Source organism: Pholcus phalangioides, unplaced genomic scaffold (assembly GCF_987345545.1).
Source record: "Pholcus phalangioides strain wild (caught in Gottingen) unplaced genomic scaffold, Ppha-v1.0 ptg000011l_1, whole genome shotgun sequence".
Classification (NCBI taxonomy): domain Eukaryota; kingdom Metazoa; phylum Arthropoda; class Arachnida; order Araneae; family Pholcidae; genus Pholcus; species Pholcus phalangioides.
Window position 1 is genome coordinate 10,797,189 of NW_028301604.1, and position 65,696 is coordinate 10,862,884.

Consider the following 65,696-nt stretch of genomic DNA (forward strand, 5'->3'; position numbering starts at 1 on the left):
TATATTTTTACCTTTAAATATATAAATTAATATAAATATTGTATACATTATTGATAAAATAAATAATGGAATACCGAATCCGAATATTATCAGTTTTTTTAAATTAAAATCAATTAATATTTTTTGTAATTCGCTGTTTCTATAATCATAAACTAAAATATTCCAAAGATTTTAGAAATATATTTTATTAAAATTTCGTATCGTTAAAATTAAGTTTAATTTTGATCGTTAATTTTCAATTTCAACAAAATATTATTATTTAGATGTTTTCAAAATTTAGTATGCACTCAATTTTTCTCTAGATAAGACAATCATAAATATTTTTTATGGGCATTGTATTATATTCTATCATGTATATAGTCTTTAGTTTTTATAATTGCAATTTTAATTGGGGGGTTGCTGTATTTTAGAAATATATGACATACATATTTGTTACGGGCATCTTTTTCTCAGCCACCACCTCGTTGGGCATTTTGCCTGATGTGACCTTGTATTTGTATTTGAAAAGTGCGGATATGATGGAGTAGTTTTACGTGTTACGGCTATCAACATGATCAGGACTTAATGTTCCATACCTTAAACATTTTATTATTTTCTAAGATTAAGTTTTTAAATATTGATACTTAATGACTATGCAATTTAAATATTTTGGAGAGAAAATATTGACAAAAAATATATAGTTATTGAGAACAAATATCTATGTTCAGGGGAATATTCTGTATTTTTAAATTGATATTATTAATACACAGAAGAAGATTCACTATCCAGAGATAATTTACTCTAATTTGATTTCGTAAGAAAATTTCGGAATGAAGTTTTTGAATTAGAAAAATATTTCCAACGTCGAAACGTTAGAAAAAATGTTTAATTAATATAATGGATATATTGTTAATTTTTTTTTACGCTTATGGTTAGGTAGATTCTGTTTTACTGTATATATGTGGTTTTTAAAGAATATAATTATAACTCCGTAGGGTATGACGTTAAAAATAATTGTTATAATTGCAGTTAGAAATTTTCAAGGCTGCAAGAAACTCAAATATTCTGAGGTGTTTTTTTTGAATTGGTAGTTAAAAATTATGAATATTTCTCTTTGATGAAGTTGATCTGATCTTTTTTCTTGAGTAATTGAAAGAGATAGAGAGGAAGGAACATGTACTTTTTTAAAATTTTTAGAAGGATCTTATATTTTCCCTCTACTTTACACAATTTTATTAATTGACCGGTGCGTGTTTTTTAAAGAACACTTTCAAGGTCAAGCGTGTGTTACCGCGAGATATTAGTCAACACACGGACTCAGAAACGTGATTGAATTTTTGTTTTCGAATTTTTCCATTCGAACATCTAACGGAAAATTGACGTGAAGCGCACATATCACTAGTGTTGTTGCGCAGAATATTTCATTCTTTTCTGTTTCTGTCTCTGATTGCAAAACCAGACCCGTACCACGTTCTTTTTAAGGTCCAGTTTTTCAGCGATGGCTGCGATTTTTTCTCCCGATGGCCTTGGTTGCACAGCAAAGTAAGCCTCGAGAGAACGTTTCTCCGGAGCTGCTATGGACGTCCGCTTCCTTTTCTTCTCGCCACTTGGCAGTACGCTAGGGCCGTCGGGTTCTCGACGTTTGTTCTTGGCCTGTGCTTCAGCCGCCTCCAGCCATGCCTGCAATATAGGCTTCAGTGCTACCATGTTGTTGTGGGAAAGCGTGAGAGATTCGAACCTGCAGATCGTGCTCTGAGACAGTGAGCCGACGCCGGGAAGTTTGAGATTGGCCAATGCTTTTCCGACGTCCGCTTGCGTCACTCCAAGTTTGATCCGTCTCTGCTTGAATCTCTCGGCAAAAGCTTCGAGCTCTCTAGGATCGGTGTCCGCATCGTGCATTGCCATGGATGGGTGTGGAGCTAGAGGGTGGTGGTGGGTCGCCATCATGGTATTCATTCCGTGGGAATATATCGGTCCATGAAGTTGGGGATGAGAGCTCACGGCACTGCTTTCCGTAGGCATAGATAGTGGAGGAAGGGATGAAGGGCAGAGTGGGTCTAGAAGGTCCATGGCATCCATACCGGAATGCACCATCTGCGTGTGATGTGGCCTCGTATTGGCAGCTGTATGGCCGGGACCCATACCTGGATGGTGAGCGTACATCATGTCGTGCTTCAGGTGAAGACTTGGACCGCCTGTAGCCCCATGTTTCCCGATATCCATTGTAAGACCATCTGGACGTCCCACAAGTCCATCGTCGAAACCTGGGAACAGGTTTCCCTAAACAAAAAGAAGAAAATAAGAATTCAAATACGATTTGCTAATAATAATGATCAGTATTTAAACTTAAGAAAGTTGTAAAAAAGGGGATAAATTCTGACCTTTAAATTATGACAATGAATAGCATATTTAGTAGAGCGAAAACAATATAGGTAATAAGTTATTCTCTCAATAAAAATCACCGAAAGCTCGATGGCTATCATAAGAAATCAATATGTCTTAAATTTATTATTAGATAACTATCATCATTCACCTATCTTCTGACATTTCTACAGATGAATTCATTAAATTTTATTGAACAACAGATACCATATACGGAGATACTAATAATTTCGGATTCTCAGATACATCTCGAAACCTTGATATAATCCTTTCACAATCTCAGGTTCCTCTAAAGTCATTAACTTATAATTAATTAAAACATTCGTATCGATAACGGTAGTTAAAACTAAATCATAGATCACTAAAACGCGGAATAGTTTATAACAATAAAAAATATTCCACGAAACATTCCAAGGAATGGGGAAAAAATGAAGAAAAAATTAATAATAATTGAAAAGTATGTATAAATTATAAGTCAGTCATTAAAGTAATAGTAAAAAAACAGGAAAGATATTCATTAGCGATATAAAATTAGAGGATTTATTGCACTGTTCATAAATTATTCCCCCCTTAAGGATTATCTTGTATTCCTTTAAGAATATTAGAACGCTTAGAATACAGGTAGCGTGGTGTTGTTTTTTACGCTGGAAATTCTTGATTCAATTACCTGATAATCCATTATTTCTCGATTATATCTAGATAATGTTTGTTATCTTTCTGATTAACAATTGAACGAGGAGGTTTTTTTTTTTTTCAATTTTCAACTATTATTATTGTTATTATTATTTGCTCACATATCTCAGTGCGTGACTAGAGAAAATTAGTCACGCTGTATCTTTTCGATAGCTCGCCTATAAATTTTTCAAAGCCGTGTATTTTTTGTTTTATATATTTTATTATTTATTATTATATATTTTTTCTTCAAAAGAGTAGTAAGATACCAAAGAGCCAATACCGATGCTGTTAATTGTATCATTTTCTTAAGCGAAACGCGCGTGATTTTTGTTTCTTTCCTCGTTTTTCTATGTTTAGTATTGAACATCTGTTTGCCACAGAGCAGCATATCTTATACATAAAATATTCACTTTCTCTTTCGGCAAAAGGCAACAACAACATTGTAACACATACATATAAATATATATGCCTACGTCTGAAAATGTTTATCTAGAAATGAATAAAAATGTTAAGTTGGGAGGAATTAAGTCAAAGAATAAAAATATAACTCGCTAATTAAAAGCATTTTCAAATTAGCGAACGCCCAGGAAATCCTTTACATTTACATATTTTAAGAGCTGTGCCTCTCTTATTTCTGCATCTCGAACATTCTATACACGAGATAAAGGATAACTTAGGAGGAAGAAAAACAAGAATAATAATCTCTAAAGTAATAATGAGAAATCGCTGCAGAAAAACTGTTTAGATATACGTATTATCGTACATGCGTGTGCTTGTATTTTTCAACTTTTGATATTTGAAATTTTCGTACGAGATATTTTCTGTCAACTCGTTTGATTTGAAATTAGTTTTAACTACTCCAAAATAATTAACTGGGTATGATCTTGAAGTTTATTTTATTTATTTTTAAAAAAAAATTCTCTGGTTTTCGTAGTCTTCGATATGCGAATAAAAGTTGTCATAACTGGCTTTCGCTTTAGTAAAATATTCATTAATTTTGTGACCCGGAATATCTTAATCAAGCTCACCGTAACATACTAAGTTTTGTTAAAGATACTCCTTGAAAGAATTCTACATTATTTTATTATTTTTTGATTTTGTGATTTCCGGTAAATATTGTTTGTAAACTTTTGAAAGCATATTGTTATATGTTTAATAAAGCCTTACTAAATTATTGTTGAAAATTCAGCGAGTTTCTTTGAGACATTGACACGATCGTGTTAATGCAAATTGGTTCTATAAATTCGTATATATGCAACATATTAATTCACCGATGACTTCATAACCCCAGGTATAAATTCGTTTATTAACCGCATTTTTTGTATTAAATCAAAATATTTTGATTCATTATACTCATTTACAGAATATCATTACATTAATTTTTATATGATTATCATGTTTTAATCGCACCTCCGGTATTTCGATCATTTGATTTCGAAATTGATAAATTTAACTTTTCGGAAAAAAGTTAACAGTTTTAATCTTTTTTTCATAAATATAGAGAAGGAGTATTTTTTAAAAATAAAATATATGAGTGAAAGTATCAGTCAAAGAACCTCTTATACACAGTTTTAGGTCTAAAGTGTGAAATAATTTTGATATGTATAACTGACCTAAAAATATTCTGAATTGAAATTCGAAAAACAAAATGCTTTCATAAGTATATAGAAAAACTTTAAAAGAAAAAGTGATTTTACAAATTTACATAAAGTTAGGTTGCCAATGGGCACTGATTGAGGATGCGCACGAAAAATCAATAACATTCAATATACATTCACCTCATTACGTTCATTTATCCCGTGAAAGGCCATAAAAGTTTTAAGTATTAGGGAGAAACGATTTGGCAAATTTCTAGAGAAATGAATAGAAGTAGCTCTGTTGCTTACAATGTTTTTTTATCAAGCAATAAATGGTTGGTTATATCAAAAAAGAAAGAATGAAATTATGACCAAAATTCTATCAGTAAAAGATAATGTTTCCATTATTTGTTTGTGTTCCTCACAATAGTCTTCACTACCTGATGTTTCTCGGCATTAATATTGCAATATCTTAAAGGACACAGTTCAGGACAAAGTTCATCGACGAAAGCAGTAACAATGTGACTCCAAATGCGTTCGTCGCCAAGACTTGTATGGAAAGAATTTCCAAACTATCAGGCTGTCCTAGAAACCACTTTTTGTTTTTAAAGTTTAGTGGGCAGTGATTACACACTGCATCTCTAGACAATGCACCTACACAAAGTTCTGCCTCTGCGAAAATCTGGTTCGAGAATAGTCATGAAGTTGTAATGGAATGACCGGTATTTATATAATAGCAAAGACTTAGAGGAATGACTACGGGATGTATGTGCGATATGTTCATGAGCAGTAGTTTCAAGTTCTGCGTGGAAACTGAAAAGTCAAATCTAACGAAGTTGATCTGAAATTATTTGACCAAGTAATTCAAATAAGTTTAAATTGAGATAAAATGATATTTTGAGTTTATCGGCACTTGATAGAATTTTTGTAGTTATTTGTAAAAACGGGTCAAAACTATTCTTTCGTGATAAAAGTATTTACACTTATTAAGACTGATTTTTAAAAATAATTATGGCTAGAGTTTTGTAATACAAATACAAAGACATGTATATTATACATGTCAAAATTATTGCACAGGAATTCTTTAGTTCTATAATTGTGTGTTCAAACTTCTTCGTTGCTTTCGTTCATGTTTCATTTAAAAATACTCAATCTTTAAACTTTTGACGCACTGTGTGTGTGTGCCTTTATTTCTGAGAGAATATGTTTTGAGAATAATATTACTGACGAATATATAACTACATTTTTACATATTTTATAACTGAAGTTGTGAAGCTTCACAAATACAATAGAGCCTCACTATAACGGACAGCTGAAAAAATTGTAATACTTGTAAAATTTTTATCTGACGAGTTTACAACTCGTTTTAAGAATCTAAAAAGTACTTAAAAATATTAACTTGTTTAAAAAGCATTTTCAAACAAGCGATTAAACATCGATCGTTGTTTTGTTTAGCGTAAATATGGATGTGCTGCATGACTCATACCACTCGCCAGCTAGAGAAATGAAGATTTGTAAAGTGTATACGTACACATCTGTTTCAATTCAACCTATGTTGAAGGCTGTTTTTTATTTGATATACAATAAACGCTTTTTTGCGACTATAACTACCGAAATTTCATTGATGTACACCCTGTAGGATTACACCCCTGTAAAAAATATTTGTGAAAAACCGGACTATCATTATAACGGATAACCTTCAGTCCCTATTAGTCCGTTATAACGAGGTTATTTGCATTCCAAACATTTAACCTTGGTTTTATATAACAGTACGAAACTTTAGACTCGCTTTTTGTTTTTGTGTAAACAAATAACTTCGGAGTGAACCGTAAATTTTGTTACTTAAGAAAATTCATTTCACGAAGGAAAATGAATGTAGTGACAAAAATCAGTCAACTCAGTCGTTGGGTGTTCGGCTTCGATGGATTGTAATTATAATAATAAATTGAATGTTATACGCAAGGATTCACCCATTCGACTTTCCTGGAAATAAAGGGCGTTGGATATCACTTTTTGATGCCGACAGAGACTAATGCTTGACGTGAATGTTTTGAGGTGAGTGTTCTATGGAAAGTCTAGTCAAGCGGATAGCTATCCATGCGATAGCTGGATGTTACATTCGGTAAAAACTAAGGAAATTTTTTTTCAAAAATCTGTAGTAGGAGATTAGCATGAATTACCTTAAACAATAGAGAGAAAACACCTTTATGCTTTTGTATCAAGGCTTTCAACATTTTAAGCGGGATCTCCTACATTTTAAACATGGTGTAAAAACTATGACCTAGTAGAAATATTATTAAAAATATTATTTAATCATTAATTTATTCCATATGTTTTACACATATATATTTGATTGTATATATTGCCAGTACAAAGTTTTACATATCTTTAACTTATCGGAATTTTCGCAAATTTTCAAATAATACATTTTTAACATCATCATTTTATGAACTAAAAAGTTTTCATTATTTTGAATAAATTTTTATCATGCAAATACAAATACAAGGTCACAACAGGCAAAATACCCAACGATATGGTTGCTGAGAAAAAGATGTGCATAACAAATATGGATGTCGTATATTTCTAAAATACAGCAACCCAATTAAAAGTGCAATTATATAAATTAAAAACTATATATACATGATAAAGTATAATACACTGCCCATAAAAAAATATTTATGGTTGTCTTATGAATGAATAGCTTCTCGATTTACCACAATATGTTTATCGTATATGTTTTAAACGTATCAGTTATGTTAGAATTCACTACCCCCGGGGTAAGCTATTCCATTTATTAACAACCCTATTAGAGAAAAACTAGAAGAAACTGAGAGATTAAATCTCAGAGAAGAAATTATTCAATTACATTGATTTCATGCTATTTTATCATGCCCGCAAGCTGTTAAAAATGCATTTTATTTGAAAGTTTGCAAAAAAATAAGTATTGGAGATATGTGACATGTGACATATGTGTACTCTGGCATGCATAGGGATAGCATATGCAATCAAATATATGTGTAAAAAAATCAATGGTTAAATAATATTTTTAATGATATTTCTAATAGAGAAAGTTTTTTACCATGTTGAAAGGTAGTAGAAGACCCCTTAAGTCACGTGGAACCCAGGATGATTACGAGACCGTTCCACGGAACCCAAACAAACACGAATATTTCTCTAATAAAGCTGTTTTTACTAAAGCATCATGAAACATGCTACATTTTGCCAATAATTAAAAACACGAAAGCCTTCGTGAAATCCCAGCGTTCCACGCAGCACCAGATAGAAACCCATGCTCTATATAAATGTGTATAAAAAAAATCAAATCACAAGCTATGTTTTCTCTGTATTTCCTCTATGAACAGGCTCAATCTTAACTCAGAAATTAAATATTGAATAAACAGTACTTATATATGCAATATTTTAGCTCAAATAATTTCATTGGAACGTCAGAGATTAAGTTGTTTGCATGATGCTTTGTAATTTAATTAAGTTTCAACGCGCGTCTAATTAACATTATGTGTGAAATAGGTAATAACAATAGCTATAGCACTAATTGAATTAAAAATTCAATAGTTGCTACCTACATTTGAACTTAGCAGGCAGATTCAATACCTATATAATTCTGATGGCATAGCCATAGGTGGTTGAAACTGCTAACGTGTTTCGGTCTCTGTGGTATCTGTAAATGACATGCTAATTGTATATATTACTAGCTATAATACCCGGCGTTGCCCGGGTTTTTTTCAATGAGGTTTTTTTGGATCACGTGATACCTCCCTCTTTCTTTGAGGGAATTGCAAACCGTGTCCAAGTTCACCAATATGGCGACTTCCTACGCGACTCATGAAAGAAACAAATCTAGCTTTAAAGAAACGTAAAAAAAGAAATAAATATATTTTTTTCTTTTTTTAAAGGGTGCTAGGTATTTCGATTCCCCACTTTGAACTTCAAGTTATTCATCTCTGCCTGCTTCTGTTTCAAAAAATGCTTAATTAAAGCTGTGGAATTTCTTCGATGCACTTTATGGGCCCATAACTAATTTTAGAATATCCTAACCCACATGAATTTATGCAGTTGAATATCAAAAGACAATTCGCGGAGACATTAATTTTCATGCTTGAGAAGATATAAATAAAAAGTTGAAATCAATGTTATTGCATGAATATCCAGCTCGAAAGTAGGTCCGGGGCTAATTACTTCATATTTAATCGTATATCTATCTCTAAGCGAACTCAATATTTCAAAAATCGAGTATTTAATACAATTTTTAAAATTATTGATGTGACAGAAAAAACCCCACCAAATTTCCGCACTTCTAATTAAAATCGGAATTTTAACACTGATTTCTATGGGGGATCATCCTTTGCCTTACCCTCAAAGTGATGCTGATGATGGTGTCTATTCAAAAAGCTCTCATAACTGGGAGGATTGAATAAAGTGGCAAACCATTATAAAAGCATAAATATTATACATATACTGACAGCGTTGAAGAAATGACAAACCATTGTAAAGGCATAAAACACGTCTTATACGCATTGCTAGGGAACCACGGTAACCAAAGTAAACGTTCGGAAAGTGATTGTTGAGGCAGAGAAACCATTGTTGCCCGACAGTTTTCTGCCCATTTGGGGCACTTGCCCTGCTCTGACGAAATTTTAAAGTAGCCTATCGTTCAAGTCGGGTCCCATTTGGTATATATGCAAAATTTGGCGACGATCGATCTAAAATTGTAGATTTGTATAGAGAACATACATACACACACACAGACAGAAAATCAATTTTATATATATAGATAGTCTCAGCTCGCTCCATTCATCCTCGGGTATTCGTCAGACCAGAGAAAGCTAGAGCCATCATACGAAAAATCTCAGGATCCCATAAAAGTTTTAAGCAAAGGTTATTCTCTACACCGATACTATACCAATGTCAGTCCTTCCTAAAAGTAGTGAATATTAGAACTAGGCCTGGTCTAATTAATCTATTAATCGGGTATGTTAATCTATCAATTGTGTTAGCGCAGTTAAAACTTTTAGTAAATTTAAAACTTTTAGTAAAGTTAAAACATTTAGTAAAGTTAAAACTTTTAGTAAAGTTAATCGACTCGATCAGTCCGATTAAAATTGGATTAAAAATTGCTTAAAAAATTTGTAATTTAACTTGATTTGTTCAACGAAATCGATTAGATGTTCAAATGTCTTAAATTATATACCTATATATAGGGTTACCAGATCGAAAACGCACGAATTCGCTCACCCTTGGTGACGTCACTTATCTCACTTTTCCCAACGGATGGCGTCACTATTTCAACCAAAAAACCTCTCTTCCCCACATCAATAATTTTTCCCAACAATAGTTTTTCAGAACACATAAACAAAGCAGAAACAGAAAAAATTCTGGGAATTTCGACGGTTATTGGTGAATGCGTGTGGGGCACAAAAAGCACAAAAACACTCATATCAATGGAAAAATATATGTTTTCCCCAGGAAAAAAGGAAAATAACTCCGGAAACCTGAAAAGGAGGACAAAAGAGTGAATTTTCCGAAACGTAGGAGGACGCTTGAAATGACATAAAAAAGGAAGACATGTTCTCTTAAAGGAGGACGGTTGATAACCCTACCTATACATAGAGTTATTACTTAATTCCCCTTGCCGAATTTTACTGGCGAACCGTTGATCTTGGAGGCATCCTTCCAATTAGAAAAATTAGCCAAACAATGTGTATAGAACTCAGATACGTCATTCATGTTGCAAGAAGTTGTGTAGTTATTGAAATAAAAAAAAACTTATACGGACACCTTGTCCTCAAAAACACAATTACAAAGTTGTTGTCCAGGCTCTACCATGGCCAACAAAAAAATTCTACGTTTCTAAGTGAAACACTGAGATATTCACTGAGATATTTGAATTCAAAAATCGGAGGAAACATGGAAAAGAAGAGCATAAACAAGGGAAAGAATCGTTGTTCGTTAGTTTTTGCTGTTCTCTCCCAATTTTTCAATTTTCGACGACAGGGTGTCCGTATAAAATGTTTTTGTGTCTTTCATTTTTTATTTTATTTTAATAACTATAAACCCCTTGCAACATGAATGACGTATCTGAGTTATACACGTTGTTGGATGTTTTTCTAATCGGAAGTATGCTTCTAGGATCAACGGTTCGCCATTAAAATTCGCAAGAGGAATTAAGTAATACCCTGTATAACATTTTGGATAAGTGATCTTACACATTTTTAAATACTTGAATCAATGCTTCGATCAAATTTTTCGGCATGGTGAAATACAAGTCGATTCAACGAAAACTGATGATTTCGATTTGAGATTGAATTTGATGAGAGATTCTGAAGATTAAGACCAGAATTTATTGTCTTCTTTATGAACAGTAGTTTTTCGTATGCTTGGAAAAGCATTGGCTCCTCTTCTCACATGTACCATTTGTGAGGAGTTTCTAGGAAAACAGTATGATATCAAAAGTTTCGAAATCAGTAACTAGCCTAAAATAACTGCTTTTAAGGAAAAAAAGACAAAATCCAAATGAAAAATTCCAGGTTTTAACAAAATATGTTCAGCATATTAAATTGTTTCAAGAGGGCAGCCTTAATTTTTGAATTTGTTCTTATATTTGTTTACATCTACAAAATACGTGTGTGAAGTGATTAAAATATATTTTTATAGCATCAATAAATATTATATAGTTACGAAAACGTAGATTTGGTAATCTGAAAATTACTTGACGATGATTCCCTCATATAACATTTGAACCCCTCATGACTCCCTTGGGGGATGAATTTCTAGAAATCTCGTTTTAGTGGGTATGTGCATTATGAAATATAATACTAACTAAATTTCATATTTATGGCTTCAGCGATTTTGGCTCACTATTGATCGCTCCATGCAACCTTCGACCCCTCCTCCCATTAAGGGGTTGAATTTTGAAAAATCCCGCCTCAGCAAGACTCTTCTCTCATTACAAAAATACTGACCAAATTTCATATTTATAGCTTCAGCGGTTTCAGCTTGGCATGGTTTCTGTATTACTTTTGAACCCTATTGTGATTCCCCCCCTCCCCCACTTTGGGATCGAATTTTGAAAAACCCTTATTTAGTTGTTTTCTACGTCATGGAATAAAACTTCTGACCGAATTTTATGAATTTCATCAGTTTCGGCTCGGCGTGATTTCTCTATGTAACCTTCGAGCACCCTCCCCCCCCACCTGTATGACCCCCTAATGGGTGGAATTTCAATAATCCCCTTCTTACTTAGTCTTTACGTCACGAAATAAAGCTTCTGACGAAATTTCATGACTATACATTCAGGGGTTTTGACTCGGCGTGATTTCTCTGTTACCTTTGTGAACACCCTACTTTTCACCCCTTAGGGGTCGAATTTCGAAAAACCTCTTCTTAGTAAGTCTTTACGGCATGAAACAAAACAATTGACCAAATTTGATATTCATAGGTTCAAATGGTTTCGGCTCGGCGATGATGAATTAGTCATGACATGTTACTTATTTTTGTCGCACCACTGTCATTTTCTGCACACGAGGGCTAATTAGACCGGGACCTATAATTTATTGCCGATTCTGAACGGCAGGCTTGTTTTTTATACTCATCGAGAGGTTGTTGCGCTAACCCGTGGATGGGGGACTCCCTGCGGTAGCAATTTTTTCTGCGGTCTTGTCACCGTTTCTGTTGTACCCCTGTGTCAGGAAAGTTTTCTGACAAGGACGAACCGGGTATCGAACTCGTGACACCCTAAATATCCTTTGGTACTTTAAGCGAGTATTTTATCGACCTGGGCTACCGCGCCCGACATGTTGTTTTATATATATAGATTGAAATTAGATGTCAGTCGATTAATCGATTAAAAATTTGTGGTTAACCAGTTAAAAATTTAGATCAATTCCCAGCCCTAATCAGAACTGATTTTACTCTTTGTAGTATTGTCAAAATCATTTTTTCTATAAAGGAGTACAATTTAGGAGTAATAAATGAAGAAAAATTAATCGAATTCGTCAAAGGTATTATAGCATTAGATTTCTTATGGAAAGTATCAATCAGTTTTCCTCAAAATTCAAGAGATTCTCGAAGCACAGGTACTTTTAATCGAATATTATTGACTAAACTCAAAAGGGAAATGGACTTTTCGTGTATTTACGAAATTTCCCATTTTTGATGAATAAATGCGAAAATTTGATTTTTACCACTTTTCCGCGAAGTCTTCATAGTTTACACTTTTGAAGCGAAAATAGGTAGTAATTTTTCTGAGCACTCGGGAATTCTAGAACTTTCAACAGCAATGTGCTTTAGTGCTTGGCCTTATAATCAAACTATAAAAGAATTTTGTCGTTAGTTTAGTTCAGCGTTTCTCAACCTATGGTCCGCGACGATGGCATAGGTGGTCCACAGGCAGACTTGATAATTCGATTTCAACTGAATGAAAAATTAATTCAATGGTTTAAATTTATACTACAAATATTACAAATATCCATATAAGCTCAAATAAAAATTCTATCTTCCTAGTTAGTATGGAGAACAACCTCATCAAAGAAAATGTGGGAAATTACGATCCTAAATATGGGATATCGGTAGGTACCTTATCGATATTGTAGCCAAAAATGTAATTTATGACAAATTTGCTAATTACTGCAAAAATGGATGAAGGGTGGGGGAATAAAGGGCTTCTACAAAAAAAAATCACAGTAGAAAAAATCTATTTGACGAAAAAACACATTCAAATGAATAAGATGACCATATTTCATTGAGAAAAGGGGAACCGGAATCTCTTAAATACTGTAAAATACGGGACATCAAAAACGTTGCCATAAGTCTTCAAAATTCTCAATTGTAGTTAAAATCACTGAAAAATTAAGGGAAAAACGTTGAAACTGACAAATACGTTAGATGAATGTATTTATAGCAATAATTATCATAATGATTGTGAAAACACTGTTTATTCATGATTTTAGTAAACATTACGAATTTGAATAAGCATCAATGTTATAATTTTACGAACGAATGCAAATTTTTTGATTCGAGAAATGGTTTTGCTAATGAATGCAATAATTTTGATTTGAGTTATTTCTTTTTTTGAGTGAATTAAAAATTTTCAACAAGAAAGTTCTTATTTTGAGGAATAAATGCGAAATTTCTCTCATTAGGAATTTTTTTTTCTGTTTGCCAAATTCGGATCTATTATTTGCGAAATTAAACGTATATCTAAATATTTTCAGAAAATGATAAAATATTAATATATAATAACAATATTTATTTTTTATATTCAATTATTATTTCACTAACACTCATTATCGGTGCTGATAATTGACTTAAAATTTATTTTTGCATGTGTGTCTCACTAATCATCTTATAAAAATGTAAATTCATAAATTATAAGTTTTAATCTCAAAAAAGACCAAGTTTATCGCATTACGTGTTGCTGAATCCAAATATGAAAAGCTTCTGACAAATCGGTGAACGCTTTCGGATTGCTTTGAACACGTGTTTTCGAATTTTGTTTCGCATAAGAATCGTAATGGTGATGAATAATTTAGTGTAACATAATAACTACTCATTTCTTTCCTATAATAATGACGTTGGAGTTATGATTTGTAATAGCACCCTACTTCCTATGATTTGAAATTGTTTCGGTTTGTCCACAGCCGATAAGATTGAAGTCGATTGTTAGAATCTTTTCTTTATTTTCTTCATCATAATCGATGGTAACGGTCCAGATCCTCGCGTGATGGCCCGAATGAAACATGATCGTGTTGCCGTTCGATCGGCTCGTCATTTCAAGAGTGCCTGATTTTTTTGTCGATCTCTCCACCCGTCTCACCTGGTCGATCGGGGATTGTATACTTATTACCTCATACCTAGATCCCAGTAGATGCATCAGAGATATATTATGAGATATAATTATATTCGGCTGTTGCAAATGAAATTCGCAAATGATTTCGTTATGTCATGATTATAATTATTTAGACTACGCTGGTGGTTTGGCTAGTAAAAGTTTAAATATATGCATGCAGGCAAAAAGAATCATTTTTGAGTGCTATCTTGTGTAGGAAGTGTGTTTATTATCGAATAGTCGGGTAACAGGGAATATGGGGTTTTTGCTGCCTTCGGGTATGGCCATATACCACCGCATCCTCAACTACAAAAACAGACGATGAAGTTTTCAGTTTTCATTGTCATAGACTCATTAAATCTGGTTTTTTGATCAATTTAAATTAGTTTTCTTCATTTTGAACCCCCTTATTCCATGTTACCCGACTATTCCATATTAACCGACGAAAATGATTTTTTAATCACTTTATTTTTAGATGTAACATTTATTTTTAAATACGATACACGTGTCAATGAAAAGACAAGAATCCAAATTTTATGGAAATGAACGTTTCAGGTTTCTATTATGTTTTAAATTGGAATAATCGAAAAAATGAAAGTGGTATTCCATATTACCTGAACTTTCTATACGTATAAGCACAGTATGGAAGTGAGCCAAATAAGGATAAATTTTTTTTTTATGTGCAGTGAAATCTTACAACAACAATACTCAATACGACGATGAGTGTATTTTCTGGTGGTACCAACAACGCTAATTTAAACTAGATGTAAAAAACATCACAAATTTTGTGGCACAGTGATGATAATGCTGCCTCTCGAGATATTGATAATATCTCGAGAGGATAATCCCTCTACAACGAGGGGCCATAAAGGCCCCATTTCTTTTGCCACAAAGTATTTACAAATTTACATTGGGTTTTCATTGTATGTTCAAACTTGGCTACAATGCAGACGAGGCAGAAAAGGACACCGCTTTGTTTCTTTCAAACCGAGCACAACTCCGGTTTATCCAAGAACACCATTAAACGACTTGGAGATGACACAGTGTAAATAAGCGAACCATTCAGATATGGTTCTAAAAACTCCTATTCGATGAAAGTGAATCGCGTGGAAACTTATCACCAGCCATCGACAAGGACGAACTTTGAAAAGTAACGATGTTTGGCCCTCGCTGTAGAAAATGGCAGAGAAATTGGGCATTCACTATTTCTGTTATTTGGTTAAGTCAAAAGGCTTGATAAGCGAGTTCCGAACTAGTTAGCTGAACAAGACATGAAGTCTTGACCGGAAAAATTTCCACTTCTTTGCAACTCAATGAATTTTCACATAAATTCACCGGTATCTCTATTAGGAAAAAATTTATTACATCGCGAATGATGATGTTTTGTTTAATGTATAAGCATTTACAGAGATAGCGCTGCTTGATTTTTCACTACCAAACACGTCATTTTATGTCCGACCACCTAATATACGAGTTGAACAAATGATGATTTTTTTTGTTACTTCTGATACGAATACGAGACGAATTCGCGGCGTAATTGATGAAATTTTATGTTCTTATAATGGAAAAAAAATGCATAGATTCCTTCATATTTTACATTATTTTCATAAAATACACCTTTCCCACATCCCACCATTTGTATCATTAGTATTCTTGATTAATCCTATTTTTTAATGGTGTGGACTTCAAAAACTAAGGATCAAGAATGAACATGATACTGTATTATCATGAATCCATCAGTTGAAGACCTTATCTATCAAGCAGAGTCAGTATACGTTGAATTAAGCTTTGACACCGAAAAAATGTTTATGTGAAGTAACCAACAAAGTTATGTGCGCGTTGAGGAAGTAATCAAAAACAAAACTCGATCATCAACACATAGGCATAACGAGTAAACTGGGAAATGATGAATAATTATTTTATTCAAGTGGCGCCAATGGAGGTTCACGAATCTGTCATTAGACACAATGAAAATGAGTTTGAAAAGAATCTCTCCCAGTTGTGTGTAGACAAGAAATGTTTCGTAATGGGTTTCTTTGACATATGCACATTGACAGTATTTTAAACTTATATCGGCATATGGGTGTTGAGGAATACTAGTTGCACTCATGTGCTGTATGTTTGTTTATCATGTAACCTATACCCACTGGAGACTGAGTACAGCCTCAGTCTCGGCTGCCGCGATAGCCTTATCGTAAAGGTGTGCTGTGCCAGAGATTTAAGACTGTGTATATAACAAGATACCCCAATTAACATAGAATTACTTTAAGCATACTGTTTTATGGTTACGGAAATGAAAAGGCAAAAGACTTTGTGTTTAGAGTACAATAAACTACTGTCATATAACAACCACTTGTAATTGTAACTACTTCATGTATATTATGAGTTAAATTACTTCAATGAACATGTCGATTCACTACTGATTAAAATCATAATCAGAAAAATATAATCGGAATCTCTCCCCTAAAAAAATTACTTTTAGAACTGTCAGAACTCGTAATTGTGTGGCCCTGAACAGCACGTGTTGTTTTTGGGGAGCTTTGCTGTCCGAAAAGAAGGGTGTTAAGTGCATATCGTACGTATATGCAAAAAAATTGCCGTACAACCATACAGAAGTATCTCGAAGTTACCCGTTAGGTAGAACAAACATTATAAATTGAATTTTCAGTCTTCAAAAATAAAAGCAATCACCAAACTAAAGGATATTTCCAAATTACTGGAAATATTTTCCATCTTTAGCTAATTCCCCAGGTTATGATTTCAGCCTTATCAGCTATTTTTGGTAAAAGATGATCTTCCAGTCATTGGGAAATTCCTCGCTATCAATTAATTCCTCAAATAATTTAAGCATCGTCTCTCCCACACTGCAGCAACAATCCTTTTTCGCTTACGAATTTTTTGCACAGAAATTCACAAACTACGAATGAGCATCATTCGGGGTACGACTGCGTATCGGGTTTAATGTTGATCCCCCTGGAATATTTTAGCTATAAAGACAAGAGACTGCGGTACAGGAAACAGGTACATGCAATAGATCTGTCATCTAAAACCAGGGCCACACTAGTGCAAGATTGGCCCAATAGTCTTATTTGCAGATATTTCCTTCCAATATTTGCCTTGCCCCGATGTAAAGAAGCAGCAGCGGCATAGGCTGGCTGCAAACTGGCCCAGTTTGGCGCAATATTCTTCGGCGAATATTTCCTTCCAGAACACTTTCTACGTTGTGACTGCTGGTGTTCTTGTTTTTCAACTAATGTGTGAACAGACGATTGGAAGATCGGAAAGGAAGGCAGCTTTTTTGACTTAGGTTGAAGTTTGGAAGGTACAGGTCGTTGTGTTCAAACCAGCCCTCCAATACGTTCCAAACTCCTGCATTTGAGGATTATTGCCAATGGTGGAGCGGCCATACTACTTGTCTAACGGCCAACCTTGGAACGTATTGGACCAGCCTTGACACAAGTGTTCCCCTGGCTTAATCACATAGAACACATCCACCGGCAAGACAACAGTTGTCGAAAGCATGGGTAACTAGTTAATAACCACGTTGATCCGAAAGCGCTCCGGCCAACTTACCATCAAAGTACGGAAATTTATCTTTGAGTGCACGCGACCAGTAATAAATTGTTTACATCGGGAAAGAGTAGTGAAACTCGTATTTCTCAATTGAAACTTTGAAGCACAGAAATATATTGCTTCAATCAATTTCGATGCATCCTACGCCAACATTTCTAATCGAAATTATGATGCTAGTAAGTTTCAGTTCCGTAATTTTAATACTCCGATTTCGCTTATCATGAAACAACATAAATCTCTTCGACATTTTATTATAATACGGACGGTGCGAGCAAATGAATAAGAGATATTACTGGAGCGTGAGTTAAATTGTTCGTCTCGATCCTTCATCCACATTCTCCTCTCGAAAATGTAACAAATTAGTCTCTCTCTCTCTCTCTCTCTTTCTCCTTTGGAAAAATTCATATCGATAAGAATCTCAGTAAATCATGAATATATTCTCGATCCTCGACACTCTCTGTGTGAGAAGTGAAACTAATCGAGAACAAGGAACGTACACTCTTAGACTAACTCTTTCTCTCTTAAATGAGAACGGTTTCAAATAGTTTTAAGTTGAAAATGTTCTTTTAAAATACGGAAAAAAAGTGACAATATTTAAAAACGGTTTTGTTGAACGATTGTAAGCATCGTGGCTTCGGTAGTCTTTGGAAAATATTCGGAAAAAAGTTATTGAGCTCCTCGGTTTCTTCAAGAAAGAATAAACATCTTTAAAATAAGTTATTTACATACCACGTTTCTCTTTATAGATTTGAAATGATATTGGGATTTTTTTGTAATGTTCCTAGAAGTAAGTATTGAAATGTTGTTGCTGAAATAACTGTTTAAATATAATCCATCGTATGGGAAGGAAATTAGTTCAATTTAATACAGGAAAAATTTACAATTACGCAGACTCATTTAGCTATTATTTAAAAAAATCAAGTCAGATTTCTTTGAATCTCGCCTTCATTGTAAGTTAAACTGATTTGTTTTGGCATGTAATAGCAAAATTTTTCACTTTTAATAACAAGAGCGAATAATAATCGAATAGTAATCGAATAATAATCGAATAATAAGCGAAAATGAATATTCCCACCAATTCAGATGTTTAATAAGCAATCGTTTTTTTTCTTGTAAAAGAAAAAGTAAACAAATCCACCGAATCTCGAATAAACATCACAGAAACCGCATTCCAATACGAAAGAGAATGTCTTTCTGGTAAAAATTCATTGTGAATGGAAAAACCCTCACATATGAGTCACGCACAAAATATTTTCAAATGTGCGACGTGCAGTGCATTTTATAGAAATAGAAAAAAAGCTTTTCAGTACCAAAAATGTGTGGAAGCAAATAACGACTGTGTAAAAACATGGTGAGGATATGCGTATGCTGGAGTTGTAAAAAAATGCATTTTTGTCTTTTTTTATAACAATTAAGTCATGAAACACCCCTCTTATATCCAAAACTTCGGACCTTAAGTAATCACCATTTAGTATGAGTACTCATCGTACAGATTATACATGACAAAATTCATTTAAACAAATCTGATAATACAGTTCTAATCAATAATTTTTTTACAAATTCTGAACATCTTTAGTATTCTTTCACTACATTTTCGGTCACTACCATGCCCATAAATGTTTTTGTAATAAGTGTTTGTGGCATTTATTTTCAAAAACCAGTCACTAGTTATTCATAACGAGAAATTTCTTCAAAAACATATTTCATCATGCCATGATAAATACCCATGGTCAAAATAATTTTACAGTCAGAGAAAATCATCGCAAAATCATTTCTCTCATAGACTTAAATCATATAGAGACCGTGACTCTGAAAACATTTTTTTATATGTATGTACATATATATACGAGTATATCTCTTCATAAGTATGCAAAACAAGAAAATAACACGATAAGTCAAATACTGAAATTCTGCAAGTATAGGACAAATAAATCGTAAAAAATGTATGGTATAATTATCTCTCGTGAATTCATATACAGCAATTTAAGTAGAAGGAACTCCAACGCTTGAAATAAACAGTATTCACTAAAATCATCGGCATGCTTCTCTCTTCCGTCTTGTCTTGTGTGGACGTAACCCAGAAGTTTTTTTTTTTTTCCTTATTTCTTGCGATACGATTACAGTAAATTATCTTAATCTTCGTGTAGTTTGCACTCCCTTAAGAGAAAGAGTCACAAGCTTTTTGGAAAGTTAATCTCAAGTTGCCATTTCAAAAACATGAGACAGAATATGGTAGCACATAAACACCTAATGTTAGCATCAGAGAAAAGCACTAAATCCCACGTTCGTCTTTTATTCAAATGCGTTGAATTATTAAACATGCCTATGAATAATAAATGTCCAATGTCATGGACAGTCACAGGATGGTCCCAGAAGAAGGGTTTAAATGTATTCAAACGATTTATTGTAATGATTCTTACGACCCTTTTTTTTCCGGTAGTTTTTTTTTTCTCTTGTTTTTGCCTCTTAATCATCATAATCAATTTCGTGTTTCTGTTGAGGAATCGCCTGTCCAAATCAGAATTATTTTTTGGTGGAAAAAAGATTGAAAAACGTCGGAGTATAGGTTTAGAAATCTTTCGTGAACTCACATTTGTGTAATTATCATTAAATTCTTATCCAATACTATATCGTTGATTTATCTCTAATACAACATATACTTTTAGGTGATATTTAATTAAATTTTATGTTGATGAATACATATCGAATATTATTGAATCAATTTATATACTAATATTGTAACAGAAGAAACTGGAGAAGAACTTAAGAGCACGTTATCATTAGATCTTTGGATTAAAAGGTTGGTACTACCGTTATAACATGATTTTTTTTTAGCATAGCTCCCATCATATTAAATGTACAATTTCGCATCTACAATAGATTTTAAACAACAAATTATATTGGATATTATACATATACATCTGGAATAAATCTACAGTTTCAATGCTAAAATGCAATTACATTTTGAGTGATTGAGATATTTGAATATGGAAGGATTTTACAGTGTTATTTAAATTCCAAAGCCCATTTTTTTACTGAAATCGAAAAAAAAAATAATTTCAATGATATACAGAATGTGGATATTTTGTCCAGTCATTCAAAATTTACCTGAAACTCAGGGTCTAAACGAGTCTAATAGACTTCATCGGCTGGTCAAAGAGCATAAAATGACTTTTAATGAAAAGTGCAAACTTGAAAAGTTATCCAACATCCTGGTGTTTTTGGTATGATTCGTGTTCAAAGTGTTCCATGTCTTGTCTGAGAAATAATCGCTTGAGCATGTTAAATTTGAAACATCAGTAGATATGAAATGATTAATTTGAAGAAAATTCATGAAACCAATTGTGCCGTCTAGCATGAAAATATATTCTTGAAAGATAAATACTTTCTCTATCACAATGACATCAATCGTGAGTAAAAGGCTATATTTTCCGTAAAATGAAAACAAAAAATAAGGTTTTAAAAATCCTAAAACAGTAAAATTCCAAGGTGTTTTTTTATGATATCTATCTAAACTATTTATTTGATTATTTAATTTTTTGAATATGTTTTTAAATAAATAGAAAAAAATTCACATTCTTTATGAACCACACATTCTTTCTTCATTTCCACGAGAAAACGTTTCTTTTGGACTCATTTAAATGATTAATATATAAATTATTTTAGCATTCATATAAACCCTTACCAAATTTATAAAATACGATGTTGCTGCTAGCGGACAAAATTAAGTTGAGTATCGATATAAGCATGAGGTAATGATTCAATAGAGTTTGTTGGATTCTAAAAAAAATCCGAATATATTTAATAACAAATACATTTCACAAAATTTCCATAAATTTAAAAAATAAAAAATAGCGTAATATAAAAAAATATGCATTATATAAATTAATTTGAGAATAAATTTACTTTCAACATATGCCTGAAACTTCATTTTACCTTAAGTGGATTGAATCTAAATATGACAAGAAAAAATAACAAAACAGTTTTTTTCATAATATATAATTGGTTTTAAATTTAGAAAAATTAATATTCTTGTCACAAAAAGCGCGTAAAAAAATTGCACGTTGACACGTTTTACGCACTTGAAACTATTTTTCACGGGCTTTAATATATTTTTAAAACATCACTGAGTATATGTTAAATGACATGTAAATTAATATGTGAATACATAAATGAATATTACAATAATTTAATGATTAAACTCATAGATAAAACTAGCAATTTTTTTTCGGCATCAATGAACGCATTATTTCTGTATAGAAGTATTAGAAAATACTACCCATTCGGAGCATGTTGTTTTTTACTATTATCAATTCTAAAATTATTAGTAAATGAAAAACAATTATTCTCTTACATATTATTTATATTAAATTATTATTTCCAATATCTATAGAACTAAAAATCTTTTAAACGAGAAAGTGATTTTAACATGAATTGTTAACGCTTCAAATGAAATAATCACCGGCAGTCTCTGCCAATATAAATAATGCTGTGATTCAATACACCGATAATTATGAATTCCAAAATGATGTCCGTGATTGTCATTTAAGAATTTGCAAACATTCATTGTTTTTTTACCACAAAATGAAACCAGAAAAAAACCATTTTCAAAACGCACATAAAAAAAAACCTGCTCGGAATATATAAATTTCTACGAAATCTATCATTACCTAAAATGAGAAACAGAAATGGAAATTTGAACTGTAATAACTTGGAAATCGATAGTACGCCGTCTGGAAATAATGATGCGTCTGAGATGATGAATAAAGAAAGCGTTAGAACATGTATATTAAATGTTTAATATTCTAGAGAAAATCACTTCCTAACTATTGAAGTTTCATCGTGACAACTTCTTACTTGTTTATACATGGAGTCCGATTCACGTTTGTTCGATTTTTGAAAGCATGTGCCTAATAATATTCAGTATTTCACACGTTCAATATAGAATGAACTCTAGACGGAGATAACACTCTATGGAAGGAACTGCTTATATTTGAGAAACAGATCTTTCAGAATATTGAGAAGTACAAAAATTTTCTTTAACATTTTCTGGAAAGTTTCTAAATCAAGAAATAGGATAGAACCCGAAGAGAGAGAGAGAGAGAGAGAGAATGTACCGGCCAACTCCCTTCGCTGCCAGTTTTTCTCGGAACGGACAATAGGCTCCATAGGCATAATACAAAAACTACCCCTATTCCACGGCCACCTCTGTATGCGGTAAGCGGCCAACCTGTCCGTGGTCACTTCCTTATAGGTAAGAGTTTAAAAAAACAAGTTTTTCTCTGCTTTTTTTTTTCTTCTTCCAATGAATTCAGAGCTGATAGTTGTCTTTGTATAACCTTATAATCTTTATATATCTGCATAAATACCGTTGCGGATTAATCGGATTTTCTGTTCATGTGTGACGCCATCAGGTTGGAAACATTTGAAAATGACAAAGGCTAATGCTATATGCTTGCTGCTAGCTGATAAGAGAGTTAAAAAATTTGCTCCCGGGAGTGACACGGTAAACCAAAAAAATAACCTATGATCTCTACTGAATAGGTAATTGATATGGAAGTTTTGGCTTTGCGGATACTTTCTACACTTTTTATCACGCAGAGATTCATTAAAACAACAGTGAGGGAGTAAAAGAAATGTGTGGAGAGATCATGTGCTACTTGCTATAAGGCGAGAATAAATCCCCGATAATACAGATTAAGGAATTGATCGGATGATCTGGTATTTCAAGTTCTGCATAAAATACAGTAAAACCTCGATATACCTAACGATACCGGACCAAGAAAAAATATCTTTGTAAAGGAATTATCGTTATATCGAGAGACAGCATTATCATCACCTGTCATCAAATTTATGCCGCTGTTGGCAACTTTTCTAAATCGACGTTCTTAGTATCACCAAAAAATGCGCTTTTGAGTACTTATTCGCTGCAAAATATTTTAATTGATTAGCTGATAAAAGCAATTCAGTTAGATGTGTGTATTGCCCCTGTAAAAAAGTTTATCACAATCATGTCCATCTATGTCAATATTAAAAATACATAACTAATTGACTCATGACTAATTATCGACATGAAATATTAGTTTTAAAACACTCATGCAAACATTTTTTTTTTCACATGTTAAATGATTAAAATATATCATCATTAAAATACTGTAATTGATAGAAGATAAGCATTTCCCCTAAAAAAACCTAAAAGATTTTATTAGGTGAAATATTATTTATATGTGACTAATTAAGAAAAGTCAATTAAACACACATACAGCAATGAACATATAATTTTAGTCTAAAATAAAAAAAATCATCAACATTTGAAAATAATCGGATTTTTTAATGTTTGACGTTGAAGTCAAACATTGATTTAAAATTATCTTTTAGCATCCTTAAAATTGATAAAAAATTGATTTTTCTTAATTCTGAAACTAAATTTCATTTATAATGCAATGAAACCTTTATTTTATGATACTCTGCGAACCAAGCGAAAATATCGTTGTAGAGGGATTATTGTTATATCGAGAGGCAGCATTGTTAATTCCGTGCCACCGATTTATAATGTTGGTGGCATTTTTTTTTCTAAATCTCTCTGCCTTGTTTGCAACTGTATTGCACCATTAGATAATGTGCTTAAGTATTTATTCTCCGCGAAAAACTATAATTGATTGATTGATTGATAAAATTTAATTAGATGCATTGCCCCTGTAAAGAGGTTTACTGTATTGCACTCATGTGTCTCACACAGAAAGTATCAATATATCAGCAACTTCATCAATACCTTCGATGATCATGTAGTGCAAAACACAGATGTTATTAAACGCCCTTAGAAGAACGAAAACAAGTGAAGAAGTTAAAATTGAGTTCAAGACGATTTTAACGAAATTGAAAAAAAATGTCGTTGTAGCGGTTTCAAAATCCCCTCAGAAAATATCATTACAGAGGGGTTTATCGTAGTTAAGGATATCGTTGTACCGTGAGGAATTAAAATTTTTTCTACAGGGAATTCCAAACAAGATTTCAAAAAAATATCGTTGTAGAGGGATTATCTTCATATCGAAAGGTGGCATTACCATCACGTGCCATCAAACTTATTCTGCTGTTGGCATCTTTTCTGTATCTGCGTTGTTAGTATCACCAGAAAATGTGCTTTTATGCATTTGTTCATCATGAAAAATTGCATTTGATTGGCTTATTAATAAAATTCAGTTGTTTACCGACTTGCATTTTTGTGTCTTGCACTGAAAGTAGTGATAGCAATAACTTTCTTAGCGCATTCGGTGATTCTGTGGTGCGAATTACCGATGTTATTAGACAAAAATAAGCGACGAAGGTGAAATAAAACTCAAAACGAATTTGAGAAAAATATAAAAAAACATCGCCTCAGCGGTTTTTCAAAAATATCCTAAAAATATCGTTATAGCGGGAGTTATCGTAGTAAAGTATATCGTTGTATAGCATAGTAGGTTAGTAGATAGTAGGTAGATAGGAAAATAGTTATATCGACTATAGGCGACTCCAAACAAGATTTGAAGAAATATTGTTGCAGAGCGATTTATCGTTATATCGAGCATCGTTGTAGCGAGGTTTCACTGTATTTGATTCAAATTGTGAATTCAGGAAAATAATAAAAGAAGAAACAAAAAATATATCGAGCTTATAATTGCAGGGGTTTCATATATTGGAGAATGATCGGGGTTGTTGATCGTAATAAGCCGCAACATGCACGGCATGGCGCCGTTCGGAATTGTTACCGCTCATCGGTGGCTGTTGGAGTTGTGTTATCCACCGCCCGCTATCGTCAAACGAGGATCCCGGAAATCGCAGATGCCGATGCAAGTTGATTCATTGCCGGAACAACGGGGTACTTTAACACCGTGCTGTGATTTCGCGCCGCGTATTTTCATCCGGATGGAAAACTGACATAAGCATACCGTATTCCCCCGCATAAGCCGACATGCCATAAAAATCGGGGGTACCAGCTTTTCGAATGTTGGAATCTGACCCGTTTTCGGCATGCCGGTAAAAGCGAGGTTGAATAAAACAAATCACATGACACTTTTAGAAGACCGATATCAATCTATATTAAGGTATCCGACTACCTTTCTTGCCACCTCTTATATAAAATGGTATTTTGAGTGAACTTTGATATCATTTTTCCATAGATAGTATCTCAAAATGATGGAAACGATAATAAATTTTCGACTACTTATATCATATTTTATGAAAAAGTCATTTTTATGTTAAATTTTAAGCAAAATTCTGATAATATTCGGAACACGATTGCAAAAAATATTCCTATTAATGAAATGTTTTGTTAATTCCACAGTATATTTAACTAGTAATGGTGCAGGTCATGAACTAAAATTTAAGGGATTGTATGATAATCTCATAAGTTACACTCAAATCTGTGGATGCAAGTGTAAATTTTGGAAATTTCATTATAAATTTCGTCTATAAAACACTGTAATTACACAAATATATGTGATTGACCTTAGATTTTGGTTCATAACCTTAAAATTATACAACAAATAGACATATCAAAATTTCGTAATGATACAATGAATAGATTTTTAGAAATCATGTTTCAAACTCAAGTAAAATGTCAAAAAAAGTGGAATTTTTCATAAAACGCGTTTGAAGTGTTTAATCATGAATTACTTGTAAAGAAAAACTCAACACTAAGGCGAGCATAATGCTATAAAAGTTTTACACAAGTTCTTTTATAAAACTTCAAAAATGTAACCAATCAACGTATCGGTTACATTCTAGTGAATGTAACCAATAGGTTTATTAGTTGTGTGTTTTCTTCAAGTTCAAGATCTTTCATCAAACCTTTATAGTGTAATCTTGGTCTAAGTATATAAACAAAGCAAGGCCTATTTTGAAATCACAAGAAATAGGGCTTTCGTAAAAAATGGAAACAAATAAAAAAATCGATATTTTCTTCCAAAATGACGTTTTCACGTTTTCAACGTGTGTATGTGTATATATGTATATACATACATACAGGGTGATTCAGAAAATATGAGAAAAACTTTAAGAGGTGATAGTACATACCAATACAAGCAATTGTCATCAAAGAATGCATGGTCTAACATGAAAATTCAAAACAGCCGCTCCGCAAACGTTGAAATTTAATTTCTGTTGAAATGTATCGGGAGAAAAAGAACACCATGCATGCAAATGTAACCTGGAAAAGAAGAAGAAACCGTGTACGCAAATCTGCGTCACAGTGAATAAAAGGCGCGGACGCCAGCCCTGTGAAGTTATTCCAGCGTGCAACCGTTCCAACAGTTGTAACGTACGGGATAATGGCGCACTTTAGTAATACTAAGTCCGCTCCTTTTATTCACTATGATGCAGATTTGCATACGGTTTCTTTTTCTTCCCCAGGTTACATTTGCATGCATGGTGTTGTTTTTCTCTCGATAAATTTCAACAGGAATGCCGTTATAACGTTTGCGGAGCGGCCGTTCCGAAACGCGCTACCGCGTTTGCGTTTCATGTTAGACCATGCATTCTTTGATGACAATAGTTTGTATTGGTGTGTAGTATCACCTCTTAAAGTTTTTCCCATATTTTCTAAGTCACCCTGTATATAGTCGGATTCCTTGAATACTAAGTAAATATGCGAATCAGAATAAAATAATAGTTTTTACTCCGTAACAAACGTGTTTTCTCAAGGAATTTTATAATTTAATTTAATAAATGATAATGAAAATTAACCACTTATGTATTTCTCATACTTAATTATAACTATAATATGAAATACACAGGCACCGTTTTTAACAGGTTCAGAGGTTGAGGAAATACGCTGTCGTTTTACTATTACAATAAGATATTGTGCAAAACAATTCTTTAATTATTGGCTCTACATATATTCAAATCTCAAACACGTGATCAAAGAGAGAATACAAAAATGCTTCGCAGTCTTCTCATTTCCTATTTAGCTCATCTAATCTAAGTGAGCAAACATGCTGAGGATTCGGCTTTTGTAATACAGTAAAACCCCACTATAGCGATACTCTGCGGATCGAGAAAAAATATCGTTGTAAAAGGGATTATCGTTATATCGAGAGATAGCATCATCATCAGGAACCACCAAATTTATGCATTTGTAATAATCTCTTTTGAATTGACGTTGCAAAATGCATGATGGTGACATGAAATGCATTTATAAGTATTCATTCCGGCGGGAGAAAATTCTTATTAATAAGTTGATTGATTATAAAAAACTCAGTTAATTGTTTCACTCTGTAAAGTAGTTTACTTCACATTGCTTTTGTCTACTACTCGCAAAGAAGCTTCATGGCAAGTCCATTAACACTTTCGGAGGGAGGAACAAACACTAGTGAGGAGTTCAAAAACATATTGAAGGTTATTTTGAAGCAAAGTATAAAGAATATCGTTTTAGTGGTTTGAAATATCCTTAAAAATATCGTTATAGGGGGTTTTATCGTAGTGAAAGACATTGTTGTATCGAGATGCATTTGACTGTAGGCGATTTCGAACAATATGAAAAAATATTGTTGTAGGGGAATTTATCGTTTTAAGTATCGTTGTGAAGAGGTTGTATGTTTACCAAGATTTGTGGCAGCAAAAACAGACATAAAGCTGAACCGAAAACAGTTCGTAAAACATAAGGAATTCTAAAATGCAGAGAACAGACAAGGTTCGAAAATAAACCAATTCAATCGATTCTTAAATTCTAGATATGTAAGCATTTTCCGTAAACTGCGACTCGAATTTCTCGGCATCTGGTCTCCCTCACTTTTCCCGGCATGCCGGCTAACTTAGGGGAATACGGTACAACTATCGCTGACCATTCCAGAAAAAACATTATTGGGAATCAGTTTGGATTTCCAAATAATAAATTAATTTTCTTTCCATCGAACTATGTTTAAAAAAAATAAAACAAAAAATTCCAAAACCTACGTATTACTACACATAGTTACTATATGTCAAGGTAATTACTTCATACAGAGATGAATAGATCAAAATAAGCAACATTAATAATAGCATAGATATAATGAAAGTTTTATGCTGAATATGCGAATTAATTTTTTTCTTTCTAAATCCTATTAAAACAATTTTTTTTCAGTCATTTCTGTCAAAACAGAAAAAAATTAAACTATTTAATTTACAGTCTCATTCTATCATATAATTTATAATACAAATACTCGTATTTGTTTTTATCGAGTGTTAACCTTTTTTATCAACCTCCGATTTTTGTTTTCCATTAAATATATTATTAGGTCGTGCAGAATATTCTGAGAGTTTTTTCTTGTAAGTCTTTTAGCAAAAAAAAGAAGTTTAAGACTCAACCTCTCTATTCATCAAAGCATCCTTCGTTTTTTTACCACAATCCTATAAACTATTTTTCGGGCACTTTCGGAATTCCGTTTTTGTAGAATTTAGCTGGGTTGTGGGTAAAAGAAGTTAATCCATGTGAATTTTGATAGCATTACTTCAGCGAGTGATTTTCCGTGTAAAGAAGTTTGACGGAAACGAAACTAATAAAATGAAAATATAGTTAGTATTATATATGACAGGATTGGCCAACAGCTGGCTCGCGAGCCGCACGTGATCCGTAAGGTGATTTTGTGCGGCCCGCGACTAGGTAAAATTATTGTATATTAAATTGATTTTTTTATTATTTAAGCCACCATTTTTCACAGCAGATCTGATCAACAGGCTATTTTCATTCATTATTATTAGTGGCGATAGTAATTATAGCTATGTTATTATCGCACTGCGTTTTCGTATACACGTATTGTGCTCTTAAAGCTTGTTATGCCAACTTTTATCCCATTTCTTTTCGCCACCTCCTTGGGCAAGTTTTCTTTTTGTGGTCTCTGTATTTATAGCTGAATGCATATTTGGTCACAGTGACGAAACTTTTTTGCAGTGGATGCCAACTCACAGTGATACCTCGAAATTAAAACCGACTATACACACACACACAAACATATATATATATGTACAAAATGTCTCATATGGGATGGTCCGGTTCATATTGCGACGTTGAGCAAGAGACACGATTATTTACACCCAGACACGTTGATTTTTCTGTTTTAAGATTTATAAAGTAGTCACATCTCTGAATTTCAACATAGCAAGTTGGTTGCTTTCTATGTTGAAGCAGACTAACATTTTCTGTAAAATTCAAACTGTAATTGGATAATTTGCCAAAGAAACAGTAATTTTCGATGCATTGCATCTGCTAGCTGGGAACCAGATAAACAATTTATATGTACCAGTCTATGAAGAAGTAGAGCCCGGGGGAAAAAAGTTTGAATGACTAAATTGCCCGTTTTTTCACCACATTACTTATAGCAGACACAAATCTGCGAGTTTTCTAGGTCATTTTACTGGTGCGGCTTATACGCGAGTGTTGTCTCTGGTGCGGCCCGCAGCTGACCATTATGTTGGCCCTTGAACAGTGAGAAGTTGATCACCCATGTATATGAGATGAAACACCCCCCCCCCTAACCTATCTCATGGATCTTTTTCTTTTTTGGGTGATCCAGAAAAAAATAAGGTCATAGAGAAAAAAAACACGTGTCTGTTTTTGCAGTATTTTAGATGCATTTTACATACTGAATATTGGTAAAATCAATCAAGTGAATGTGAGTTCCGTGTTTTTTGTCCTATCTACCACAGCGCTTCGTTTTGGAAAAAAAAATCGAAGACTTACGACGTGAATTTTTGGTTCGAAAAACGTTATCCCCCAAAATTTGACAGTGAACATTATCGTGTTACATATTACCTGACTAAATTACATTTAAACTGTTTAGAAAATTTGTTCTGAGCAATTCTAAAATCCTTTTCTAATGAATATTTGTTTGTAGAGTATTACAAAATAGTAATTATATGAAAGATTAATTCTATCCTTGAAAAATGCTGTAATCTGTCGCATTATATCACCCGCACAAATAGCTCAGAAGATACGTTTATAAGCTACAAACGTTGTAAGCGAATACTCGATTTGAACGGGAAATCCCAGTTAGTATTAGTAAAAGCTGGGACCATAGAAAAAAAAATTTATTTTCCCCTTGTTGCGACAAAATGTTGCAACACATTTTAATATGATAAAAAGACACAGAAGCAACTGAAATATTATCTCACAAGAAACGCTCATAACTTACGAATTCACGTCAACTTCATAAACACTTTCAAAGGGTAGATTATGCAAAATGCCGATGCTAGTAGAAACCCTCGAAAGAACAAAAACTGGTGAAGAATTTAAAAATATATCGAAGGTCATTTTGAGCGAAACATATAAAAAATGTCGTTGCAGCAGTTTTGAAATCTCCTCAAAATCGTTATAGAGAGAATTATCGTTGTATCGATGTTTTTCAATGGAATCTGGATATAACGATACTCTGAGGATCAAGAAAAAATATCATTGCAGAGAGGTTATCGTTATATAGAGAGGTATCATTATCATCAGAGGCAGCCAAATTTATGGTATTGTTGGCCTCTCTTCTGAATTAGCGTTGTTAGTTAACCCACAAAATGGATTTATGAGCGTTTATTCTCAGAAAAAATGTAATTGATTGCTTGATGAATATAAAACGCAAACAGTTGTTTCACCCTGTATAGCAGTTTACCAAAAAACACTTTTGTGTGCTTTGCGGAAAGTATCTTAACAACAACTTCATTAACACTTCTAGACGGTAGATAGTGCAAAATACCGATGTTATAGAATACCCTCGAAAGAAAAAAAAAACTGATGAGGAATTAATATATTAAAGGTAATTTTCAGTGAAATATAAGAAAATATCATTGTAGCAATTTCGAAATTTCCTCAAAAAATATCTTTATATAGGGATTTATCGTAGTGAAGAGTATCGTTAATTCGAGAGGAGTTTAACATTGAACTTTCAGCAATTTCAAACAAGATCTGAAAAAACATCGTTATATGGGGATTTATCGTTATATCGAGTATCGTTGTAGTGTGGTTTCACTGTATATATTTCTAATATTTCACTAAGATCACAACGACGTTCTCAGAGTAAGAAAGTTTTTCTCAAATCTCCAAAATTTTCATTTATTTTGAAAATAAAATAATCTCACGGAAAAAAATATATTATTTCTACCTATAAGGTAAAACATTTTGAACTAGCACAAATACTCGGAATAACATGAATGAGTTCACCATCTCATGAAATCACTTTGAAGGAGAATTTGTTTTAATCATCAAAAACACATCTCACTTTCTATAATAGCAACTATAATCTATCATACGTGAGATAAAAATGTAATACACTAGGCGTTATAGAATGAAGTACGATACAATATGTTATTATTTTTTTCATTTAATACTTGTTATTCCCACAAAATCCTTTTCCTCTTCATTTTAACCGATCAATATACTTAATTAAATATTTTTGCGATTTTTCTTTATATTTATGAAAGGATATAATTTGCATTCTTTGGAAAGATACGAAGAGTAAAGGAAAATCTTATGAATGATCGATTGAGAAATGATGAGAATTTCATTATATAGTTTTTTATTTCATTTTCTTACCTCAATCAAACGCGTCCATTAGAATTTTATGCCTTTTTTGTATTATTTTATTCTTTCTTATATATTTACATATGGCATATCAGGAAATAATGTTATGCAAAATTAATTAAACCACAAAATAACGAATATTTTGATTGAAAAATTTCAGATTAATTTCATGAAACTGCGTTTTGTTTCTTACATACATATATTTTTTTTACTATTCAAATTCTTCATTGGAGATTTCAATGTTTACACATTCATTGAATCGAAAAGAAATACCGTTCGATGTATAATTAAATTTTTAAAATATGTAAGATGAGAGAAATACAATAGGAAAGAAAACTTGCGATAGGATACATATATATATATATATAACGTCATCGGGGTTATCCTTATTTCAATTAATTATTGTTTTCCGAGATTGTGAAATACAACTATACCTAGGAATTTCTTCTTTTTTTTTGTTATGAAATATGAGGTTTCCCATGAAAAATTCGATGCAATTCTTTTTTTTATACTAAACTGCAATTTTTTTTCGGGAAAGTAATACAAGAAAAATTTCAATCAATTTCTAAAGAATCATCCGTAAAAGAGAATACGAATGCTAATTTTTTTTTATAATTTTTCATTTAGTTTTGTCGAGTCCCACTAGATTTAATTTATCGAAAATTCTGTATGGGATACCTTTTGATTGAAATTATGGTTATTCATGACCAATGTTGTTGCACTAAAAAATCTTGGGAAAATTACTTTAAAAAATGCTCTAAAAATAATAAAACACAGTTCTCTCTTGAAAAATCGGTTATGTTCGAATGTCGAAAGAAAAAGTTTTGACAGCATCAAAGTCATATTTAAATTTTTTTCTTAAGTTTAGATTTCATCAGAAATAGCAATTTTTCTAATAAACGAGTTCATGAATCGGTTAGGATCACTAGCGATATGGCCTCTACAAGGGTGGGGCTACCAGGTGTCCAGGACGAGAGATTATCATTTTTTTGTTTTTTCGCAAGAAATTCACTATTGAGAGGCCCGTGAAGAATCTGGCCTGACTACCCTGTCACTAGAAGGTTATGACTACTTAACCAAACACCAACTCTGGCCATATTGCAATTTACTGCCGTTAATGAGAGAGGTTGGAAATGTAGGCGCTGTCTATTGGTGGTCGCCTCAAGTTCGTTCGGGAAAATATCTCACCTACATCCTCTCTCAGGTTCGAACCCAGGACCGTGACAGCAACCCTCACGGTGGTAGACCAGCATCTTACCACCACACCACTCGGACGCGGGTTTGATATCTGGGACCGTGACGGCAAACTTCAAGGTGGTAGACGAGTATGGTACCGCCAAACCACTCGGGCAAGGGGGCTGTGACTGGTGCACTTTAGAGTGAAACACAAAAAATGTAACCCCCTTCCGCCGAAGAAATTCTGCGTATGCCTCTGGTTAGGAAGCCAAAAAGCATCTTTTATTTTGTTTTCCCGGGCGCGGTAGTCCAGGTCGATAGAATGCTCGCCTAAAGTACCAAAGAAATGTTTAGAAGTGTCGCGAGTTCTCGATACCCGGTTCGTCTTTGTCAAAAAAATTTTCTGACACAGGGTCACAACAAAACAAAAGACGCGGCGACATGACCGCAGGAAAAAATTGCTTCCGCAGGGAGTCCCCCCATCGAGAGGTTGGCTCGATGAGTATACAAAACAAGCCTGCCGTTCGCAATTGGCAATAAATTGTAGGTCCCGATTTAACTAGCCCTCGTATGCAGAAAATGACCGTTGTGCGACAAAAATGGTCAAATATTATTTTCCAAGAAATTCAAGCATATTTTTTCATAAGTGCTCGATGCAATTAGTATTTATATAATTTTTCAATCTTTTGCATCGTGAAAAAATTTTTGAAAAGTGAAAAAATATCGTGAAAATGCATTAAAAAATTCCCCGCAACTCAAAAAATTGTCCTAACAGTGTAGAAAATTGCTAAAGATGCAAAAAAAATGCAAATGTCATCAACAACCGGGTCCTGTCCATGACTCTCGAGAGAATTTTACGTGAGTGCAAAGTAAAATCCTTACACATTTTTGACGTTTTGAATATTGATCATAGAAACGTACTTCCAGTTGTACAAAGTTTTCAATAACGTGTGAATATATGAGACATGTTGTTTGTTTTACAAGGGGCTGTATATATATTAAAATACAAAACTACGTTTTTATGAGTTCCAACTTGCCCTTCACTCATAATTAAAAAATTTTTGTACTGTATTTAGTCTGCGATATTTATATATTTTCTATTTAAGGAATACAATAGAAAATGTTCAATGTTTATAAAAGAAATATGTTTGCAGAGATATTTTCACATTAAGAAATAGTATTTTTTCATCACACATTATGGTCATTTTTGTCGCACCACGGTCATTTTCTGCACACGAGAGCTAATTAGACCGGGACCTAAAATTTATTGCTGACTCCGAACGGCAGGCTTGTTTTTTATACTCATCGAGAGGTTGCTGCGCTAACCCCTCGATGGGGGACTCCCTGCGGTAGCAATTTTTCCTGCGGTCATGTCGCCGTTTCTGTTGCATCCCTGTAGCAGGAAAGTTTTCTGACAAGGATGAATCGGGTATCCAACTCGCGACACCTCTAAACATCTTTTAGGTGCTTTAGGCGAGTATCTTATCGACCTGAGCTACCGCGCCCACACATTTTTGAATAGAAAAAATGCTGTCATATGAAACTAACTATGGAGATTAACGAGTTTAAATAAAGATCCACACACAAGAGTAGAACATAAAAATATACAGTTATGAAAATGAGGTACATATGTTACGGTAAATATGATAAATCCGATCATTATACATAATAACCGGTTATTATGCACAATTGCCGAGCATTTTGGCAAGTTTAATAAATTTCTCCAAAATTCTGTAAATTTGTTACTTTTACCGGCGATTATGTATAATACACAAGCGTCACGTCGTTGATAAACATGATAGATCGTACTATATGGTATACAATAAACGATAATTCATACATGTATTGTATCATTATATCGGAGTACGATCGAAAATTTTTTAGCATCGGGGTGGTCAGACCCCGATATGATGTCAGTTATCACACATACTAGACTCATTTGGAATTTTTTTTTCATATTTATCAAATACATCAATTACACTAGGATATTATGCATAATAAAGTTGATAAATTTCAAGTATTTATCAAATTTACCAACGGCACTTGGTTGTCATGTATAATCGCCGGGAAAAGTGATAATGTTTCCAGTATTTATCAAATTTACCAACGACGATTGGGTATTATGCATAATCACCGGTAAAAGAGATGAATTTATCAAACTCAACTAGACAATTGGTAAGTGGGCATAATAACTTCGTTATTATGTATAATAACCGATTTATTGCACTTAATGTAACATATAGATATACAGGGCGTTCTGTTGATGCACCGACAAACTCAGAGGGTTGCTAGTAGGCATCAAGAGGAACAAAGATTGCAATGGAACATGGTGTCGCAAACCACGTTGAGAGGGTAAAAATCGTGAAAAACGCATGGAGGATCTGAGTCCAGAGGAGACGAAAGGTGGATGTAAAGCCTGGTTTTCCTAGGAGCAGGTTATCTGCACCGTGTGCAGCGTGGAAACGCTGATTGGTTAAAAAACCTGAATTTCAGGTTTTTAACCAATCCCCTCCTTCACGATGCATACGGCGCAGAAATTCCACTCCTAGGAAAACCCGGCTTAAGTTGATCGCTGAATGCGTTCGTGGGTTCGCTCACCATATCTAACGTAAGCAGCGACGCGAAACACATGCGCTGGGGTAGGATCACGCGCTGCGGACGACGTAAATTAGCGCTGTTGCGGTAGTAAGCACGTGTAGTAGTCTGTTTCAAAGAGTATTGTGATGTCTGACTACACGAACGAGGAATACGCTGATATGCATCTGATTTACGGTCGAGCAGATGGCAATGGGCGCTTAGCACAGCGGATGTACCAACAGAAATATCCGATGAGGCGTTGTCCGCACCATACTACCTCCACCACGATCGATCGACTACTACGGGAGACGGGGACCTTCCACCCACGGCGTGAAAGAGAGTTGCAGGGAGACCGCGCAATGTACGCACTCCTCAAATAGAAGAAGCCGTGCTGCAACGGTTTGCCGACGCCTGTGGATACACTGGGGGATCTCGTAGCGCGGATTGCCGTCGCTGTGGCAGACATCAAAAGCATACATGTTATCTTCGAGCGCGTCCGGAAATCGGGGTTTACGTCGTTGTAGACTGTGCAATGACGTCAGCGGCCACCACTTCCAACAACTCTTGTAATAATTAATCAAATAAATGTTTTTGTAGTTATTATTGTACTTTTTGTTGTTCGAGCGTGACGTCGAAACCTGCATGCGTTTTTCGCGATTTTCACCCTCCCAACGTGATTTGCGACACCATGTTTCATTGCAATTTTTGTTCCTCTTAATGCCTACTAACAACCCTCTGAGTTTGTCGGTCCATTAACAGAACACCCTGTATTTATTAGTGTCCACGTTTCTGCTCCCTAAGAAACTGCTGGTAGCACACACACATCGGTTAAACACCTTTTTTTTTCAGGCACAGTGGCATGAGACTCTTCAGAATTACAGTTTTTGCCAAAAGTGTTTCATCTTTTCTCGCGTCTCAGGTGCTCCCCTCAAAGCATGTTAAATGCTTCAATTCAATTCCATTCAATTGATTTTATTGTTTCATTTTGTTACATAAAATACAAGATGAGAAAAAATCAGCCAAGGGGTCACCCATATTGGTTGATACATTGGAAGTTGATAATGAATACTAATGAACATAGTTACTTATTAGTGAACAATATCAACAAAATAAAACAGAAAAAAGAACAAAATTACTAAAACAAAACAAAAAAAAAGAACAAAAATAACTAAAACAAAAAAAATTCAATATATCGGCGAATATTTCACTTATAAACCTAAAACGTTTTGTGTTGGATATACTGCATGTACGACAAAAATTTCCAAGATGTGAGTTATAGGTAAGACTGGCGGTATAAAAAATAATGTTTGTATTGTATTTTTATACATACCGGGAGATCTTAATCTAACTTTGCCGATATACGAACCCTTAGCGGCAGCGAAAATCAATGAATGCGAATGAAATTCGACATATAGATGTTACAGAGTATTCATCCCAAAATGAGAAGAAAAACAAAAACCTATCTCTCCCGGTTGTGGCTACAGCAACAAAGTTTCGTAAAATTCAATCGACGACACTCATTTTTATGCATTGCAAAGTGATTGGCACAATGAAAAACCATTAATGGCCTTAGAACGGTGCCTCTAGCACCATAAATGCCGGCACCGGACAAAGAAACAAGATCTCAACAAGAGCTTGGTGAGCTAACCCCTCGGTGGGGGATTTCCTACGGCAGAAATGTGATCTGCATTGACAATTTCCACATGTTTCTTTGCCTGACCATTAGAAGCAAATGCTGCTCAATCCATTATCGAAGTTCCACTCTACTGTCTGCTGAAAACATCCGTCTGGAACATGCGAGTTTCATTTTCTTTGCACCATTAAATATGATTTCCTCCAAACTCTTTTATGAATCAAAATACAAGTTTCTCTGATCTGTCTATAAAATGCATCTGTTGAAATTTTCACTACAGGATCTTTCATAATTTCCTGCAAGGTCATTTTTTACATTGAAGCCAATCTTCCAACGGTTTTGTTTTTGCGTAAACTTGCTTTGCGTTACCTACCACAACCAGGTTTTGGCTTTTGGGACACCGTTCGGGTCAACACACGTCAGACACTACATTTCGACCTGCTCAAAGCGATAGAAATGTCTTTTACAGCCTTTCTTTCTGCTTCCAAATGAAGTACTCGAAGGATTTTACCGTACAAAATATGTGATAACTTCGGCAATTTTTCTTAAAATGAAAACCAATCCGACAGCTTTCCACTTTTGTGCTATCACGTCCCTGATGCGCCATATAGACGCAGTCTTCAAAATTTGTAATCGGAAGTTTTTCTAAACTTTTGAGACAGCTATTTTTCAAAATTTTGAGTTTAAAAACTCCGAAAATTGTTTTCCTCGATGAACACTAATGTTTAAAGTAGGTTTTTTACATTCTGATCACAAGCAAAAAAAAACCAACTGAAATCAAAGTTTGAAACGGTATCCATAGCCCATTCAAAACTCTATACTGTCTAAACTTTTGAGGACTGTTCTTTTATTTCAATTTATTATAATTTTCTCCTTATTCTACTTTTCACAATGTCGGATATAAAGGGTTAAAAATGAAATTTTCTTGTTAAGGGGCATTTGACATGCAATGTAAACACAAATAAATAAATGGATAAAAATTTAATGGCCAGTTTTGGTTCAGAGGTGAAGGGTTTAGGAAAAAGCGAGATATCTCGCCAATGTAAGTGAGAAAGTCTTATAGAAGGTATATCTTTCTCTCAGGATAAGAAATAACCAATCACTAAACAATACAATCTAACAATAAGATACTAAAAAGGACGTTAATATACGATCGTATTTTTTGTCTCGTATTAATAAAACATGTGCTGGCCACACAAAGTGGCATGGTGGTAAGATGCTCGTCTGCCATCCTGAAGGTTGCTGTCAGGGTCCCGGATTCGAACCCAAGGGAGGATATAGATAAGATATTTTCCCTAATTAACTCGAGGCGACCACCGATAGACAGCGCCTTCACTTCCAACCCATCTCACTAATGGCAGTAAATTGCAATATAGCGATATGGCCAGAGTTGGTGTTTGGTGAAGTAGTAGTAGACTCTGGTGCATTATACCAGGGCCATAACTAGGATTTTTGCCGCGCCCACAACTTCAAAATTCGATAATTTTGAAATGGTGTTTTTTGTTCCCACTTTAAACTGCCACCCCCTAAATTTTGCTGCCAGGGCAGTTGCCCCCCCCCTCCCTCTAGTTAGGCTCCGCATTATACGCACGTCAAAACATGTGGCTGCGTCGATGACACATGTATAACAATTGGGTCGCATCTTTCTTTGCCTCGTAAATGTGACAGCTTTTTTGAAAATGGGGGAGGCATAAACATTGAGAGAGAGAGAGAGAATGTATTCTATCAGAAATAGTTAAATTTTAAAAGAGTAATATAACAATAAATAACTCGTAAATTTCATGATTAACCATGTGTTTTACTTACGTTCCGCAGCAGATGTACGATGAGATTTGCATTATTTCCTATATTTCGCATTTTGAATCGTATACATCGATATTTTTCAATAAGTTATATTATGTGTCAGCAAGACCCACCTAAATGCATTAAAAACTCACAGATCATTGTTTGGGGTCTAAATTGTGTTTTTTTCGTTCTGTCATTGACGAATTTTTTCTCGAATGCACAAAATGCCATGTTAAAACGAATTAGCCGTAATGATAAGAATAAAACATTCTTCAATAGTCCTATCTTAATATCTTGAATCAATCATAACTCTCGAAAGCACTATCAAGATTTCTGAAGAAAAATTAAATTCTTCAAAATTTTAGAATTTTTCCAAACTTAAATCTTATCTGAATGTAATGGGGGAAATTAAAAATGAATTTATGTTTTATTTATTTTATGTTCCCTCAATATACCAAAAATTGATTAAAAACTATAATATAGAAAATTGTTGATAAAAAAGCATAACACATTGGATTATCTAACATTAGAGCACCATGATACAGTCGTGATCTTCCTAAGGTTTTCATCGAACCTCGGAAAATTGATTTTAGTGAGGTTTTAACTTGGTTTTAGGGAGTTTCAACCTAACTTTTGTAAGTTTGGCTCAAAATTTTCTGATTTTTTCACCCGATATATATGTTGAGGCCGTAACCAAATTTTTCGGGAACTCTGTACAGTGAACATGAAGACATCAACTTCAACATCTATCAACTCTATGGGTACAAGAATGAAAACTAAAAGATAAAGAGAAAAGCTCATCTACACCTATACCGTACGAATTTATTATACCTCTATTAAACGTCTTTTCCGTCAAGAACACCCCGATCAACAAATTCTGAAACAGTTTTAAATTAAGAACAGTCAATACTTAATCTATACGTTATTAATACATGTGTTAAATATTTTGGGTATATACGGTATATGCGATTGTGCGTGTTTTTTTCATTTGTATCGGGTCAGTGATTCAAGTTATATAGATCTTTCTTTTTCCTTTGAAAATAATCACAATAATGGGCAACGTGTGGCCCACATTCCATGAGTTAGGATACATATACGCGATTCACACCGAAATTAACACGCATAAATACAATAAAAAAAAAATTATTCTAGAATCTTACTCTGCAAATGTAACAAAATTAACTTACATTTACCCACGTCTTGAGAATGCAAAAAAGAGAAAAAACACAAATGTCAATTTGCCTGTGCTTGCAAAAGTATTTGAAATCCACCAAAACAGTGTGAAGATATAAAAAAAATATCAGTTTGAAATTTCATTTTGGGCAGCATTATTTGTTCTGGGAAACATGTGGAAAGCGGGTTGAGTACATCTGGTCTAGGGCTCTATTTCGTTTTAGGGTGAAAATTTTTACTTCATTTTTACGTATTTCATGTCAACGATATCCCCCTAGAAATTTAAGAACGATTGCTATAAATATAAGATTATGATTCAAAAATGAAGCATATTAGTAGTGAAAATGAAAATTTATAAAATTTACAATTCTTCAGAATTTAAACCAGCATAAATTAATTCAAAATGTTTAACGTACTCTTATTTTAAGAAAGTCTAAAGTTATAAAGTCTCACTTTAAAAGTTAGTAGCGTATAAATGCATCCACGTTAGCAATATATGTACCATGTCAGCCTCAAGTTTCTTTAAATATCTTGTGAACATTTTAAGCAGTAAATACCTCACTTTTTCAAAACACATTTCATGTATAACCCATAATTCAAGAACGGAATGAGAGAAAAATTATCAATTATGTGATAAGAGGCGATTCACATGCATCGCGTTTACCCAATGTATCGAAGATTTTCGTTGTTTGAACTTATTATAGTCGAGATTAGGGAACTCTTATATATCAAAGCCATCGCTGGACAATAAGGCCATAATAAACACATAAGGCTTTTGATGACTTGGCAAAAGAAACAGAAAAGTTGGGCAAAATATAAAAAGTAAGTATGGTATTAAAGTTTCGTATTACCTGAAGAAATGGTTTTCATCTTTTTTAAAACAATGAAGGGTCGTGTCGTCTTCGTTGGTCGTGATTGTGTCGGCCGTGGGCCAGATCCTATCTGTCGACAGAGAGCCTTAGTGGCGACTGAAGCCAAACGATCCGACAGGCGACTTTACTCTCCAAGTCCTTTAAATAATCATGGAGAGAGTGGAGACGAAACTAACTCTCAGCCATAAATAAAATATGATGTCAGCATTAACCTTTTATCAAACGGCTCGGCGCGCCCTTGCTCTTTGCTTGCTTGCCGGATGGCTTTGGCTTTTGGATGGGCCACACACGCACCCTCTACCCCACACAAACTCCAGAGGCAAAAGACCCCCCCCCCATGTCCTCCTATCCACCAACCATCCATACGGTTCGTCTTCAGGTAGAAAAGGCGTTTCATAAAACTGTAATTAGGTAGCAACCTCCGGCATAAAACATTTAGTCCGCATAAATATGAAGGCATTCGAAAACATGTTTTCCCGCTCTCCATTCTTCTTGTTCTTTCTTCAGTAATAAGCATTAGGTTTTGAGTTTTTGAAAGTTGAGGGTTCTTTGGATGTGTTGTTGGTGGAAGCAGCGGTGGCTTTAGAGAGAAAAACGACTTTACGCAGCCAATGAAATATTCACCTTCCATTTTTCCTCTTTTAGAGTCTTTCACTCAACATTGCCTTAAAGCCCGGCCTCACCTCCCACAAACCCCCTTAAAAAATCAAGAATAAGGAAGGTAAAGAATAATAAAAAAAGCAAGAAAAAGTGAAATCCCGGCATTCAATTTTAAACAATCCATTTAAGAAAGATGGTTTCACAGCGCGCAACAAGGTCATTCTTTATGAAAGAAAACACGTGCTTTTCCTGATGCGAAGAGACGGAAGGTCTCCTTCTTGCAGAGGCATTTATCGCCCTAAATTGGCTTGGACATCGCTAAAGCAAATCTTCTTGTGTTTGGGATTATGGGTCTCTATCAAGTTATATATAAAAGGTACAACGCTGTGAAAAAATATTCTGCGAAATAACCAAAACTGTTTTCAAGGACGACACGTTAAATATGCGGAAAAAAGGTAACAGAAACGGAAAATTAAATTCACCAAATAATGAACATTCCCAAATTGTAATATTCGCACGGAAATTTTACACTTGATGGGATTTTCTTTTTAGTCTTCGGGCAAGTAAAATTTTTATGACGAATTAATAAAACATAACTAATAATGAATGTGTAATGAATATCAAACTTTTTTCAGCAATATTATGTCTTAATTGATGGATGATAATCTGATTTAGCCTGTATATTCGATCTTAAAGTTCCCATTTTTTTCAATGAGTCATAATTTTAAAAAAATACGATACGATTTTTAATATCGTTCTCCTCACGCCAGAAGCACGAATGTGCAATGTCTTTGGAAAAAAATAATTAAAATTACTTTTGAATACTTAACCCATGTTACTCTATGAAGTTATTTTCCTAAAATGTTTTGTAACGTGTTTCGATAGGGATACACGTTCGCGTTTCAGGCAAAACTTAGATAGCAAAATAAAGTATCCAACCAGCTGATAAATAAAAGTTAAAATTTGCACATTCGTACTTCTGGAATGTAGGGGACAATACATTATAGACAGCATCTAGTTTTAGGCTTTTACTCACTTTTTGAATTGCACATGGTACGAAGTTTATTGAAAAGTTTGAAAAGATAACTCTTTAATGACATAGTTGATCACTACTTTTTGATTTCCAAGATGAAAGTCAGGAAAAAAAATGAAAAAGTTTATTTTACTATGCGTATCATAATTATGGATATTTTCACATAAAATGTATTATTATCTTTCCAAATGGAGATTTTTACGCGAACATTAATATTCATGGGGTACTTTTGGTACTTTTTATTAAAACAGTGGTCCAGTTAAGTTTATATAGTGCACTTTCAGTTTAGTAGTATAGTTAATTTGATTTGTTCTGTAAAAATTGCTTCGTTGAAATGTCTTTTATACAAATGATGGGCCTATTCAAAATCTAACAGAAAATATTATCGTATTTGTAATATACACCATGTGAATGTTCACACATGTATTCATAAACCCATATTATACCACACAATTAAAAATTGAAGACACATACAAGTGACAATCTCAGAACCTATCACTAATTTCTTTTAAAGATTTTTCATCGTACAAATATTGCTAAATTGCTATTTTATACAACACTATAAATATTGTGCAACGATTAATGGGTTTCCAAGCATTTTCGAAATAATGAATATTAAATACATATGAAAAAAAATCAATAGGATTTAGTTCACCGATAATATACGTTGAGCATATTTTTGTTTCGACTGCAATTTACGATGAATTTCATATTATTTGAACAATGGTCAATAGCAGCAAAGTATGCTCAATTTTGGTACAGCTTCGATATATTTTATTATTAATAATTGGTAATTTGATTTGACTTCAATTTTTTTCTTTATATCAACAGTTAACACTTGAGAAATTTATTATATTTATTTTACTTTCGTTTTCCCGTTGACTTTCAAACATGGTGATTCCAAACAAATAAGAGTCTAATTGTAATACCACGTGTATATTTGAAATGGCAACTGTCTGAAGGATTAGATGCACTGGACCAGAAATTTTACACAAGGAATAAAACGAGTAACTTACCCCGGGGTTTCCCATGCAGTGCCTCCTCATGGGATCAGCGGCGCTCCGGTACGTTGGTGAGTATCGTCCAGGGAAGCACGTCCCCGTACCCGTGTTGATCGGCGGGGGTAGCGGTACGTGCTGTTTGCCGTTCATGGCTGACGAAACGTTCAGCCACTCGTCGTCACAGCACACTTCCCGTTTCGGAAATGCCAGGTTCGCCACTTCTATGCCTAAAAACAGATCCTCCAATAAAAACAAAAAATAAAAAAAAATTGAAAACAGAGAAGGGAGAAGAGAAAGGTAGGAGAAAAACAAGATGTTTTTCTTATATTTTTTTATATACTAAAAGTATATTTATATATCAAGCCGGCGACAAAGTTGAAGAAGGGGCGCGGCGAAGAAAAAGGTTCAAAGAAGTATGACAGTTCAGTTGTGTTTTGTGGAGTTTCGTATCGGAAGATGTGTACGAAGCCGCAGCTCATGAGCCAACTAAACTCGTCCGTCGTGAACAGAGGCTCCGTTGCCTTGCACTCGACCGCCTCCTATCTATTCGGATCTCCTCCCCCTTTACTCACCCGCAAAACGCCATGAGAGAGACCATGAGGTAGGCAATGAATGGCATGGATGGAGAACCATGGGCTACGTACAGCGAGAAGTATATACACACACACACATGGATTCCGCACATGCGCAACACAGCCTGTTCGACCTCCCACCCTTTTTTATTTTATTTTATTTTTATTCTTTTACGGAAAAACTTGTCTTTTGCTTATATTCCACAGTTAGCCGTGTCACGCACATTCAATTATTCTTAAAAAGTCGGAAACTCTCGATCGGCAATTACCAGAAATCGCATCCCTGTTTAGCGTCTCAAGCTATCGGCGAAAATTTTCTTCTCTTCGCTCTCTCTCCTCTCTCTCTATATATATGTGTGTGTATGTATGTAGTATATACTTTCATGTATACTATTTCTTTTAAAAAAATTATTTTTTCCTCAAATTTTTTTTCCTTTCTTGCTTGTTTGTTTATTTGTTTTTTTTTTCTCCCCTTCCCCATTTTGTTTATATATTCACGTGATGCTGTTTGTAAATTAGGAAAAAGTAGAAGCACAAAAACCCTTAAGATTCAGTGCGTTTTTATATTTGCCAAGTTTTAAAATACATTCAAATGAACTATTTTGTATTTGCTTTATTTTTTATACATAGAAAGAAATAAAAACGGATTCACTTGATTATTATTTTTGCTTTTGCGATTTCCGAGAAAAATGTATTTTACAATCATTATCTTAAAACGTGGTAAACACAACTTCGAACGTAATAAAAGAATAATAATGAAGGAATTTGTTCAAATTTTTGGTGTCTTTTTGTTCTAAAGTAGTAAATTTTAAGAAAAAATAAAATTAACATTATATAGGAAAACAATTTCTTGTGTTATATCAAAACAGGATTTTAAAAAAAATGATTAACAACTGATCCGACGCCTATGTGTGAATGTAATGACTCAGAGATCACACCTCAAGTTATCACACTAATGTTTTTTGTTTAACATGTCTGAATTTGAATATTCTAGTTCGAACAAAAAAATTCTTATATCGGTATTGTCATAGATCCAATTAGCCTGTCTGAATACCTAATATAAAATCATCAAAAATAACTAGGTTCACAGGTAGGTAGACTAATCTCCAGTTGCACTTGTCTAGATTCGGATAAAAGAAGATATGAGAACGTACAATATTGGATTCCAGCAAATGTTGGTATTTCGGATAAGCAGGATCGAACGACGCCGTAAATGCTGTTCCTTTGCAATGTAGTTATTATTGCAAAAAAGTTAACATTACAACTTCTCCTTCGCATTATTGTATTTTCGATGCTATAACCACCCCTATAGTTCTATGGAAAACGGAAGTTATATTAAATGCTCGTTATATTGAAAGTTTAAAAAAGTAATAAAATTTATAGGTTCTTAAGAAAATTTAAAAAAATTAATAAAAAATTATACATTTCATTTTGTTTTTGTCCTCCTAGTTACGGATAGATTTTGTTCATTTCTCTGCGAAAAAAAAATTAGCGCTTCAATTTACGTTGTAATGGACTGAATGATACTTTCAGGTCTTTATGTTGGGGAGAAAATAACATGGCATGAATAGGCAAAAATTTGGGACATATCATACCAGAAACATTTGAGGGAACTCTTGCTGTAATGCACACTCGTTATAACGAGCGTCGACTGGATTAACACTTCGGCGCTCGTTTTTTTTCAAAGAAATTGCTGAAGTAATCTTTTTCTTGAGTTCTTGTCTAGGTTTCTTGAAAACTGAGTAGAAAGCTAATAAAACACGATACGCGATACCCACGTTTTTGCATAAGTTTTGGACATACCAATAATACATACCGACATAGCAGTAATACAAAATTTAAAGCATTACTTTTACATTACTTACATTTACTCAAACATGAGTGTTGATGATTAAATTATATATTTTTGTAGATGAAATATTCTTTTATATTTAGAAGTGCATTATTCAAAATTGAATGTGCGTATGATTCTCATAAATATCGATCGACAAAAAAATGTTCTAAAAAAGCATGACTTTTTTTTTAATTTTATTTTCCTGAAAATAAAACTTAAAAAAATCATAATCACTTAATCACTAAAAAAAATTATAATTTTATTTCCGTATACAGATATTTCAAGAACAAATTATTTTACCGGATTTGATTCTGCTTAAGTATTTTTACTCTTCGAAAAAGTATATTATTACAATTATATATATATATATATATATATATGTAAATATCGTAAATATTTTCGAAGTACGTTCTTCAACAGTTATATGTCTGTACTCAAAAATGTTCTGTACAGTAATTGTAAAATATATTTTACAATGGTAGGTGTGGAGACATCAAGAATAATACGTGAATTCCGCCACTGTCCTGCATCGAATTTAGCGATGAGGACAGTAGCGAATTTTGAGCTAGTACCGATTTCTGAAATCGGTACTAGCCGTTTTCGTGGAAAAATTCCAAGACCTTTTCATAACAGAACAATGGATAGCTGTGAAGGCTAAGTAAAATGAATAAATTTAGACTTTCATCACATTATACCTACCTATACAGGGTATCCAATAAGTCCTAATTCGGCCTTTATATCATCTACCGTTCGTCGTAAAGGTATGGTTCCAGTTTAAAAGATGCTCACAATGTGTTCAGAAACAGTGTGTTAAAAAATAAAAAAAATTTAAATTTTTATATGGACACCCTGTCCTAAAAAACCCAATTGGAAAGTCATTGTCCTGTCTGTGCTGAGACCACCAAAAAACTTTCATGTTTCTAAGTGTAATATCAGCTGACTTATTTGAATTCACAATCGGGGAAAAGTTTGGAAAGAACAGCATGAGGGGGAAGAAGCGTTGTCCGTTAGTTTATGTTGTTTCACAACTTCTCCCCGATTTTTAATTCAAATAGTTCAGCGAATATTGTACTTTGAAACATGGAGTATTTTTGTTGGCTTCAGGAGAGACAGAGCAATAACTTTCTGATTGGATTTTTTAGGACGGGGGTTTATATAAACATTTAGATATCCATTTTGGGACACACTGTACTTTTCACTCCAAAAACTAGTGCAGGGTTGTTTTTGACCACATTTTGAGCCATTTTTAAATTCTAATCATATCTTTACGATGAATGGTTGATGAGATAAAAGCCGCATTAGGACTTACAGCACACCCTGTATATCATGCACTCACCGTCTCAATAATAATTATAAAAAAAACAGGAAGAATAGTAATGGAAGATGTGCTCTGTCCATATACATACATACGCAGAAGCATCGAGAACGGGTGTGTAAAAAATACAGCTATTTATCAATGAGACGAGAATGCACAGCAAACACTGAAAGATATTTAATACAAACATGTAAATTAAATTAAGCAAACGAAATTAGATTAATACTGTTGAATCCCGTTGTAACGAACTCCAAGAGACCGGAGAAATCAATTCGTTGTAACGAAATTTCGTTATAAAGGAGTTCCAGGTTTTTGCATTGTTCCCATAAAACATGGAATTGCTCCACTTTTCTGGGAGATTAGAAAAGTGTTCGTTAAAACGAGATTTTTTGCACTATAACAGTTTTCGTTAAAACGCGATTCGACCGTACATACAAATATTTTTGGACACGTGCAAATAATATGTCAAAATTTATCAGCTTTTTCTAATAGAACAAAAAAAGGAAACAAATTTCCCGTTAAAAAAGAACAACAATAATAATGAGTTTCATTAGGAAAAAGTCTCTAATAAAATCAATTTGGGACATCATTGGACCAATCATCAATGTCTGAGCAGAAAAATCGACCTTATTCTGAATTTGCATTGATACTGACAGAAATTCACAGATTTCTTCCCAAAAACTCTCAATCGTAATTTTTTGTTCTCATTTTGAAAAAGGCTTCGTTTCATTTTTATTTCGCGCTATAAATCCATTCAAATCCGAATACCCTATCCAATAAAGGTCCGAGCACTGAGGCGATCAATATATACTGTTAACACTGATACTATCCTGATATGACTTTACTACACGAGTACAGTCACATTATACAGGGTGTCCCGTAAATCCTAATGAGGCGTTCATCTCATCCACCGTTCGTTGTAGAGATATAGTTCTAATTTAAAAAATTTTCAAAATGTAATCAGAAATTACCCTGTACTAGTTTTAACCCATTAAAGACAACTTTGATTTTTTGGAAGACGACAAATACTGAGGTAGAACCACTTCCACAACTTTTTGGCAAAGAAAAAAAATTAAAATTTCGAATGGCAAATTTTCTTGCCAACCGGCGTTAATGGGTCAAGAGTGAAAACGCAGTGTGTCACAAAATAAAAAACCTAAATTTTTATACAATCCCCCTGTGCTTGTGCTCTAACTTCCAATATGAAAGTTGTTGCCCTGTCTTAACTGAGGCCAACCAAAAAATTTTCACGTTTTCAAGTGCAGTATTTGTGGAAATATATATATATATTTGAAATCAAAAATGGGGAGAAAAGTTTAGAAAAAACAGCATAAAAAGTAAGGGAGAGTTGTCCGTTCGTTTATGCTATTTTTTCCCAACTATTCTCCGCGCGCGTTTTTTTAATTCAAATATTTCCACAAATACTGCGCTTAGAAACGTGAAACTTTTTTTTTGTTGGCCTCGGGTAAGACAGGACAACAACTTTCATACAGGAAGTTAGAGCACAGGGGGATTGTATAAAAATTCAGGTTTTTTATTTTGTGACACACTGCATTTTCACTGTGAAAACTGGTACAGGGTAATTTCTGATTACATTTTGAGCATTTTTAAATCAAAACTATACCTCTACGACGAATGGTTGATTAAATTAAGCCGAGTTAGGACTTACAGGATACCCTTTTTCTTGATAACACCGCGCGTTTCTTGAATTCAGCACGATTCGTGAGCATTATGGAATCTTGCATGAACCACGAAGTGCCTCGTCGATCCTCCGACTGGTGTGACAAACGGTTCCAAAACTGCAACGTACCGTTCGGTAGTGACCGTATGCGCCATATCTGTGCTGCGAAAGGTGCACGTTTTTGAATCTATTGTAATGTGATTGCATTTGACTACTTGCAAAAGACAGTTTATAGCCTATTTCTCGGACTCCAAACTGCAATTACGGCATGCAGCACCACCCGTCGATAATAATTTAAACTAATTTGAAACTTCTGTATCAGATTTTTATGGCTTTCAGAATAAACATGCCGTTTGTTTTCTTCTTCTATGGATCAACGTTGCCGAGTTATTTCATTTTGAAATCATGGAGCCTTTTTTGGGACAACCTGTTTATATATGTCTCTTATATTATCTTCACGTAAATAAATTTCTCACTTGAGTGGTTGATTCACAAGCTTCTGCACTAAAAAATTCATTTTTCGCATTAACCACCAACTAAACTTGTTCTAGACATAGCATCGTTTGCACTTCTTTACATGCACATTCATTATATCAGTAACTTTCGTCTCAACAAATTCGGTTTTTTTTTCTTTCGGGAAGGTGCAGGGATATTTAAAAACAAACAAGCCTAGATCCAATTTTAATGCGTTGTTGCCGATTTAGATATAAAATTGATTATTCAATAGTTTCTCATGGGTTCAAATATTTTTTCATTAATTTCATTACATTTGGTTCATTCACTGGTTTTAAATAAACGTTTTCTATGAATTCCTGTCATGGCGAATTGTTATAATTTTATGATGGGGATATTAGACACCACACTTGCTTGCGGATGACGTGTTCAACTGTTTGCTAAACGTTCTAGTACAGTTTAGAATTGTCTCAGTTATCTTCTCCACGCTATTCCGAGAATCGCGTTATATTCACAGAGTCCCGTTTTAGCCTCTGTTTGTAACTGATTAGCTGTAAATACACTGGCTTCCGATAGTTAAGTAAGCGACGGCTTATATGTAACATAACGATACCACTTTAATCTTGTCCCTCTGGACTGGAAGGTTATTGGAACACAAACACGTGGTACTCGGGCCTTCGGCACACAGTACCAGCAGATATTGTCTTACCAAGTGACGCTGCGACCATGGATGTTACAGTTGTGGAGGTCACTCGTCAATTCTGCTTGCCTACTATAGCAATATAGCGATTATAGAAACATTTCCGAACAAGTCAACTAGTTGAGACCTGAACCCGGTCGACGTAGGGTAACCCCCCTCCGATGATCGGTATATTTCTATTGTAGCCAAGCGGAATCGACGAGTGACCTCCACAACTGTTACATCCATGGTTGCAGCATCACTTACTTGGTAAGAAAATATCTGCCAGTACTGTGTGCCGAAGACTCCACACGAAGGGACCGTATGCCCATGTATGTATTCCACTGACCCTCCAATGCAGAGGAGCAAGATTAAAGTAGTGGTGTTATCATGTTATAAGAGCCATCGCTGTTCAATGGAATCCAAATTAAAAATAAATATTTCTTTAGTATAGATAATTTTATTTGTTATGAAAAATAAAATTTTTACAGATTTTGATACGACCCAAGCTTTTAAACCCAGGCTTTCGCGAATCACCAGTTAGAATTTTACGAAGTATGCTGCTCAAAATCCACACTTGGGATTACGAGCGCTTCCGGAAAATATGATGATTTCACTGAACTTGTACATTTGAAACAAAGACTTTCAATCTCTAATTTGTTGAAACAAATGAAAGTTCCAACTTATCTTTTACTAGGTAATGTCACACGTACACACACAAAGAATCTCAGTTAACCTCAAGATTGTAAAAGAGAATTTAATCTGTTGAACTTAATGAGTCAGTTAAAGTTCCCAATTGGAAATTTTGTGGCAACGTCCTTGGCTATGAGCATAACTACGAAACAAGTTTCATCCCGAATCCTCTGGAGGATTGTACCAATCCAAACTCAAACACAATGAATTGTGAAAATAACATTTCATCTCTAGCAAACGATGAATAATGACAATTGTCTTCCAACTCAGAGCAACCTTGCCGTATACGGCAACTACTCTCAGAAAATGTTATTCGGACACCTGAGGAGGGAGAAGCGAATGGTATGTGGGAAAGCGACGATGCTTTGACTTTAGTTTCCATCAAATGCAATCGCTGTTGTGCTTCTGCCGTCCCACCGTCTTCCCACTCTTGTATCGTATATTCGAGTTGCCTTGTGTGTGTATGTATCTATCTGTATATATATATATACCCCTTACTCCTACCTTCATTCTACTTGGGAGCCATCCGTTCTATGGAAAGAGCCCTTGCGCTTGCTCTTTCGTTCACATACGTATATACCTGCAACCAGGAGTTTGGAAATCGTGAAGCAGCGGATTTTCCTCCGAGGCCAATACACCGAGGGATGTTTCAGATGAGGAAGTTTACGCCGGGATGAATATTTAAACCGTTTTCCCTGCATCTAGCCGATGGCGCAGAGAACAGAACTTGCACCACCACCACCACCAACCTTCTCCTCATATTCCGCCCAAGCTTCAGGTGAAACGCAGAGTCGTACCGGGCGAGACCATCGCAATTCCCCAAGAGAACGTCCAATACGGCAGTGCGTTAACAATACATCATTCGCCTTCGGTAAACTGGCCTTGAATATTGCATCAATTTATGTTTGGTGCTCATTTCGCAGGTAACCCGGTTTGAGTCACATAAACAGGGACTTAACGTTAGCGAACTATTATCAAGGGATAGATAATGCCAAACCGCATCTCTCGGTGCACGTCCCGTTCGCTTTACTCCCTAATTGACTATGAAGTTATGATGAACTCCGTAGAGAGAGGGTAGGAAATACGAAAGAGCCCTTCCTTTCGTGTATTTCCATTTCCATCTCTCGATTCCTCACCCTCCAACCTGACAATGACATTCGACAAAGTTCGAGTTGGCCTCCACTCGTTTGTGGCTATTAATTACATTGACGCCGGTTTCTCTCATTTGTTTCTTGGAAGCCCAAAATTAACAACGCTGAAGGATATACGTCTCAGGAGAAATCCTTCGTCGAGACTTGAACATTGAAGTGTACCCTCTTTCCATAATTCAGATTCTATTGATCAGGGGAAAATGTTGCTCTAAAGTTTAGGATGAAGCTAGGATGAACCTTTGCTCTTTCAAGATAGAATCTCTAATGTAATTTCCAACTTAACAGGATATCCTTTGAGTCCGTTCTAAGGAACACTTCAATTTATTTGTGGCTTATTATATACAATCGAAACACAAGTCTTCTCTCTCCTTTAAAATCAATTAATCATGAACATCTGATTTATTCCTATGTATGTCCACTCCCGATTCGAGCTTTCACTTTATCTCGTAACGACATTGTGTTTAATATGTTTTGACGAACGAGACAATACTAAGATGCATTTTCGATGACCGCTTGTGTATATACAAAGTCTAAGAATATGAAACGGAACACTCTCTGAAGCATCCGTACAACTATTTTTAGACAAAACTGCAGAAATCCGGACAAACAATTCGTAACTCACTCGAATAAATCCGATATCTATACTCGAGACTGGAAGCGAAATTAATCGGAATATTTCTGAAATTCCTCATCGAATAAATTTAGTACAAATTCTATTAAACACATATGTTCAAAGTACAGATATCTTCAAAGATTCAAAGTAAAAGCTTATTATTAATAAGATCCAATTTCAAAATTGTCTGAAATAAAACTCCTGGTCATCATGCCTTGAAATTTTGAGTGAAACAAGAATCTAAAACTAGAGTTGGTAGCTATAAAAAGTATTTCAAAAATGTACCACTGAGATAAAAATGAGAGGTTTATTACGTTTGAAACCAATAGAAATAAGCATGTAAGTGTAACGCAATGAATTGAATGCAATGTCAATGCAATCTGATACAAGCCAAAAACTCAATAGAGCAGGTGCAACAGATCTGAGAGTTCCTGTCCAATCAAAACGCGAAATTGCGGAATTTATACTATGAATGTCCAAACATGCTACTTTAGTTGCATCTGCGTTCACCGAAATTCATAGTGTGGTGTGACCATAAACGCAAAATAAACTATAATATGACAATAAATTTCATAACAGCATTTACAGCACCAGCGAGAAGCAGCTATTGAAATTCAATCATAATCACGGAATTATTGCTGAAATAGTAGCGATTATTATGTGTGAATTGAGTAAAGAGTTGCTTTATTCCATCATAACGTGATATGTGATGAAACTACTCTGATTTTTGAGTGGCCACAGTATATAAAGATGAAAACTGTGAAGGGATTTAGAAATGGAATCCCAAAGAGTGTTTCGTATCTGCAAATTTTCCAAGAAAGGTCACAATTTCATACTTAAAATCCAATATCAGTTTAAAAGATAATTTGTTTTTTATAATGCTCTGTGATGAAAAAATGCACCAGGTGTTTTACTTTCAATTAACTTCAACTTGTGGTTGAAATTTGTTTTCTGGTCTCCGAACACAAAAATTTCTTTCGATGGGCCAAGGTGTTATCGAAACTAAGTGTTTAACACATGACTTTCATTTTCACGGAATTTAGAATGCAGTCTTTTTTACTACTTCACCAAACACCACTCGGGCCATATCACTATATTGCAATTTACTGCCCTTAATGAGATGGGTTGGAAATGAAGGCGCTATCTATAGGTGATCGCCGCAAGCTCGTTCGGGATATCTTTTATATATCCTCCCACGGGTTTGAACTTGAGACCCTGACAGCAACCTCCACGATGGTAGACAAGCATCTTACCACCACGCCACACGGGCGCTAGTCTTTTTCATTGGACAGAATTGCAGTCTCAACGCAAGTTAGATTTCATGAAACCATAGTATAACAGTAGTATAACCATAGCATAACAGTCATAATAAGAAACAGAAAAGGTAGGTATTTTTCCAAAAATCTTATCCCGATTAACTAATACTTGTATGTATTTCTATGGGAAACTGTACCCCGACTTATATATATATATATATATATATATATTTGTTGTCGGTCCCTCCTATCGCGTAACTTCGGGGTATTATATTGTATTTTGAAATCAGAATTTTATATTCCGTACACACTGAGAAAAAATTTGGGAAGTTTTAAAGAGTCCTTCTTTCAAAATCAGTAGTTTTTTATTGATACCTAATGCTTTTACTCATTTCTACAGAAAGATTTTTCGAGTATCTACCAAGTAGTACTGCCTGTGTCGTACACGGAAAAGTTCAGGTGTACATACAGAAGAACGAATGAACAGTATTCTCTTTTGTGTGTCTCTTTTGGATGCAGGTGCTGGAAGAAAAGAGAATGACTGTCGAGCGTGCCGCGTGCTGGTCACGTGGCACCACTCTTCGACCGGTGATTGATCGGGTGGCCATTTCACACTCGAAGTGCACGCAGACAGGGACCGGCGGCAGCATCATTATCGTTCGAAATACAAGAACAAGACAAAAAAAGAAAAAAAAGCAATGCCAATTCGAAATAATAGAGTACTATTTTTATTGCAGTTATAGACTATATACTACGCGTTCTTTATAAATATATGTGTTTGCTGAGTTTAGTTTCTTTTTTCTGGTAGTGTTGAAGAATAATAGGTATCCGTGAATCCGTAGAGAGCAAACAATTGTTGTATTTGCAGTAGAAAATCACCTGCTGAGCGTTATTTTAGCTGATTTGCTAGAAAGGAGTTTTCCTCTCGCTCGTTGATCTTTTCCTTTGACGAAGGCTTTATCTACTCGCCATGCATTTCCCCGATTCTTAATTATTGATGCGGTAATCGTTTATTTGGGAGAAGAATTTCATTATTCACAAAGAGGTGATGTGTGAGCTACCAGCCGTCTTCTCTCTCTCTCTCTCTCTCTTTCTGAGACCGCTGGTCTCTGTATATTGAGTTGTAATTTCAGTTATTTAACAGTTAACGCGTTAACCTTGTTGGCTCGGATTAACATTTTTTCCTCTAATTTTAACGTGAATAAATGATTAGCGACTCTTTCGAAAGAATCTGACAAATCTCAAAAGAGCTTTTTTGTATCCGACGTATTCTCTTACCACTTTGATTGTGTACGACATTTGTGTGATGAATGGATTTTATTAAAGAATCGAGTGTTTCTTTGGGTGGTAATGATTATATAGACTTAAATGGAGTGCTTGTTCTAGCAATTTAATTACACGGACTAATGAATGGTTTAACGCACACAATCTGCTTTCGTATTAAAATTTCGTATAAATTTGAATTTATCAATTGCTCAACTTCACGCTACTAATGCTAAAGTAATTAAGTCAGAAAATTGTTATAAATATATCAGTTGTCATTAAATGCTTTTAAATGTCTAATATTATTTATGGGTCATATACTAAATAAAAATATGATAATCCTAAATTACGTCCATGCGAGATCAGAAATTCTAATTATAGAGCCCAAATCCCTCATTTTTCAATTTTTACTGATGTTTTTTTGGTAGAAAGTTACTAATTGAAACAATAAAAATAAGTAGAGGCTGTGTCATTACACGACCGTATACGTGAATACGTATTTTACATCACTGTTATAGTGTAATATACCCTGTTCGGTCAAAAACCAAAATTGAAGATGCATTCACATAATTGGGGTATAATGGGATTTTTTCTAAACGATATCTATCCGTAGATACCAACGATTTATGTCTGCACTAATATACTTCCTGAGATACAGCTTAAAATCAGTTTAAGTTAGTAGTTATTGTAATTAATCAGGTTTCATCCCGGTAGTGTAAAGTAGGTCTGGTACCCAAACCTGAATACACTCTCGTACCAGTGATACTTCATGGAAATTTTCTGTATCCTATCCGTAAATGTCAAAAATTATATACAGTGGAACTTTGGTTTGCGAGAATAGTTCGTTTCATAAGCTTGCTCATAGTCTAACATTCTACATTCTACTACAGTCTACATTCACATATCAAATCAAATTTCACATCCAAAGTAATGAAAACTCAAATGATTCGTTCCACAACCGTCCCCATCATGCCAGTCACTGTCCTTTTCAAAGATAAAGTGCAGGTAATTTATTGCATATTACTTATTTAATATCGAAGGCTCAAGTATTTTCAGAATCATGCAAAAGAACAGGAGGGAGGGGGTTCGCTTCGAAATAATGTATCTGTTTGCTTTAGTGCATAAAAGATGGTGAGACAGTCCTTCATGAGCTTGTTCTATGAATGCTATGAGACCCGGATGGATTTTTTACGAACCTGGTTGAGACAGCGTTGCCCACGATTTGAAAGCGAACTTTCAGTTAATTCACTTTTCAGTTATTACGTGACGTTAGACAGACAACATGAATACCCAAAGCTTCTAAATCTCATCTAGAAAAGTTTGGTATATGTATTAAGCATATTGCGAGATATCCCTCAGTCATCAAGTCAAACTTTCTTTTTTAATTTTTCCTCGTCTTGCGAAACACTCATTAAACCGAGTTACTTGCAATCTGAATATTCACACTATTCGAAATACATCTTCAGGCATGAGTGTTTAAAAAATTTTCAATACTAAAATGTTTCGGTTTCGTCAGATAGCAGATTTACATGACGCATTTACCTTGACGCATTAATACGCTTGTTGGTATCATAATTTCGCATGAATATAAATTCAGGAAATATCGATATTAAAATTAAGAACCTAACACGAATCACAAACAGTGAATAAAAGCCATTTTCCTGTTGAATGACTCCAGCAGAAAGAATAATTTACATTTACCTATCAGAAACATTATGTACCATCAAAAGCTTAACTTCATTGGTCGAAGTTGATGGCTGTGAAACAATATCAAACATACGCCAGAGCGTATTGTGTTATATTCGGTAACGCCGGTCGGGTAGCGTACAACAACACTATAGCAAAGTGGAAACGCATGCTGTTGTGTCAGTCTTCTAACAGGTAAGCACTAGCTGAGGCACGTGCGTCGCATTATAGATATTTCCCGTTCCATGCGAAGCAAAACATTGGTTTCGCATTAAAAAAAATCGTGGTAATACTATCAGTTAAAATTGTCGGTACGACGAGCGAGGGTCGCTGAGGTGGAAATCAAAGACCACGCGACCCGTCGTGTACAACCACTCACGCAAAGATCGGATTACGAACGCTGTGCTTCTTACGTTCTTTTATTATTATTATTATTATTCAGGCTGTTTGCGAGTGGTTTTTTTTTCCAGTTTCACGATCTACACTGCAACTAATCAATCGCTGTTTCTAAATATATTGCTGGACACTAGAGAAAATCAAAATCACTGCCACTCGGTGCTATCGATAGGGACACGACACCCATCCAGAACACCTGTTCTACTTTTACCTGCAGGCGAATTCATTCTATTTACGTATATTGGAGCTCCTGATGCATACCTAAATAAATCTATTGCGCTATGTTTTCGAACGTAAATCTCATATTAAACCAGAGCTTAACGTTCGCTTCGTTACAATACATTCAAACACATTAAACGTTGATAATAATAAGCTATAAGTCAATTTCATTGCGATATTATTAGAAATTGAGGAAAAATGTCAACTCGTAAGCTTTAACGGATATTTGGTCTGCTTCCATGTTATTTCAATCAAACAATTTACAGAGCACGTGGAAGTAGAATTTGAACTAGCAATTGTGTCATTCATTTGATCTGAACTCATTGAATACCTTCAATTTTTGCATCTAAATTAGAATAACTTTCACTGATTAAACTTTATCTTCAAATCCGGATTTATCGAACTAGACGTGATGTGAAAACCAAGATTTTTCACAATTATCGCTGTTTTTTTTTTTTTTCTGATGGAAACTGCTTTGACCGTTTAATACGGTTAAAGGCGAATTGTGGTCTGTCGAGGCTCCAGGCGCAGAATAAAATACTGTGTTGAACCCCCTTAAATTAGAGAAAGTGTAAAGTTTAGGTTTTGCAGGGCCCTTCAGAAGTCGGGAATCCAGCGCGCGCACCCGCTGCGCCCGCCGTTAAATAGACCTCTATTTATAGACCGTTTCCAGGTGCTTTTTCAAAGTTCAGAATTCAGACACATTTCTTTTTAAGGTTATAATGAATGATGGTTATCTAATAAAAAATTATTTTATTGAAATGTGCACGTGTTTAAATGGAATTTCAAAACTCTTATTTAGAGCTATTTTCGTGTGCTCAGCTGATACCATTTCCAAAGCTAGGGGAAAGACAGCTTTGAAAATACTTCTACCAGTCGCTATTCATTTGCAAAATGAGTTATTCGTCACTTTTACTTGTAAAAAACAGTAACCACAAATCGCTTGAATGTAGATGATGATGATGATATGCAGGTATCCTTTTCAAAGAAAGAATCTCAATTTCAAAATTTCATTTATTATGAAAAATAAATAACAAGAGTTAATCGCTAAAAGTCGACATGTACAGACAGACAGACATGACCGCCCAGAGAGACCATCTTGGGATGGTTTGCGCTCTTTCCCAAAGGGATGGGCGGTCTCGGAGAGAGTCGACATGTAAAGTAATTTTAATTTTGTTGCATTGGTACCCGTGTGCATTTTTTTCAATAAATTAATTTTGCAATTTAGAGGTTAAAGTTTTATTATCTATGGCTGCAATTCAGACGTAGATAACAAAAGTGAAGCAGTGCAATTCGGTAGCCATGCCTACCTTCCAGTGCAACTAACCTATCTTCGTTTGACCTCTACAGCTCTTTGAAAACTCAGGATGACGAACACAACACCCAAACTGTTAAACGAATTGACTGGAAAAAAATGCCCATAAAACTATGGATGTAAAACGTATCTAAAAATACAGCTAATCGAAATACAAGCAATTCTCCGGAAAAAACCGAAAACTATAATAAAAAAAATATAATACTGCTTATGAAAAATTACGATTGTCTTCATCTAAGTATGGATGGATTTTCATTATTCCAACATGAATATCGTATTTTTATCGTATTCAAAGCGTTTAATGATTTTTTTGTAGTAAAAAATAGTTAAAAACCGACCGATAGAGGATATTTCTACAACTGCATGCACAAGGAATAGAAATGGAATGATAAAATTCATATTTATTCACTTTTCAGTATTGTACGTTTTATTACGATATTGTGAGCTTTATGTTACCGTGATATATCATCATCTTCTACTTCCTAAAATATAGCGTAAAACGATTTCGTTGCGAAAGTGTACCGCAAGTCCGGTACCCAAGACGTATTAACACCAGTGAGGTAACGTGGGATTTGCCTCAACAAGGTCTATCTACAGATACTATTGGCGTCTATCTACGTCTCGAACTCTGTTTCAGATATAGTGTAAAAAATGATTTGTTACGAAAGTGTACCTCACGTCTGGTACCCAAACTGGTAGACGTATCAAGACCAGTGTTATACCATTGGATTTTCTTTAACAAGATCTTCGTATAGATACCAAAAACTTTTATATCCTTCATATGTATTATGAGATATGAGCGTTTAAAGCATAATATTTTGTTACGCTAACTTTTTTGAAATGCAGCCGGTGTGATCAGATATCCAAATTTGAAGACGTATTCACTTGAAAAAAAAGGGAAGGGCTATGTTATCAATACGGCCTCAAGCTTAAACGTGAATACGTAGCCAAACCTAAGTCAAACACTTGAGTTTGGTAGTTAAACCTAAAGGCGTATTCAGATAAATGAAGTATCGTTGGATTTTCGTTTGAACGAGATATCCGTAGACACCAAAAAGTCTTATATATTCTCCATATTTCTTGGTATATGAGCATTTATTACTTTTAGTACTGACGGTACTTGAAAGTACCGCCAACATTTTTTTTTCTCCGTAAAATTCTTTACATACATTGTTGGGTGTTGGTATTTTGAAGTATAAATGCTGCATAAATAATTCGTGATTAACAGATGACAGCACAAGTGTGGGACTATTAGTTTTTAAAATATGGCATTTAATATGAAATTCAGATGTTTTGCCCCTGTAAACTTGTTTCACTGCACTACACAAAAGTGTAATACAGTAAAACACTGCTTTTATCAAATGTTCTCTAACAAATGTATAAAGCAAATTATATAGCTTGGTAAAATAGATAAAAATAATACATTCACGGGTAATATGGAATTCCAGGTTTTCTCTGTCTTCGGGTATGGCCCCCAAGTGGAACGGTGATAAACAACTCTTCAAAAGGTCCCCATGATCCTAAGTGTATCTCGGTTGTCACTCTCATAACGGCTGCTAGGAGAATATTTGAAGGATAAAAATGGTAAACACACAGACTGTAAGTAACAAAAAATTCAAAAACAGTTTTTCACGTTAAAGGGCCAAATGAGCAATGGTCTGTAATGTTGTCAACGTGGAAGTGCCTGGTAGTCCTTTAGGTAGTTCAAAAGAGAGTGTAAAGTAGCCGCAATTGTGTGCGAACGTCCCTTACAGGCTGCAAAAAACAGACTTTTTTTTGCGATTTCCCAATATTTTCCTTTTCTTTGCACTTACGGTGTTTACCATTTTTACCCTTCAATTGTTTTTCCACTTCCAGAAATTTCCTTAGGCAAGTTTTCAAAAGCGTTTATAATTAATTGGAAATGTGCCCAATAATTTGAAACTAAACACAATATACATCGCAAGTGTTGTATTTCAAAGCTGTACTCATTTTTATCTAGCGATTGTCTCCGGGTAATGGAATGCTATCTTTTTACAGATGGTTTGTCGGGTAATATGGAATACTATAAGTATTATCTGAATATCGCTAGAGAATATCTCTTAAAGATAGATATTTTAGTAAGAAGAAGAAAGACCTGGAAATAATAAGTGTCCTACAAGATATACAGAAGACTGGATGTTGTGAAGATATTTATTATTTGAGATGTTAATTTTTTAAGGAAGGAAAAAACTCATCTCTGCCTCTACCGGGAGTCGAACCCGGGTCTCTCGATTGCCGGACGAGTGCTCGGACCACTAAGCTACAGAGGAGATAGAGATTTTCCTTCGCTAGAGCGTATATATGCCGAACGGAACCGTGCAATGGACGGTGAAACCGATCAGCTAATAGCTCATGGACGACGAGCCACCAGAGGGCTATCTATATATATGACATATATATAGGGTTCGACTCCCGGTAGAGGCAGAGATGAGTTTTTTCCTTCCTTAAAAAATTAACATCTCAAATAATAAATATCTTCACAACATCCAATCTTCTGTATATCTTGTATTAACAAGTGGAGAGCGACATTCATGTCATATATATAGCCCTCTGGTGGCTCGTCGTCCATGAGCTATTAGCTGATCGGTTTCACCGTCCATTGCACGGTTCCGTTCGGCATATATACGCTCTAGCGAAGGAAAATCTCTATCTCCTCTGTAGCTTAGTGGTCAGAGCACTCGTCCGGCAATCGAGAGACCCGGGTTCGACTCCCGGTAGAGGCAGAGATGAGTTTTTTCCTTCCTTAAAAAATTAACATCTCAAATAATAAATATCTTCACAACATCCAGTCTTCTGTATATCTTGTATTAACAAGTGGAGAGCGACGTTCATGTCAAATAAGTGTCCTGTTTGTTCTTTGTGGGCCCACCTTGACTATTTTAGGGCAGAATTGAAAGATCGCATTTTTGACTTGTAAATAGACTATGACATCAGCTACAAATACAAATGACGCAATTTCTATTTTTCATTGTCGTAGACTCACTAAATCACCTTTTTGATAAATTCGGATTAGTTTTCATCATTTTGAACCCTTCAGTCAATATTACCCGACTATTCCATATCACCTCACGAAAATGATGATTTTTGGTGTGTAAGTGCCTTTTTTCTTAGTTATAATATTTTTTTTAATACGATACACATATATGTTTCAGGTTTCTACCATGTTTCAAATTGGAATAATCGGACCCGAATGCACTATATTAATTATTATGGATTATTTAATATATTTGAATGGGAATTTTTATTTTTATTGTAAGCGAATAGTGCTGATGGAACTTTCAAGTACTAGATTAATTATTTAATTAATTCATTGTGTACTAAATCATTTTTTAAATTTTTTTCTAGTTTTTAGAACTTAATTAGAACTGAAATCAGAACAAAAAATTTCGGAACAATTATCCCATTTTCTCATAATGTGGTGCTGAAAGGGTTAAAGTGCTTTAGATGCGTCAAGTCAGGCTAGCTTTTCGAACATGAAGCCGGTTCTGTCAAGTAGCCGATTTAAAAGGCGTATTCACGTCAAAAGCGTACTACGGAATCGAGTTTGTCGTGATTGTGATGATGATAATGATGGCCCGCGGGACTTGTACCTTTTCTCTCGAAGCTGTCATTTGGGTCCTAGTGCGTGGAAAATGATTGCTGTTATCATTATGTTATTAGTCAGACATCAGGGTCTCTAAGAACAGGTGGTGTTTTTAACCTGCTTTTTTCTGTATACTCTGTACATGTTTTTATACGAGTTGTGTCTGTTTGTCTGACCGTAACCAAACGGGGGTGTATTCGAACTTGAAAAAAAATAAGTATGTTACCATAGCGACCAGCGAAGAGAGGATTCACCCCAGCTCTCTGTCATACCGCATACCACCGTCAAGGAACGGATTAACGTGAATACGTAATACTGTACCCATTGCTAGGAAGATGCTGATGAAACATTTCGGAATTCCGTTACAATCGCTTGACTCTGTTACAGGGTGGAGGAATTTCAAGATGCATCGATGCTCACTGTTGAATATTATGCTGTCTAATGAATTATGTTAAATATTATAATTCACATTCTAACTAAAAACTATAATTATAATTAAAATTACAACTAAAAATTAAAAAATATATAATTATAATTAAAATGGCAACTAAAAATTAAAAAAAATTATAATTATAATTAAAATTACAACTAAAAATTTGTAAAAGATTGTAATTATAATTATAAGTTTTATGTGCTGTCTCTGTTCTTAAATGTAACATGACATATCCGAAAAGGCAAAACGATTAGAATATCTGCTGAGTACTAACATTCTTGTGTGTGCTTTAAACATTACATTTTCGAAATAATGAGAATTATTCATTATAGGTACATGCGCAGAAGAAAACAGCAAAAAACAACAATAAATGCTCAAAATATGGGTCTCCGTGGTTTTCGAGTTCTGATAACTGTTTATGCCCGAGAACAGAAGAAGAGAACCTATACGGAAACCCTTGGGCACATTTCACACATGTGCGATACTGCAAACGGTTCTGGCTTAGATAAGCTCAAACTAAAATCAGCACAATGTGAACCCATGAATTCAACCTGAAGGGCGTGTTCAATTGAATAGTCGATCAACGGAGAATGGAATCAGACATAAGCATTGAACGTTTTGGGTGCTCTAGTGAACACAAGGAACAGTTCAATAACATCTAAGACAGTATCAATTCTACATAGCATAAACAATTCTACATAAACACTGTTGTGACGTTTCATTCAACCCGTACACACAACCCCATAGATCCTAAACTAGGCACTGTATCAATGAATTTCCTAACCATTCTTCAAGTTGCTTCTAAATCTAAATTTACATAGAAGAATACCTATTTACAACTTGATATACAAATAAAGTACTCTGAGTTAGTACAATGAATACGCCCTTTTCGAGGACGTTATAATATTCTTCACAACTCGGGACGCTGTGAATGCGCTACTATGTTACAGTAAATGAAATGCAAGTTTCCGACAATAAAATTTGAGCATTCAATTCAATATACAGCGTGATTTAAAATTGTTGATTCACTTTAAAGGGGGATAGAACACACCCAAAGAAGAATTTTTCTTTGTCATGGAATGTGTGGTCGAATATGAAGCGTTGAGGTGCAAACACTTTAGAAAAGCATATTACCTAATGTTTACATAGAGGTACATAGAGGTTTTCAATGAAAATCTCGTACACGCAAAACTTAAGAGATATCCTCACAAAAGAAAATCTATAGAAGAGAGAGATGGAGGAAGGTGAGCCCTGCAGTATATACGGGCCCACCGTGTGCACTCTTTGTATAGCAGAGAGAAATATAGAATTTTAGTAACATCGTATTTTACGTTAAAAATAGGCCTGCTTCATCACATGCACATTCGGATGTTTGATAACCTTTATTGCAGCAAATACATCAAAAAATATGGTACTTGTTATGGGGAAGTGCCGTTATACACTCTCCAAAGCAGCCTCGACCGCTTTCCACATTCCGATTCAACCGTACATTCTATGAAAAAAATGCTTGTATAGGAGTGTGTTTCTATCACCTCTTAAAGTTTAGGCCAAAAGTTTTTAATCACTTTGTACAATGCATACATGATTCATTTCACGGCATTTTCAATTTCCCTCATTTAACCGGTTTTTCTCTGAACCGACTGGCCTTCGGTCTTAGTTAAGACGGTCAAGAGATGTTCTGTTACACTAATTATTGATTACTCTGATGTATTCTGGTTTTTGTTCCAGATGCGAGCTGAATTACGTTTTCCGTGAACCCGCACTTTTATATTAAGAAAGCTCACTTTCATATATTAGTGATCAGAGTTCAAGAGGGACAGAAAAAAAAGCCGACTCGAAATGCATTCAACAGTTTGATTATTCACGGGGAAACTGATAGATGAAGCAGATGACGACTGTGGTAGATGAGCGTTTGTTAAGTGTTTCATCACTCTGTTCGTCTCTTAGTGCTATCTCGTTCGAGGACACTCTTCATCACGTGAACATAAAAAAGAGGTACGCGTACTCAACTGACGGCCATTAACGCCACGCGATCCAATTTGCTATGATTAAAAGCCACCCCTTGGGCGAACTAATGCATTTAATAGAGAATCTCCCTTTCAGTAGGCCGGCAAGGTAGAAAAGAGAGAGAGAGAGAG

The 65,696-nt window shown here is 34.4% G+C and overlaps 1 protein-coding gene and 1 non-coding gene across 2 annotated transcripts; one reads left to right on the top strand and one right to left on the bottom strand.

Moving 5' to 3' along the window:
- Nucleotides 1–944: 944 nt before the first annotated feature.
- Nucleotides 945–44,843, bottom strand: LOC149080041 (inhibitory POU protein-like). Its single transcript, XM_089238570.1, has 2 exons — nucleotides 44,411–44,843; nucleotides 945–2,259 (listed from the first exon to the last, which is right to left on the bottom strand). Exons 1-2 carry the CDS (start codon nucleotides 44,543–44,545, stop codon nucleotides 1,378–1,380), a joined length of 1,017 nt encoding a protein of 338 aa, XP_089094696.1. The 5' UTR covers nucleotides 44,546–44,843; the 3' UTR covers nucleotides 945–1,377.
- Nucleotides 44,844–62,193: 17,350 nt separating this feature from the next.
- On the top strand, nucleotides 62,194–62,265 carry TRNAA-GGC (transfer RNA alanine (anticodon GGC)). Its single transcript has one exon. It is a non-coding gene; the product is annotated as a tRNA-Ala (tRNA).
- Nucleotides 62,266–65,696: the final 3,431 nt, after the last annotated feature.

Excerpts from the sequence above, each read along its gene's own strand:
- LOC149080041 (XM_089238570.1), bottom strand. The coding sequence starts at position 44,545 with ATGAACGGCAAACAGCACGTACCGCTACCCCCGCCGATCAACACGGGT. Across the intron at positions 2,260-44,410 it reads ACTGCATGGGAAACCCCGGG|GGAAACCTGTTCCCAGGTTT; the intron begins GTAAGTTACTCG and ends CTTTTTGTTTAG.